The following is a 71,129-nucleotide window of genomic DNA, read 5'->3' as shown; positions in this document are numbered from 1 at the left end:
TATATACACGTCTCACTATCTTTTCTTGATTGTTTTTGAAACTATAGATAAAATTTGACTTTCTATTTATTTTTCAAAATAATTAAAATTTTTGTTCATAACATAAACCCACAATTTAAAACTGAAATGTCAAGAAATTGAGGACAAAAAAAAAAATTGTGCAAAATATAGGACTATCAATTGAAATGTCATAAGAAAGACACTAAAATGCATGATTATTATTATGCTAAGCTAAGCGCATGATAATTAAAAGCTAACAGCTAACAAGTCAAAGTTCTTGGTAATTAAGTGTTATTGTGCCTAAGGAAAATTCTTTCATTTATTTTTGCTTGTGTCTGGAAACTTTTTACCTGTTTTTTATTTTTTTTCCTTACACAGTGCCATTGACTTATTGGGCATTAGGTAAGCTTGTCATTTTCCCTTTATTTCTGCAGGACCAAGAAGCTTTTTCCTTGATTTGTGTTTAATTTCTGCATCAATTAAGGAAGGTGAAGCTAGCATTTAAAAAAATTCCTAATAGTAATGCATATGGTATATTTTTGGAGAACTTGAATTGGTGTGTTTCTTTTCAGTGGGTCTTTACGGAACCTACAAATTTTTTTTATCAAAATTTTTATTAAAAACATTTAAAAATTATTTTATTACCGTATTTTTCATTTTTAATTTTTAATTTTCAGGAATAACAGTTTTTATTCCAAAATATTTGCTCATTTCTCTCTCTCCCGTGTCTCATCTCCTCTCCCTCCCTCCAGAACGTCCCAAGCCCCTCTCTCTTACATCTCTCTCTGGCTTCTCAATCATGCACAGTATCGGATCTCTATCACCACCAGTGACGCCCTCCCACATGGCAACCTCAAAAACACTAGAGCTTGGTTGAGCTCTTCTGTTCTCTCCCAATACGATTGCTGGTCAGTTCTCAAGTACGCAAACAACACGAGCTTGACGAACGAGACGATGTCGTTTTTAGACTCGTTAACCCACTTGACGAGCAACGTGCTGAGCCTGTTGTTTTCGTACGATAATTTCGGAAACAACACCGCTTCGTGGTTTCCAGCGAGGACCGAGCGTGATGGGTTTTGGGAGGCGGTGAAGAAGTCCGGTGGTGGCGGTTTTGGGTTTAAAGGTGGGGTTCTGGCGGACTCACATTGGTGGCTTTTTTCTGGCGTGGGCTGCTCAAGCTCGCCGATAATATTTTTTGCTTTTAACGGGTTTCTGTTTTTAAGTGTTTAATTTGATTGTTGGAGTCCTTTTGATTTTAAGATTGAGTTTTTGCTTAACTGGTTGATAGATTTTTGTTTAAATGTTTAGGGTTCATTTGGATAAAATTTATTTTACTGAAACTAAAAACTAAAAATATTATAATAAAATAATTTTTAAATATGAGAATAATACCGTATGACTTATTTTTAATGAAAAAATTGTTGGAAAGTGAAGTTTGTAAGACCCGTGAACAGTGCACAAATAAACTGTTTACTGCTAAAAAATCAAAACATGCTGCTAAAAAAAAAAAAAAAACGCAAACGTGGAACTGCAAACGCGGATCTAGACAGATACTTAATTTAGCTGCTTGGAAGTTTAGTTTTTAGGCAATTCTAACAATTATTTTATTCTAACAATTTCCTTAAAAAAAAAAATAACCAAGAAAAAATAGTTACCTATTTTATTGGAAAGATCTAGACGGATACTTAATTTAGCTGCTTGGAAGTTTAGTTTTTAGGCAATTCTAACAATTATTTTAACAATTATTTTATTCTAACAATTTCCTTAAAAAAAAAAAATAACCAAGAAAAAATAGTTACCTATTTTATTGGAAAGTGCATCAATCTCATCGTTGTGTCCGTACAAGAACAGCAGAGACCCCACCTTCCTTGCCTGGTTCTCTCTCCAAAAATCCGGCGGTTGTTGAAATTGAAACCCATTAGACCCAGACGCAACGCCATACCCAACTTTAGGCCACACGCGTTTCCATACCGAGTCTCAGCATAAGCCACCGGTGGTGTGGTCTCGTCTGAGAGGCTTACATGGTTCCGTCATCTGGGGAGGCACATATATGCACTGTATAATTAAGGCACAAACTCCGACTTCAATTCCTCGGTCGTGGTCTCGTCTTTCTACATCGAAGAGTACTTTCCTCCGCCATTCGAATTAGGGTTGTCTGAAACCAAAGCACGCAGTACCGGCTGGACGTTAAGCCCATGCTTCTGATCCTGATGAAACCGTAACTAAAACTGGAGAAGAAGACGGACAAGAAGCCTTTTTCAACACCATTTTTCAATTTCTCGCAATAATAAGTAACTAGAAAAATCTGAGAAAGGAAGAGAATGCATTCGGAAAATGGATGAAATGGAACGAGAGAGAGAATTATAAAATGAAAGAAGGTAGCACATCTCAGAGTTGACTTGACTTGAGCGTAAATAAAGAAGAAAAAGAAATTTGAAATCAACCGTTGGACTTGAATTAACAATAAAAGAATTATTGAGGGCAAAAAGTCGTAAAAGAGAGGCACCAAGCGGCTTGTTTTTTCTTCAAAGTTGGCGTTCTTTTCTTAGAATTCACACCAAACGTGTTAAAAAAAAAAAAAAAAAAAAAGAAGCTATATTATCACCAAAAACATTTAAAAACCCACGATATCAAGGATCTGTTTGGAAATCGCTTATTATTGAAAACTAAAAATACTGTAGTAAAATAATTTTTAAATGTATGAATAGTGCCGTGGGACCCAGTTTTAATGGAAATTTTGTTAAATTCCATACTTGTGGGTCCCGTGAACAGTGTCCGAGACCCACTATTTAAATGCCAAATGCAAACGTGATTGGATTTCAGCTGTATCCAAACTCACGCCAAATGTACTAAATTTAAAATTTTTTAACACTCAAATTGCCATTTATAGCATTTTATTGTAGCCAAGAGTTATACAAAAATAATAATATTTTATTCAATATTTCGATTCTTTTTTATTTCTTAGAGCACTCACAGTAGTGTAGCTAAATAGCTATATAGCTATTTTAGTTACACCAAAATACAAAAATTTATACTATAGCAGTGGAGCTAAAAGTAAAAATTTTATCTTCATAGCTACAATGCACAGCTATTCATGGCTATGCACTGTAGCTGAAAGCGAAAAAACAATTTTTTTTTAATTCTCCCTCCATATAAAATATTCTTTGTTCGTTCTTCTTTTTCTCCGTCTGTCTCAACTCTGCCTCTCAACTCTTAACTCTCAAACTCTCACCTCTCTCACAACTCTCACCTCTTTGTCTCACCGCCGCCGGCCCACCCGAAGCTTAACGTCACCGGCAGTGGTTGATATTTGCATTGATTTTTGCGGTGAGTGCTGTGGTTGATGGGTTTGGTTTGATTTGTGCAGTGGGTGCAGCGTTTGTGTTGATTTTTGCAGTGGGTGTGATGGTTTCTGGCAGTGGGTTCAGTGGTTGATGGGTCTGTGTCTATTTGTTTCTTCTCTCTCTAGATCAACTGCTGTTGGGTATAAAATCGATGTGTCGTCGAAATTGGGTCATGATTTGCTACTGGGTATAAAATCAAGCTCAAATCTGTTGGGTTTTAAGGGTGGATCCAAGGCTCCATAATCTGGTGGTTGTGTTTGTTTTGGTTTTGATGTGGTTATGGTTGTGGTGGATGTTTTTATTATTATTTTAATGAGTTATTTGTATTATTTTAATCAAAGAGTTAAAAATATAGCTCCATTTGTGGGGTGTGAAGAGGTAAAATAGATAAAGTGAATTTTGTAGGTGCCAAATAACTATATTTTTTGCTCTATTGCTGTGAATGCTCTCATTTGTCTTTCTCATGTCCCTCTCTCTACAATCTCTTCTCTCTCTTTTCTTCTCCTCTCTATTCCATCTCTGTCTCACCCTCTACTCCATGTCTGTTTCATTTCTCTCTCTCCACCGCCTCCCCACCAAGGGCATCTTTTTTTCTTCTTTCTTTTTTTTTTTCCTTGCTCCAAATTAGCAATGGTGTTGAGATTGACAACAACTTAGGCGTGCAATGGTGGTAGAGATCGGTGTGTGGCGTTGGCGTGTGGTGGTTGTTGAGATCATTGTTGGTGTTCTAGGTTCATGGGTTGCGGGTTGTCGAGTTCAATGGGTTTTGTGGGTTGTGGGAGTGGGTGGCAGTGGTGGTGGGTTGCGGTTGTAGCTGGTTATACTTGGTCTTTTTGCTAGGTGGTTGTAGTCGAAGATGGTGTGGCTGGGTTGATCATCACCATGGGTTGTTGAGTTCAATGGTGGGTTTAGGTGTTTTGCCGTGGGTGTGATTGTTTGTGAAATGGGTTTTAGTGTGGGTATGGCTATTTTGTGGTTATGGGTTTGGGCGTTTGGTTGTGGGTGTGACTATTTGTAGTTATTTTGTGGCTGTGGAATGGCTTTTATGGGTGTATGTAGGTAGAAATTGTTTATGTTGTTTTAATATGTTGTATGTTAAAATAGAATCTTTGATGTTGAGTGTATTATAAATTAAGATATTAAAATAGATAAAGTAGCTTTTTAAATTGTTAAAAGCTAATTTTTTAGAACCTTTGATATGAATGCAATTAGGTTGTGTTTTGTAAAAATTAGAATTAACAATTGAGAAAGATAATTGATATGTACTCGACATTTTTACAATAAGTTTTAGGTGATAAGTTGTTATTGCAACAATAGATTTAAGCTAGAACCATTAACAATTTAACATTTAAGATTTATTGTAAAGCTGTTGTGCACATAACACTTCTCTTACCAATTAGGCTATGTTTGGTAACTAAATAATGCATTCTTAAAAAAATTTAGGTACAAAATACATTCTGAAAAAAATTGAAGTGTTTGATTGGACAATTGAGTCTAAAATGCTTCTTCTTCTTTTTTTAAATGTATTTCTAGAGCAGAAACAAAATAATAATTATTATTATTATACTAATAATAATAATTTTGAAATGTTTGACTAAAATTTAAATGTAAACTAAAGTTTGTTGTTCCAAACAATTTCTTGGAACGTTACGTCCAAGGCGGCTGTAGACTTAGTCCTAAGGCCCCATCTCTCCAAAAATGTTATCAAGGGTCCCATGGCCCTTGAAGAATGAATGTTGATTTTTTTTCAAAAAAGAAAAAAAAAATTGCAGTTGGATTTTTTTCTTACACTATCTCAAAGAAGATCTCCAAAACATTGAACAAATAAAAATATAACTTAATTGAAACCTTAAATTATTTATCAAGAAATAAAAATCGTTACGAGCGTATTAACAAATTATTGACAAATCTATTTTCCTAACAACTTGAAAGGTATGTTAATAAAGGCTATATACAAAAACTTAATAAATAATTTTGATATTTAATTGATAATACCTGTGGGGTCAGAAACACAATTAAGAAACACTATTTGGTCAAAACAATAGGATTCATGGGTAACTAACTTGCACAATTTATTTATCATGGGAATAGGGTGGAAATTCCATAGTGGGAAACTCAAACAACTAATTAAGAAAGTAGGATTTCAGATGAGAAGGTTCGTGACACACATATTTCTTTCACGAGGTACGGGTTTCAACAAGGAAAGAAAGGAAATCAAAAATACAATCTCTCTCTCTCTCTCTCTCTCTCTCTCTCTCTCAGTTTTTTTCTTGATATTTTTCAACCCCTACTCTATGGTAGCCTTCACCCCTTTTATTTAGCATTTTTCCTTCCCTTATCTCTCTAGCTAGCATGCTCCTAGCCAGATTTTTTGGAGATACTTGTCACATCCTCCCTTGGTCATCTCCCATTTTCATTATGAAACATGACTTTGGGGGGTTGTTTGTACTATTCAAGTTGTCCTATGTGTATTTAATGTCGAAAAGATTAGGTAAAGAATCTCTAATTAATGCGGAGATGACAACTTCTATGATTCTTATCCTTTTAGGAGGTTTTCCAAGATGGTCTTAGTAATAGTGTCACCTTAACTAGAAAATAAAAAAAGGGTGGATTGATCTCCCGTGTACTTCTTTTGTTTACCGAGGGGTCACCTATACTTATGATCTCGGAAAAGCGTCTCGATGTTTGCGGCATGCTCAGAACTTTGCGAGAATAGTCCTGAGAGGTTTCTCTTTACTACTCATTGAAATGGGCTTGGCCCATTTCCTCAAGCAGAGCATTTGGGCTTTGGACTTGAACATCCCCCCACCCCCCCCCCACCTACGGATGGCAATTTTTGCCCGACCCCTGGATACCCGGCCCGATTCGACCCTAATGGGACCTTTGGGATCGTTAGGGTTTGGGTTCCTTTTTTTTTGGAGAATCTGGTTTGGGTTCATTGCCATTCATATTTCTCAATGATATGTTCTTCACTCTTTTTTTGTGATTTCTGTGTTTGTGTTTGTGATTTTGAAAGGGGAAAGTATAAATCTAAAATTTTTGTGTTTGAGTTTGTGTTAGGATTTGTGTTTGTGTTTGTGTTTGTGTTAATGATTTTGAAAGGGAAAATAAAAAATCTGAAATTTTTGTGTTTGTGTTTGGGGTTTTGGTGGCTACTCTGGTCCGATTGAAGAACATGATCTTAGGGTTTTTGTTTTTGGGTTTCTGATCTAGGTTGATGAACATGATTTTGGGGTTTTTGTTTTTGGGTTTCTGATTTAGATTGATGAACATGATCTTGGTATCTTGGGGTTTATTTTTTGGGTTTCTGATCTAGGTCCATTTGTGGAGGTTTAGGGCTTCGGGCAAATTTTTTTTTTATTTTTTTATTGGGCCACGGATTGGGCCCTGAAGTGGCATGGGCTGGGCGGGTCTGGGCCCCGCATAAAAAACCCGTTTATTAAACTGACCGGATTTGGGTTTTGGGAGCAAACCCGCGGGTCGGGTTCGAATATGGAAAAACCCAGCCCGAACCCGACCCCGTTGCCATTCCTACCCCCACCCCCCCAAAATTGCCCATTAACATTTACCACCCTAAACTTCAAAATATATTTAGTTGGCTCTCGTTACCTCCACATCATTTACACTTCGTGGGAGGATAGGATCTTAAAGTTGTAGTTGCTTTTCACCATGCAATCCAATCTTATACATCGATTTATCGTGATCCAATTTTACGCTTAAGTTCTCGATGATAAACTTCTTATGACCCTTGCTTTTTTAATTATTTATTTATTGAATCTCTCTTTGGTCATGATTCATGAATCAAACCAGAAATGTCAGTTTTAATTAAATAAATGTTTGCACCATAATGACAACAAAATTGATAAAAGATTTTAACTTTTAACATTATTTTATTTTATTTTTTATAATTTTTTTTTGGAGAAAAATTTTATTGTAGTTAAACTCACGTACACAAGGGTAGAAGGAAGGGGATTTTTGTAAGACTTGAACATTGAAAGCCATACTTACCACTAATCCAATAGTAACACTAACCAAAGTTATTTCATTATTCTTTAGATTCCATTTGATTATCAAGTGTTTCACTTTTAGGGATGGCAATTCGTGTTCATATGTCAAGTTCATATCGTGTTGATTCATGAGTATTCAACTATATCAATTATATGAGTCAACACTAACCCGACACATTTATTAAATGGGTCAAGATTTATCAACCCTAACACAACCTGTTTATTAAACAGGCCTGTTGTGTTAACCCATTTCTCGGATTTTATCAAAGCAAAAAAAAAAAAAAAAAAAAAAATACAAATTTTAGTATTAACCAAATTGATCTAAACTATAAAAAATCAAACAAATAAAAATTTTTAATATAAAATTCAGAACAACGAGGAACGACATTACAAATAATCATTTAAAATAAAAACATATCTTAATATCACAAATAATCAATCACAATATGTCAAAGAAAATAAACTACAACAACCAATAAATTTATATACTTAGGGTTTGAATGGTGTATTGATAAATTGTTATTTAATTAAACGGGTCAAATGAGTTCATGGGTTAAACACAAACCCGATATGTTTATTAAACAAGTCAGTCGTGTTAACTCGAATATAATACGAACCCATTAAGTTTTAACCCATAACCTACTAATTTTGTGTCGTGAGTCATGTCGAATTTTGTCACTCCTATTGAGTTTCATTGAATGAGATTAAGGTTGCAACGATATGAAGTGTGTAATTATTGTTTAAAATGTAAATTTGTTGGTCAAAGGAAAAATTAAATTTATCAATTTTTTATAAATAAATTAAACTAAAAGTTGAACCAAAGGAAGTCAATTAATTAAGTCATAAATCTTAATTAACAAAACCTGAATAAGACCACACACATATTATAATATGTGAACCTTTTAGGGGAAATTGAATCTATGACATAATTAGTGTTGATATATGATCACTTGGTTATTATTTTATTACAGATTTTTTGTTCATGAACTTAAGATTCACAACACACTCTAGCTCAGTAGATATGGTTGCTGCGCTGGCTGCAAGAAAAGCTCCTAATTTTTGCCCAAGAGATTTGCATTTTTCGGGGGGAAGTGGAGGGAGATTCCTTGAAGGTTGTTTCGGCTATTAATGATTCCAAGCCAAATAGGACTTTGTTTGGGCACATCATTGAAGACAATGGGATTGCAAAAGTCTGTATGCAGTTCTGTCATTTTCAACATGGAAGAAAGGGGGGGGGGCCTACTCTCTTGCTAGGGGAATAATTTTAGCAGCAGATACTAATGTGTGGTTAAAGAGCTACTACTTGTTTTGAAGATGTATTCTAGTTTGATTTACCTGAATAAGATTGACTTACCTTTTTCTCAAAAAAAAAAAAAAAAAAAAAACAATAATAAAACAAAATCACAACACACTCTTACTATGTTTTTGTAATAATGGGTGAGTGAATACATAATAAAATTGATACTGGGAAGGATATCACTAATTGTGTCATTATAGCTGCTAGGCATGAAACATAACAAAAGAAGGTAGTAAAGGTTAATTACTTAAAATTGTCAATTTAAGTTTTATTTTCATTTAAGAAAAAAGGTATAATATTTATAAAAAGTTAAAAAAAAAATGATAGTATGACACTTCGGGGACTTGATAACATGGACTCACTAGACAGTGAGACTTAGTGTCCATTTGACAAAGATTGTTTTTGCTAACTTATTTTACTATTTAACTTATTTTTGCTACTATTCATAGGTTCCACTACATTTTTTGGTACTATTCATGGGTCTTATTGTATTATTCCAACTAACTTTTACTTTTATCTACAATACTTTCAACAAATAGTTTTCAGTTTCAACAAAATAAGCAGATCTCTAACGGACCCTTAAAGATAAGAAATTTTTAATTTGAAGTCATATAAATATTCAGCTAACTTTTACTTTTATCTACAGCACTTTCAGCAAATAGTTTTCAGTTTCAGCAAAATAAGCGAATCACTAACGAACCCTTAAAGATAAGAAAATTTTAATTTGGAGTCATATAATTTTTTTTTTTTTTTTTGATAATTGGAGTCATATAATTATTACTTCATACTGTATTATCGTGTGCAAAGCATGAACATGGACCCATTACAATGTGAGACTTAGAGCATTCACATCAAACATGTCAAAAATTATAGTATTTAACAACTCAAAATATTATTTTATCAATTTTAACACTTCACTTTAACATTCCAAATTTTTAATTTGGAGTCATAGAAATTTTTTTTTTTTAATTGGAGTCATAACTATTACTTCATATTGTATTATTAACACTCCAGTTTATAATACACTATATGTCAAAGGTTTTTTTTTTTTTTTTTTACCACTTCATTAAAATATTATTTATTTATTATTTATAATTCATTTTTATTCTATCTTTCTCTCTTTCTCTGCGTGTGTTTCTTCTTTCCAAGCAAAAACAACCAACCCACGCCCTCATGGCCACCACCAGACACCACCCATTCAATGTCACCACCCTCACCACCAACAACAAACCCACAGCCAACCACCGAATCAATCAACCCACACCCACCAGAGAAAGATTTCACCAGAGAGAGATCGATCGATCCACGGCCTCAACACCCAACAACCCACGGCCTCAACCCACTAGCACGCCATAATCAACAACTACCACCAAAACCACAAACTCACCAGAATCTACCAAAACCCAAAACAACAAACTCATCCACCACCCACAAACTTATTTGAAAAAATCACAACCACCGTGATCCAAATTGGAACAATCACTTACCCAAATGACAATCACCTCCTCTGCCCCAATGCCCAATCCTCTACCTAGAAAAATCAACAAAAATGACTAGAGACCACCGACCCCCATCCAAATCCAAAACCACTGACCAAGACAATGAACAACCACCACCACAACCACCAATCTACACTTCATAGGACGCCACCGTGGCTCTAACAATCTTCAACCTCGCCCATAACACATAACACAAACTAGAGAGAGAGCAAGAGCTTGAGACAAAGAGAGGGGAAAAGAAGAGAGGAGAGAGAGCAAGAGCTGGAGAAAAGATGATTCTGGAGACAAAGAAAGAAAAAGACCCAGAGAGAGAGAGAGAGAAAGAAAATAATAAAAAATATATAGCAACTTGCTACGGTAAGGTGTTACAACTAACACCTAAATAATAATAAAAATATAGCAACTTGCTATGGTAAGGTGTTACAACTAACACCTTACTATAGCAAGTTGCTAAAACTATTAAGATTTGGCACCTTGATGTAGAGCGTCTCAGTGTACAAAGCATGAACATAAAATTTCTTATACACAAGAAATTTTAAATTTGGAATCGTATAAAATATTACTTCTTAACTGTATTATCATGTACAAAGCATGAACATAGCAAAGTTGAGAATAGATTTTTCTTTTTTTTATTTAAATATAGCAGAGTTGAGAATCGATTTTCAATTTATTTGCTACTAAACTTAAATGTTGTACATCTTCTATAGTCCACGGGGATCTAATAAGGTGTTGAAAGATAAAACTCAAAGCCATTACTCAATTATATCGATTAAATTATCGGGTACAAATCATGAAAGCAGAGTTGAAATTTATTATTATTATTATAGTAGGGACAAAGTTTGGAGCCCAAACCCGAACTGTATGGAATCCTGGTCCAAAAAGCACAATACAATGAATTTTAGGTTTAGGTGAGTTGAACAACGGCTTGCATGGGGTTAAGAAGCAATCAAACATGAATAAAAGCTATTATGATCAAAGGACCTTCCGTCCGAGAAGATTAGAATTTTACTTATAAATACAGATCACCACATTAAGGTTCTTTTACATGCTACAATATTCGCTTCTTCTTTTCTTTATGCCCCCTCTTCATGGGGGTTTTTCCACATTATATAGGTTCTTCCTGATTATCTGGACCTTACACTTATTGATCACTTGGACCCCCACTTGAGCACCATCCCATCAGACACCCCTTTCAGTTTTCTGTGGGTTGCAGCAGCCAAGGCAGCACTGTTCAAGGATCTTCTCCACATTAATGCGGCCAGAAAAGTAGTTGCAGTGCATTTAATGTGGTGGTGACAGCTTTTCCTTAGATATTTTGAGTTTTCTTCCCTTTCACGTGTTCAGGGGGCATACTTCAACTACTTGAGTATACACTTGGTCTACGTCTGCCGTGTCCGAGGAAGAGTTCCTCCTCGGACCTTCTTCTCTTTCTCTCCCACTGATGAGGCTTATAACGTAGATCATCTAAATCGTGTTTCTCTCCTCGGACTTGTTAGTGTCCTCAAATAAGACCCAAGACCCAATACATTATTTTGGGCCATAGTCCCCACAATAACCCTTCAAAACTCTGGTTTTTCTCTCCATCCGAGGAGAAAAGTGGGGTTTTGATTTTTTAAGAGATAAGACCAATTAATTTTTGGTTCACACGTGCGGGAGTGGTTACTTCTGACGCGTTGTAGATTATGAGGCGCTATTAATTACTTCAGGCGGCTTTATGTTCCCCACATCCAACGACGAAGCGCAAATCCAACGGCTGGTATTCCTCCTAGAATTTTGAGCAGGAGCAATCTTTTCCCTCCTCTCCTACTTTATAAAGCCTTAAAGAAACTCTTTTTGCCTTTCTTTTTTACGAACATCCATGAACTTCAGAGAATTTCAGTACCCAGTCTTCATAAAACGCACCAAAACTTTGATTTTCCGTAGTCATTCCTGTGAGAAGTTTTTCTTTGAAAAGATCTCTGAAAGCTTCAGAGATTATTCTATGGATACCCATAAGTTCTCATTCCTTTACATTACCCTATTTTCATCTCGGCCTTCCTCCTCGGCCCTTCAGTTCATCTAGATGGGTAAATTCAAGCGTTTAGTAGATACACCAGCCGCTATGGAGGCTTTTAGAGTTAGATACTGCATTCCGCAAGAGGTGGTTTTGGAATATTGTCCTCCGGACCGAGTACTGACCAATAAAAATGTGGGTGAAGTCGTCATTTCCGTGATTGTTTTCATAGAGGGAGGAATAACGCTTCCCATGCGTAGGATTACCCGAGATTATTTGCTTAACCATAGGTTGACACCTTATCAGTGCGCCCCCAACCTATTTAGGGTCTTGGGCTGCATAGATGCCCTAAACGAGCAGATGGGCTTAGGTCTCACATGGCACAACGTGGTTCACATGTACGAGTGCCACCATCTTGCCAGCGTGGGGTACTACCTTAAATCTCGGTCTGAGGTCGTTAGGCTAATATCCTATCTTCCTAAATCCAATAAGGTCATGAAGGATGACTACCTGATTGCCTTGGGGGAATGGAGCAACAGTCTTCATTGTCCAACTCGGGCAGGAGATCCAGGTGCGGTACCTTTAGGATCAATCCCTTGGGAAGGGGATTTAACTCTTTAGTTTTATTCTTTTTGCTTAGAAATTCAATCTTTTTTTTTTTTTAGAAAATATCTTTTTAGCAATCTAACTATAATTCCCTTCTCGGCTGCTTTGCAGATAGAGCCCATGTTGCTCCTCGGCTCAGCCATACCAATGTTCAAGCCCTCAACTACCTCCTGAGGTCAGAGATCTTTGTTCATGAGGATGGACAATTGCGTGCCGCTCACTTGATCTTGGGTTACGAGTCCTTGTCTCGCGCTTTCCTGAACGTCGACCAATCAATAAGAGCTAGTAGTTCGAGGTTATCTCGGATTGACGTGTCGAAGCTGGGATTCTTGGCTCGAAGGGACCTTCCGCCGGTTACCTTGCCCATTCTTCAGAATCCTCCACCAGCTGCACTGCCACCTCCACAAGACCATCCCGGAGCTGCAGCATCTGTTAAAGAGGAGACTGAGTCATCTCGCCTTTCACTAGAGGAGGAGATGGACGAGTTCTATTTTGAGGAAGATAACCCGAAAGCTCCTCTAATTGAACTCTCGGACGCCGAGGGCGAGCCAGATAGAAACTCCGCAATTTGGCTTCCTCCCCTTGTTATTGCTTGCCCGGACGATTCCTCCGACGAAGAGGTGGACAACATGGCTTCAAACAAAGGCAATAAAAGTTTGCGGGAGCTTATGGCTGCTCAGGGTGAAGGTGCCCATTTTCAACGTTGGAAAGCTAGTCTCTAAGGGGAGTACAGCTTCGGCCCCGTAAGTTATAGAAAAAGGAGTCTCTCCCATTGACCGTCGTGACGTAGTTCAATAGGTCCATAGGACGTGTGGTAGTTCTTCGACTCATCTTCCCTTTGCATCATCCAATCTCTTCTTTAACCCATTAACTATGATCTTATTTACAGCCTCGGTTTGCCCGTTTCCTTGTGGGTAGGCCGGAGTGGAATATCGATTCGTAATTTTCAGGTCGCAGCAGTATCTCCTAAAGGTCTTACTATCAAATTGAAGGCCATTGTCCGAGATAAAGGCATGAGGAATTCCGAGTCATGTAATGATGTTCCTCCAGATGAATTTCTTTGCATCCACGTCCCTGATATTGGCCAGGGGCTCAGCTTCGACCCATTTGGTGAAGTAATCTGTGCCGACCATCAAGTATCTCCTGTTTCCTGCTGCTTTTGGGAAAGAGCCTACAATATCTAGACCCCATTAAACGAACGGCCAAAGACTGGAGAGGGGATTAAGGACCCCTCTCGATTGGTGGATATTTGGGGCAAACCTCTGACATTGGTCGCACTTCTTGACATATTCTTGGGCCTCTTTCTGCATGCCCGGCCACCAGTACCCTTGAGTGAAGGCTCTATGTGTCAGTGATCTTCCTCCTATATGACTCCCGCAAACTCCCTTATGCAATTCTTCAAGTAACAGCTCTAATGCTTTGGGGTGTACGTATAATAGGTATGGCCCAGAATAGAAGCGCTTGTACAGCTTGTGATCCTCTAACAGCCAGAACCGAGGGGCTTTTCTTCGTATTTTCTCGGCTTCTGATTTCTCTTCAAGCAGTACATCATCCTTAAGAAAACTCACTGTAGGATCCATCCAACTCGGACTCACTCTAACTTGATGGATTTGAACCATGTCCTTTTTTATTACGTCTACCTTGTACAAATCCTCGACAAGGATGATTCGAGGTAAACCCTGCCCTGTGGATGTGGCAAGAGTGGCTAATGAATCCGCATGTGTGTTCCTACTTCTAGAGATGTGCGTAAAGTTGAAGAATTCAAAGTTCGACTGCAAGCGCTTGACCTAACTAAGGTATTCTTGCATTCTTATATCTTTGGTTTCCAACTCACCCCTCACCTGGCCTATAACCAGTCTGGAATCCGAGAACACTTCTAATGCCTTTCCTCCCATTTTCTGCACCATGGCCATTCCTTGCAATAAAGCTTTATACTCGGCTTCGTTGTTTGTAGCCGAGAATCCTAAACTCAATGACTTTTATATGGTAATCTTCTCATGGGATATTAGAACCAGTCCTACACAGGATCCCCTTTGGTTTGTCGCGCCATCAACATACACTTTCCACCGTGAGGCTCCTTATGCAGAGATTGTGTCAACCGATTTTCCATCCATATTTTACTCCTCTGCTACTGCTTCTATTAGGGGTTCAGCAAATTCGGCTATTAAATCAATGAGAACTTGGCCGTTGACGGAGGTCCGAGGCATGTACTTAATATCGAAAGCCCCTAAAATCGTGCTCCACATGGCAATTCTTCCTGTGTAATCAGCGCTCTGGAGTACCAACCTGAGGGGAAGTTGAGTTAGAACAACGACCGTGTGTGCTTGGAAGTAGTGGGGGAGTTTCCATGTAGCATACACTACTACTAGAATCACCTTCTCCAATGGTAAGTAACACACCTCGACCTCATGTAACGATTTACTCAAATAGTAAACTGGTCGTTGTACACCGTTGTCAATCCGTACTAACACCAAGCTCATAGCGTGAGGGGCCACACGATGTAGGCGAACAGAACTTCGTCAGCCTTAGGGCTAGACATGATGGGTGGTTGTAACAGGTACTCTTTAAGTTGCTAGAAGGCTAAGGCACAGTCCTCGGACCACTTAAATCCTTTCCACTTGTTCATCAGGAGGTAGAAAGGACGGCATCGGTCCGCAGATCAGGAAATAAACCAATTCAATGCCGCGATCTTCCAGTGAGTTTCTGGATTTCTTTTGGGCTTCGAGGAGCTTGTAAATTGTGAATCACTTTGATCTGATCTGGGCTCACCTCAATTTCCCTGTGAGTTACCATATAGCCTAAAAATTTGCCGGACCCGACACCGAATGAGCACTTAAAGGCATTGAGACGCAGTTTGTGTTTTCTTAAGATGCCAAAGATGACTCCGAGATCTCTCACATGCTCGGATACCAATTTACTCTTTACTACCATGTCATCTATGTAGACTTCAATACTCTTGCCCAGTTGCGGTTCAAACATTCCGGTCATCATCCTTTGGTAGGTAGACCCTGCATTCTTTAAACCGAAACGCATCACTTTGTTGTGATAGTTTCCGATAGGAGTCATGAATGCTGTTTTTTCTTGATCTCCCGGGGCTAGTGCTATTTGATAATAACCCTGAAAGGCATCCAAAAAGCTCATTTGAGGGTGGCCTACAGTTGCATCTACCAACCGGTCTATCCGAGGCATTGGGAACGGGTCTTTTGGGCACGCCTTGTTCAAGTTTGTGAAATCTACACAGACTCGCCACTTCCCACTCTTCTTTTTTACCACCACTGTATTCGCCAACCATTCGGGGTAGAAAACTTCTTTGATAGCCCCTGCCTTTTTTAGCTTCATTACTTCGTCCCTAACAGCATCGACATGCTCTTTTGATGGGCGTTAGGGTGGTTGCTTTTTGGGAATAGAGGATGGGTTAACGTTTAGGTAGTGGCAAATGAAACTCAGATCAACCCCTGGGGCATCGTAGGCATCCCATGCAAACACGTCAACATTTTCTCTCAGAAACCCAATCAATTCTTCTTTCTGACAAACGCTGGTAACAGGCTTGCCAGTTAGGAATTTCCTCAAACAATGCTCGGTGAGGAGACCGCTTTTAAACGCGCTGATAGCGATGTCGTCGTAGTTACCGTCCATCTCGTTGTACATTTCCCAATATCTGTCCAAGTATGCTTTTAAAGTTTCCCCTTCGCGCATAGACAATGACAACAATGAACTCAGAGACCGAGGAACCCTACTGTTCATAATGAAACGAGAGCCAAAGGCTTGGGTGAGCTACTTGTAGGAATCTATGGAATCCGTTTTCAAGCTGTTGGACCACCTCATCGCCACCAGTCCTAGACTGGACGAGAAGACCTTGCACATCAAAGTCTCGTTTCGAGAATGGATGGCCATTCTTTGGTTAAATTGGTTCACATGCTCCACAAGGTCCGTTCGGCCATTATAAATGGCAAACATAGGTTGGTGGAAACGCCGAGGTAGTCTAGCCCCTTCTATCTTGTGCATGAAGAGTGACTTAGAGATCTGATCCAGAGCTTTATTCATGGCGCCATTACCCAGGCCCTTATTAGATGGGCTCTTATGTTTCCGTCCATGACGCTGCTCTTTTTCATAAGAGAAGGTTTAGCTTGGGGGAGTTCTTGACCTCCGCCTGTAACTGACATCCTCTTCCTCATTAGAGGATATGTCGGAGCTGGAAGGGGACCGCCTTTGCTGGACATAGCGCAATCTCTTTTTCAAGTCGTCTATCTCTCTCTGCATAGCCTGACAGTTGTTTTGTCTTTGGGATATGCGACTACCTACTTGGGAATGGCTTTGGCTCGTCTAGGTAGTATGCACACTCCCCTCTCAATTCCTTTCATTGCCTCGATTTTGGTCAGGATCAAGAAGGTTACTTTGCTGCTGAGACCTGATGGGTTCTGTCTGCTGGGGATCAGTTTGGCGTGGGTTTTCTTGGTGTGGACCTGACCCTACCATGTTTAACCGTCGCACTCACTAACACACAAGTTCTTTCCCACAGACGGCGCCAATTGTAGGGACAAAGTTTGGAGCCCAAGCCCGAACTGTATGGAATCCTGGTCCAAAAAGCCCAATACAATGAATTTTGTAGAGTATGTGTCAAAGAACTAGGTTTAGGTGAGTTTAGCAACGGCTTGCATGGGGTTAAAAAGCAATCAGACACGAATAAAAACTATTATGATTAAAGGACCTTCCGTCCGAGGAGACTAGAATTTTACTTATAAATACAAATCACCACATTAGGGTTCTTTTATATGCTACAGTATTCTCTTCTTTTCTTTCTGCCCTTTCTTCATGGGGGCTTTTCCATATTATATAGGCTCTTCTTGATTATCTAGACCTTACACTTGTTGATCACTTGGACCCCCACTTGAGCACCCATCCCATCAGACACCCCTTTCAATCCTCTGTGAGTTGCGGCAGCCAAGGCAACACTATTCAGGGGTCTTCTCCACATTAATACGGTCAAAAAATTAGTTGCAATGCATTTAATGTGATGACGACAGCTTTTCCATAGATATTTTGAGTTTTCTTCCCTTTCACGTGTTTAGGAGGCGTACTTCAACTGCTTGAGTATACACTTGGTTTGGTTCTATCGTGTTCGAGAAGGAGTTCCTCCTCGGACCTTCTTTTCTTTGTCTCCCACTGATGAGGGTTGTAACGTAAATCATCTAAGTCGTGTTTCTCTCTTCGAAGTTGTTAGTATCCTCGGACAAGGCCCAAGGTCCAATACATTATTTTGGGCCATAGTCCCCACAATTATTATTATTATTATTATTATTATTATTATTATTTGTTTGATAAGGCATTGTGGAGAATAGATTTTCAATTTATTTGCCACCAGACATAAACAAACAAATTTATATGACAACGAGAGTTCACTTATTAGTCCAACAAATTGGACTAACTACGAACAATTTTAGACTTTTTAATATAATAAACCACTCTTCCCTTAAGAATTGGTGAATCATGTTGACAACACATAACGAGTTTACAACATAATTCACCAATCCTTTGAATGAAGTTATGAAATCGAGGTAAGACTTAAGAGTTCCAAGTTTCATCTACAATTACAAATGCACTCGCAAATCGCAATATGCCAATATGCCTTCGACTTTTCATTAATTTGAACTTTGAACTTTTTGCATGGAGTTGATACAAATGTCCTCACAATGTGAGTGACGTGCCTCTCTGCAACATTCTTGTCAATGTACTAGTTACAAAAGCTCCAATCTATCTCAAAAAGATTTCGCAATCAGTTTACCTTATCTTCTTTTTTTTCCTCTGGTATCAACATAACTAACAGGCTACACTATCATGATCAGAAGAGTATCTCCTTGAGTATCAGAAGGACTAGCATGATGAAGCACATAATAACAAGCACCGTCGCACACCTCACCATTCCACCTTTCTTCTGTGTTCTCTCTGCCTGCAATTCCATGACACTCAGTATGACAGCATGCCAAATAGACATACTACTAATGTCAACAGCTAGTTACTCACACAACAAGAAGACCAATCGTTAAAAAGGTACATAAAATCGTATATAACAGTAACTAATGTACACATCACATACGTTAACTTCAGCAGAACCCATATTATAAAATGAAGGCTGGTTTATGTGCATGTGTGTGTGTGTGTGTGAGAGAGAGAGAGAACCTTCTGGAGCTGTTTAAGACCCTCATCAACTGATACAGCAACAGTCTGAATGTTGTAGTCTATGCGATCAACAATTGTGCCCTGCTAGAAGATATTAACTTCATTAGTCACCCTGTTTTGCTAAGTCTGTCCATAACATAATACAAAGATGTGACTTTGACCTGATCTATAACAAGAACTGACAGGTCCTTCATTATTTGAGCTAGCTCGTTCACTGATTGCACAACCTACAAACAAGGTTTTTTGTTTTTTTTTTTTTTTTTTTCAAAGTTTAGAGAAGCAAAGAGTTTGATCTTCAGACAACAGGTCAAGCACCTTCACTTACCTGGTTGATCTCCCTTTCTCTTTCCTGCTGACCCTTTTTTATCTTAACCATTTGCTGCTCATTAAAACCCTGGATTCACCAAACATCAAACCAACAAAATAGATACAAGTTCATTTATCTAACAACCAACCTCTCCTCCCTTTCAAACAACCCCCAAGCAATCAAAAGACAAAAAATAAATATGATAAGGGAAAATGCTTACATTAAATAAAAAGTAGTTACCAACCAAAAATAAAATTTGTAAAGATATAGTCACTACTCACTAGGATTCAGGCCTAGCATACTAGAAAACCTGGTTACAACTAGTCCCAACTTAGATCAAATATCAACAATAAATGTGATATAGATTTTTTTTTTTTTTTTGGATAAATATAAAGGTGATAAGATTTTTATAATAAAATCTGCTTCATTCTAAATATGGATTTCACAATCAAGGGGGGGAATTTTTGGAAATGATTTATCTACCATTCATCCAAACCCAACCTTTTTTCCCCCTGATTGGTAAGTTTATAAATGCACTCAATGAGCTTTGAACCCACAAGGCCGCAACCATACCCTCCACCATTTCTAACAGGGGAAGACATACCATTTGAGCTGGAGTTTATTGGCATGTTTGAACACAATCATGGAGGGAAGGATCATAAGATGAGTAATTTCACAGGTGGATATTTCCCATATCTGAATACAACTACATCCTACTGAAGGAAACAATAAAGAAGAAACAGCAATACACCATACCACATCACTAAATTCATCATCTTCTAAACTGGATTTATTTCCATTCAAGTTCATCTCCAAATCAACCCCATCAGGTCCCTACAACACAAAATATGAATGGCTAAATACAAAAAATTCATATAAAAATGGTAGTATAAAATCAACAACTAATTCCTCAGTTATTAAGTGCATCAAATATCAAATTGCAATGAGTTAAAAATAAAGTCTACAAAAGTCCACAACCACAAGAAAGGAAGAAAAAGAGAATTTGCATGAATTCAAAGCAAGCAAGGATAGCTAAGTATGCAGAACAGTTCTAAGTACAATTCTATAGATTGACTGCAGATAAACCCTACAAGTTATTATAACCAACATGTACACAGACCTCCTTTTGCTGCTGCAGACGTTTCAAATATGTGGACTGTTTTCTCCGTAGTTCCACAGAAAGATTCTGCAGGTCTGTTGCAAGAGAACGCTGTCAGAAGAATATTAAAAAGTGAGTCAATCCATTGGAAAAAACCATCAAATGTATCTCCAGATAACTGCATGTGATCAAATGCAAGAATGCTGCTATACCATTTTGCAAGTAAGGATTCTATTAAGCAAGCCAAAGGAGATGCAACTTGACTAAATGGGAAGTATACCAAACACATGAGCCCAAAGGAGCTACAAAACAAAGATGGTTCAAACTGCATGCATGTTGGAGAAATCAGTTAGGATTCTCAACACCCCCACCCAACCCAACCCAATCCAAAAAAAAAAAAAAAAAACCTGAAGAAAAATGGGGACCCACCCACAAAACTGAGGGAGGAGAATGGGGTGGGGTGGGTCTTTTGGAGTGAGAAGCACATGCATGGTAGGATCTCAGTTAAAAATGTGTACACGTTGGAGCATATGATTGAAAGTAAAACAAATTACTCAGAATAGTACTACAACAGCCATAGGCATTGCACTACAGCAGCAAAACATAATTCCCTCTTATAAATTTTTTTCTTTTTGATGTCATATGTGGGAAAGACTAAATCAATCTGGTCCACTAATATACAACAGCATTTAATATCCAGAAACTTTTACAATATTAAATGCAATAAGTTACAAAGAATCAATGAAACCCTAGAGGGAGTAGATCTTAAACTACCTGATTTCAAAGCTACATGAAAAACCATGTAAAATTATTCTCAAAGAGTACACTGACCCTCAAAAACATACCTGTACATTTTTTCTAACATTTGAGTCCTCAGCAGATCCACTTGCAGAAAGTTTCTGTAATCTCTTCTCAGACCTCCTCAATATATCTGTAATCTCTTGGGTAAGAGCCTCAATTAGATGTTGATCTTCTTTGCCATCTTCAAATGAGGGCATTAAAGCCTTGGCATGAGCCTTGACTAACTCAGCCATTTTGGCCCGAGCACGTTGTATATTTGCAGCCACTTGTTCAGAATCATCAACCCAAGATGGTGGTAGACCCACAGTAAATGCATCCCTACTGCAAAAATAATACAAGTCATACAATTAGGAAGATTAACGCATTTTCAAAACACAATTTTGATTATTGAAAGCCTGAAATGGTTTCTAAAAGGCAAAATGTAAAAACATGATTCCTCTAACATACAGTAAGTAGTTGAAAACACCTCAAGTAATGAAAAGGTGCATGGGGCAGCCTAAAATCTAACAATGAAATGTGCCTATATACAAATGTATAATAAATCACAGCCCAAAAATAAAAGACCAACATTAAACACTAAAAAAAGAGAAAAAGCATACAATAAGAAAACAAATAAAGAGGCCAGAGACCACTCTCCCTTGACTCCGTCTTTCCAACTTGAAGATCATAAGGTGCCAACCACTCAACTAAAAAAATTCACTTTGTCTTCTTACAATTACACTGTGATAGACATTAGACATCAATCAATTACATAAAGAGTCAGTACCCAAAAAAAAAAAAAAAGGAATAATTTCATAATTTGCCTAATAAGGGAATATTTTTCCCCCAAATCCAAAGTTTTCCATTGCCTTCATATCCTGACGAAGTAACAAAGATCCCGTCCTCTATAACCAATATGCCACTTGATATCAGTGCCAGCTCAAGGCCTAGGCCTAAGGCCTCATTACAAAAATGTCCTAACCCCTTTATAAAAAGCCCCCACTCCTATTATAAAAATGGCTCAAGATTTTATGAAAATTTAAGAAATAAAAAAGGGTTGTGCACTATATTTCTCACCTTCAAACTATTAGACCAAAAGTGCTTAGGAAAAAATAAGTTGTATATGTGCATGAAAATTAATTTTCCCTAACGGCTTGAGACTTAATTTTTGTAAACCAATATCCTACACAGTAGATTGTCAACATCAGCCATATAATCACCCAAATAGCCACACACCAAACAATCTTTATCTCTATTTCAAACACCAAAATCAAAATTGCAATTAGATTACAACTTTACTTAACCACACACCGCTTTATCCAAGGTAGAGTAAACCATCTTTTTAACAAAATAATAAATTCTCACTTCTTTTTGTTAAATATGATATTTGATTCTCTATATGAAATTAACCTCAGTTTGATTAGAATTAATTAATCAAATTATGTGTTTAATTCATCAAATTAACTTTGGTTGGTTAGTATTAAATAAATTTATTTAATTAATAATTAAATATAAAAGGACTCGCTTAAATGTATTGCCTTAGCCTCAAACTATATCAAGCCATATAAAAGACCAATCACAAAGAATGAAGTCAAAGTGTGTCTGTTCAATTATCATGAATAAGTTCCAAATGTCAAACTTGCCCTATTATAGTTAAACTTGCCACAAATTTTTTTTTTTTTGGGGATAAAAGGTTAGAAAACTTGCCACTATTGAAATAGTAAGTATAATTATGCTGAATTAATCATTTATGAGAATAAACATAAAGATTGCAAGCTTGAAATTGCTATCAAATCCCTAAGCCATAAACTGAAACACAAAGAGCCAATTGAAATTCATTATCATTAGTCAACAGAGAATGCCACACCATGCATTCGTTTCAAATTTCAAAAAATTTCTTCCAAAATCAAGACAAGAAATTAGTATCACACAGGATTTGTTTGGTTGCCGAGAAAAACACAGAGAAAAGAAAAGAAAAAAAAAATTGCGATAAACCTCACTCAAACTGACACTAACACAACTATTCTGCTAAATTGAGTGGAGCCGATCGCCTTTCGTACAATCAAAACCCTAAATACTCCAAATTTTCCTTCTATTTCTACTCTTTTCCACTACTTTCTCAACGACCAAACAAGAAATTAAGAGAAATTAAATTTTTTCTTTTTTTTTTTTTTGGAAAATTAACAACAAAAGAGGCGTACCTTGATGGACCTGGATCTTCGGTGCTAAGAGGAGCATAAGAAGACCGATTAGAACCAAGAAGCGAAGCCATTTCGATCACCGGACCGCCGGAACCGGACGCCGACGAAAACAACGGAGCTCGCACGCTCTTCACCGCGTCTCTGTGCCTTCTATACACTACGGTCCGGTTCCTCGTCGCCATTAAAATTACGATACAAACACGAATTTCAAATTTCAAATCAGAATTCGAACCCGGTTTTCCTGGATTTCAAAATGTTGAGGTTAAGGAATTGAATTCTCCAGGAAACGAAATTTCCTGGGAATTAAAACTTTTGACCCTCTGAAATAAAAAATAAAAATAAAAACCAAACAAACCAACCGCTACTTTCCTTTGCGCGTTCACAATAAATGGGCTTGTAACCCGGTGGCCCATATCCTAACATGAATTTGGGTTATTAGCCCAATGGGCCCAACAAATTTCGCGGGAGAAAAAACAGAAACCGACAAAAATAAACGAAAAGACGATAAAGACCTTAGTACGCACTCGCATATATTCCTGGGCTAAAGAATGGTATTACTGTAATATGATGAAAAAAATGAGGGTATAAAAGTATACAAGGTTCCTAATCGAAGAATAATCTGAGTAAGGTTGTTAGGGGTAGTGAATGGAAAATAAGAAAGAGTCCAAGGTCAATTGGTAAGTCAGATTCGTGTTTGCTAAGATTCTAGCCACATCCATAATCTGAAGCTACTCGTTGGTTTCATTTTGTTCTTGGGTTTTAACACTTGTTGGTCTTTCACACGTGCTTGTTAAGGAAACCCCCGTGTAATAGGGCTAAAAGAAAAGAGCTTTGTGTTTGCTATATATATATAATCAGCAAAACCCAGAAATATTTTGCATCTGGGTCAAGCTATATTCGAATAAAAATCAAAAAAAAAAATTTCTATTTTATTTTTTAATCTTGGGTGAAATTCTAATGGAGGATGATACTTGGAGCATTGGTTTTTATACTGCTTCACGGAGCTACCAATCAACTTTAAAGACTCTGTCTGGTTAGTTTTTGTTTTCAAAATCCAATCTTTATATTTTATTGGTTTTTGGGTATTTTTGGAGTGGGATTTGATGTGTTGGGTGTTGAAGCAGATCTTTGTATAGATTTGGAGGAGGAGATTGAAGGTGACGATGAGTCAAAAACAGAATATCCATGCCCATTTTGTACAGAGGATTTTGATTTGGTTGGGTTGTGCTGCCATATTGATGAGGAGCATCCTATAGAAGCAAAGTCTGGGGTATGTACTTCCCATCTTATCTGATTGTGTTACTGTAATTATTTCTAGAATCTTTTATATTTGCTTTGGTTCTTTCTTTTTTTCTTCTTCTAATGCTATGCTTTTGCTGTTTTAAAGAGTTGATGAATTATATTGTTGATGTTACTCTTGTTCGTATTATGTGTGTTTGCTAATGTGATTGAACCATAGATTAAGTGAGAAGCAATGGTATTAAACTAATTCAGCAAATCGTTACATCTCAATTCTATGGAGTCTGGCACTCTGGCTGCATGAATCTAGATTTTGTGGTTTTTGGTTTTCAATATTGTGCCAAAGTGCCTTGTCATTTTTTATTTGCTCATGTGTGTTTTGGCCTGCGCCCTATGCTTGCAGACACTGTAGAGTTAAACCAGCATAGACAAGGCGTGGGGAAACTTAGACATAGCCAACCCCCAAATGTTTTGGACTAAGGCTTGGTTGTTGTTGTTGAAGGTTTCTTCATGTTGACCTTTAGTGTAACCTAAAGCTCACATAAAGACATTTTTCCTCAAAATCCTCATTTGGGTCTGGTGTGTGCTACACCGCCCAACTTTGCTTCCATGAAGTGTGGACAGCCTATAGCTATCTCACCATAGTCTAGAAGTTTTTATCATCAAATCATAGTCTAGAAGTTCTGCCTGACATTGTGAGTCATGTTGACCTCAATCACTTGCTCAGCATGGATGAATGATTTTAGAGACTATAGCACATTTAGATACCTCATTACTGTTCATTTCCACTCTCGATGAACCTGAAGTTGCTAAATCGTACCTGATATGTAGTATTTTATGTCTAATTTGGACTCTCTGTAGTTCTAGCATGCAGTTTCCCCACTCTAGTTTCTCTAATTGAAATATGTCATCCCCTAAAACCGAGCCCTTAAACCTTTGTCTATATTGAAACAGTTCTGATCAGCACACTTCATTTGTAGGTATGTCCTGTTTGCGGTACAAGAGTGGGGATGAATATAGTTGGACACACAACATAGAAACATTTCTAAGATATCCTTTATTTTCTTATTTGACTTAGAAATTCTTATATTGAGATAACCTTTCAATATTTATTAGCCAGGTTTTTCCTTATTTATTAGACATCATGTTTTCTCCCCATTTTTCCTTGTATTATAATTTGTGTAATGCTTCTCTCGTATTCCATGGTATGATGATAAGTTGATATTATGCTCTAGACTCCCTAACTTGAGATTACAATTGGCAGAAATTGAAACTCTATAAAAGTGAGTCTTATTCAAATCCTTTTTCAAGAAAGGAGTTTCAAGATGGACATTTCCGACCTCTTCCTACTGGGTCATCTCCTGCGGTTTCTACCTCTAAGATGGCGCCTGATCCACTGCTATCATTTCTTTACAATGCACCTGCTGATGACAAGTCTGAAAGTATGCAACCTGATTCTTCATCTGAAGTGAGCTTAGAAGATGAAAACTCTGAGGAGACAATATTAGATAGGTATAATTGACTCCCACTATTCATAATCAGTTACTTGCATGTTTTTTTTGGATGTCTTTAATCAAATAAGAAACTAGAATCTGTTCAGCACACAAGTTGCTTGATTAGGGTTATTCTTTTGATGTTTGTTTTCTAATTTTGATGTTTATGAAAAGGTTTTGAATGAATTGATCATCAATGTCATATTTTCTTTTCAAGCCATAGTAGAAAGGCCAAAGGCTGATTTTAGCATCCTGTACTGCTTTTCTGGTTGATGATTTCCCAATGCTTTAGAATAATATTATTAACAGAAGCCCAAGACAGAAAGTCATGGTTTGCACCAAATTAAACATGGCTTGATATGAGTTGATACATAAGTGTTCATTGAAGTCCTAATTTGGGTGTTTCTTTGTAAAATTCTTTGTGCACCCATAAATGATCTAGCTTTTAACTTGATTTTCAAACATGTCAGCCATTGAACACATTTTCTTGCAAAAGAAAATTATAGGCATAGAGATGAACTCCTTCACTATTGGAATAAACTGATTCTCATGTCTCTGATTGAAATGTTAGTCACATAGTTTGTATTCCATCAGTATTTTACACTAATGCTGTTACACTTATGGGGATGAAAGTTTTGCTATGGTGTTTAACATTTTCTAATACCAATAGAAATTCCCTTACTGCTCTCAAAACTAATAGTGCTTTTATGGTTGCAGAACTTCTCAGCTAATTCCTTTATCAGACAAAGACCAAATAGAGAAGGCTGGGAGATGCGAGTTTGTACAGGGACTATTCTTGTCCGCCATCCTTGATGGCAGCTTATGAATGGGATACATATCTTGTTGGTCATCAGTTTCTCAAATTTTAATGTAGACTTCCATGATCAACATTGTGTTAGATATGCTGATGCATTTGATAGAAAGAGCCCAAGTTAGATATAGGAAATTGAATGTAATGCATGTTGCTAGTTAATGTTATCACATAGGTCCAAATAGAGCCAGACTCTTTAAGTTCCCGTCTCAGAATTGTATTTTCATAGTGGGATTATTTAATGTTTCACTTTTCTTATGGCTCTAATTCAGAATTAACTCTTTGGAAATTGCTGTTACCAAGGATTGACATGCGTGCACACACAAACACCTTTTGATTGACCACTTATTCTGCATTAACCATGTGGATTATAATTTTTGCTTCTTGTCTTTCCTCTATTTCTTTTATCTTTTCCCCCTTCTTTTAATGTGCATCAAATATATAACCAATGGTCATTCAAAATTGTGGCCACGTTTTCTTTAAGACTACCCATCACTATTTGACCCAAATTTCCTGGTTGCTAATAATATTGTGCTTCTTTGGGTACCTCTTTTAACGACCTTGATAAATCTGCATGGTTAAAAGCAAATAGCTCCATGCATTTGTCTTCATCAGCCACCTATATAAGAAGGATGCCAACAGGCAGTATGATAGACAATCTTGTCATGATATCACTTCTATTCAAATTTAAATCCTTGGTACACAGTCATCTTGACTTTTATCATTCCAATTCAGCTTAGTCTGTATTTTAATTGAGAACTTGTGCCTGAAGCCAAAGAATTCAAGTGTAAAAGTAAGCTCTCCCCTTGGTTTAGTTCCATGGAGCCTTCTTGATGAATCAAACAAATACTAATGCAACAGACTCAAGACTGTTCGGATATTCAGATGCAAATGTAGTGACCTCTTATACCATGCATACCGCGATAATATCAGATGCATATCTTAGCCATCTAGAAATCAATTTATCTCTTACAAAGAATCATCGATCTACGAGAAAATAACGAGATAAATTAGGCCTGCAGATCTTCAAATCTCACATATCTGTACTACCAAACAAGAAACATTTTTATTTTTTTTATTTTTTTATGGGAACCAAACAAGAAGCTTTAAATGGTAAATTATGCCCTCTTTGTTTACAACAAAATGGCGGAGGGGGATTTGAACTCAAGTTCTTCTATACAAGAAAACTAGATAATGTAACTGAATTACATGACTCTTCTATTTGATTTGGTGTTACAAAGTACACCATATTCTTAAAATTAGTCACTCATGACAAGATCTATTTCATATGTATGAACATTGATGAACCTTGTCTCCACAGTAGATAGTTGTATTGTTTTTCTTCACAATATCCAAAAAGTTGGTTCTGCTTGTCTTCTTTTCTTTTGGCTGCAAGTTTCTATTTGTATACTATTCACCATTACAAAGAATAAAAACTCCCTAGTCTGTTAGAAAATTTCCAAGAGAACAAAATCTTGCAAAAGTAAATAATATTGGATTATAGAACAACAAAGATCCTACTACTGTGGACGAAGTTTCCTCAATAACCATTTTTTTCGTAATTTAACATCCAACGCTAGAAAAGTTTTTGCTTTCTTTTCATCCTCTAGGAAATCACAGGCATCCAATACAAGGTCTTCATCCGTGTCAGGTAACGCTTGAACTGCTTCAATCACATTCTCTATTGGAATGGAATTGGAGTTCTCATCATCTTTCTTCTTATCAGAAAGAGAATTAACTGCACTTGCCATCTCACGAAGAGCATCAGCCATGCTCTCATCTTTAATGCGTGGTTTCTTAAGATGAACATAACTTAACTGGTTTTCCAATTGACGCTTGTTCTTCTGATCTGTATGCATAGACTCCTGCACATCGCCATCTTGGTCTTCACTGGAAACAGATGTAGCAGGAGACTCAGAAGAATTTGATGCTCTTTGCATCTTTACTTGCTCAACTTCGTTTTTCTGCTCTAAACCCAGAATACAGTCTCTTTCATCAGCACTTGGATCGCATATCACACACAAATCTTTATAGTATGGAACAGGTCGAGTCATGAATTGTCTTGCATCAGTGTGTGCCTACATGATATCATATCAAAGTAAGACATCACTAAAATTATATGAAGGGCCTTTTCATTGTAAATAATTATGAAATTCTTTCATGTTGTTTCCCTTTGCATATGAAGGCCCCAACTCATCCTTGGAATGGTTGAACAGATCCATTACTCAAGAATGACTGAACAACAAGGGAACAAAAAATGCAAGAAAAAATAATTGATTATCCATTTAAATGGTCTGTAGATGAACAAGCATGACAGAATAATCATAATTCTATAATATACTAAGAGAATTTGGTTCTATGTGATTCCAGAACATGCCATACTAGAGCAATGCATACCTTGATATAATCTTGCCAGATGTAGTCATCAGCAATCACCATTTGGCGTGTATCATCCCATGCAAAACCATCCAGGTCAAGAAGATTTTTTAAGACATTATATTGCCTTCTCAGAGTTTTGTATCGATTTTTTAGAATATCCATGCCATAGTTAAAGCCAAATTTAGCATTGAATGATGCAATCATCTCCATCCATGCTTGTTTGCTAAATACACCATCAACACGGTTTCCTTTCTGCACATGATCTAGCATAAGGTCAATAAAATAACGGTCCATTGGTGGCTGCCAATAAGTCCTGGACCGGCTACCCATAGTGGTTCCAGTTACATCTGGTAAAGCTTGGGGAGCACCATCGACTTTTTCAGATATAGAGATTTCATAATCTTCATCAATCAGGATTTCATGAAGAGCATCCACAGCTCCTTCACTAACATCTGTTGGCTGTGTGTTTGTTCCATTCTCAACTGTAGGTAATGCTAATTCTGGCACAATGTCACCTGATTAATCCATCATCAACAAGTGTAGCAGCAAATTATAGACCATTCAAGAAGTCAGCAGTCCTACATCCTGATATTTTATTTTCAAATACAGCATCGAGGATAGAACAGTTACCTTTTTGTTCAGTGGTTGCATTTCCATATATCATACATAAATCACTATAATATGGGATGCTTTTGATTCTGTATGAACGTGCATCTGGGTGTACCTGTAAATGTAGACTGTAATGACTCGGAATACATAAATAACACGAACTAAGATACAAATCAAACAATTAAATACTGCACCTTGATATATTCATCCCAGACATAATTATCAGCTGTCACCATCTGACGCTTTTCATCCCAGCTAAAACCCTTCTGGTCAAGGAGATTTTTTACAGCCTTGTACAGATTCCTCAGTGTTTTGTGCCGATTTTTCAGAACATCTTTCTCATACTGAAATTTGAACTTCGCATTGAAAAGTGAGGTCATATGCTTCCATGCTCGTTTGCTGAATAAATGATCATCAAATCTATTTCCTTTGCCAACCTGCTCTAACATGAGGTCAATAAAATATCGATCCATTTCAGGTGTCCAAATTGTCCTCAAGCGATCAATACCATTTCGGGCTCGGATACCCATATTTCTACAATTCATGAAAAGGTATCAGTAAAAATATCAAACATTTATAAAAGCACCCAGTATCAAGAGGCATGCATTACTCGCATTTACTCATTAACCTATGCATCTCTTCCATAATAATTCTTTTTTCTTTTTTTATTAAACCTAATGGAAGAGTGTGCAACTGAATCAAGATCAGAGTAGTCATACTTAAAAATTCATGCTGTTAAGAAGCATCTGAAACCAGAAGGAAGTTATGATCAGTACTAGAACTTCATACCACTTAAGTTACAGCATTCTTGCTTCATACCACACCTAGCATTGATGCTTTACTTTTCAATATGCAAAGTAAAACCACCACAATGCATGTAAGTTGTTATAAACTTATATGATAGGGCAAAATGACATGCCTGAGTAAAATCTAGTGGTTTGAAAATAAAGGCCCCGAAAGGAATTTACCATATTTTCTTCTTAGTGAAATAGATAAAACATAATTTGGATTGTGATGCATCAATTATTCTACTAGATTTTACAGAGCCTGTTCATGCACGATATGAGACATGATCTAGTCTATATTCTTTATGGGGCTTACATGGAAGTTGGAAGAAAGACACATTTAGTTGTGACTTCAAACAAATGTGGCAGAAAAGACATATTTCTACACAAACTAATCAATAGTTCAAGTCACACACTCCCATAATCCATTTTCTCTTCAAAGAATTCACTTCAACCATTATGGAATTACTTATCAAAATAAAAATAAAAAGTTATTCATTTCAACCATTAGGGTCAAATAAATAATACAAATTTGGGGGTTTGAAGGAAAATATCCAAATACATGTTTTATTCTTTTATAAGATTTTGGAGACTAGCCAAGAAAGGAGGCTGTATATTCTGGAGGTCATAATGTACCAGATGCAGCTGACTACCTTCCAATGAAAATTTTCAAATGAAGACTACAATTTTTTCTCTTTTTTTGAATTAAAACGTGAAATTAAACATAAAAATAAAAAATATTCAAACATAAAGGTTTCAGTAACCTTTTGGTCTTACATCTGTACATCCTACCAAGCTTCCAGCAGGCAAGTCACAACTAACTCCAAACATAACTTTTTATGAAGCACCAAAAGTGGATATTATGTTGAAGATTACAACTAAACCATCCAGTTGAAGAGGATATAACAACACATAAAGCAGATATCAAAGAAGGCAATAGGCATCTACATGGATGTCATCAATTACCATAAGTTTATCAAAGCAGATGGTCATCTTAATTATGTTATTTTCATCATAACGAATGAATTGGGGAGAAGATATCTTAGTCAAACATGCACAATGTGTTCAGTGCACGCATAGAAACACACATACATGTGAGGCATTAGTAGTGCAGAGATTGCTTTGGATCATATTTTCTCAGGAATAAGGTTATCCTTCATAATTTTTTCCTTACACAAGATTAAAGAAAAACCATCACCATTCCACCTGTAAAGGCTAAGGTGCTAAGGAACCATGATAAAGCCCTCGAAAGGAGCATAATGGACAACCCCTTTAAGGGTAGGCATGTTCTATGATCACAAAACCTCTTAGAGAATAAGAGGCATCTTATTCTTCTTCTTCTTTTCATTTTCAAAAAAAAAAAGATGCAAGTTAGCTTAGCCAATGTCATTTGCCCACAGGTCTCAAGTCATATCTCAAGCACTGAAAACACTCCAATTTTTTTTTTTTTATTGGCAAGTTACACACAACCAATGGGTGTTGAAGCCATAACCTCACCCTCCATCTGGACCATCCCATTATTGTGGGAGAAGGAAGTGCCAGTTGAGCTATAGCTCATTGGCCACTCCTAACATTTTGGAAACGAATAGAGATTAATTAATCAGATAACACCTCTCTTCTTCTTCTTCTTCTTATTCTTCTTCTTCTTCTTTTTTTTTTGTTGTGGGGGGGGGGGGGGGGGGGGGGGAGATAATTGATAAAACCTCTCTTGTTAATCACCTTGATTGCAATGTTAAAAACATTAAGACAACAACTAGACCAGACATTCCAAACTTCACAGTTCACCCAGATAAAATCCCACTTCATAAAACAACTTACAAACTCTCCTTGTAGTATCAAAATTCCAAATTGTATCCAATATAACATATTCAGGCTGAGGCACCCATGAATTTTCATTGATTTTAGCACTACAGATAAAACAGAGTGAGTTTTCATCTTCTTCATTGGACTATACATGGACATTCCAGAACCAAATTACAAATACCCAGAAGGCAAAAATAACAGATAGACAAATTTTAGGCATAAAAAAGATGATTATCACAGATTGTACAAAGTAAAAGAATTTCCAAAAAAAAAAAAAAAACATAAAAGAGAAATGCAATTGGTATTATTATTATGCATAAGGAGAAACCCAGGAAAAGAATTTAGTTAAAAACGCACCGTGATGTTGATTTAGGAAGATGAGGGAGAGACAAGTTTTTCTGAAAGTTTAGGGATAAGGTTGTCCAGGACAGGGTTGAAGTTGCTTCGTTGCTGGAATACTATGCTAACCCTGATTTTAACAAGAACGAACCTAACCTTAATTGGGCTATCCGAATTTATTATAAGGCTAGAATTGTCTGTCACTGTTTACGTGTGACGGACCAATCAAAGGTTGAGGATCCGGTAGAACATACCACATGGTTGTTACTTTGTTTTCATATTTGACCTTATGCTTTTATACATGATCAACGGTTCCATATTCAAATCAAAAAAACAAAAAAAAAAAGGGTTCCATATTGATCTAGCTTGTTAGACGACAATAAATTTTAACCCTTGAGTTAATTAGTACCCATATATGATAATACCGAAATTTTATAATGGGGTCATCTTATGAAATGAATCTTACAATGTTGGTTCCACAAGTGTGTCAATCAATGTGAAATGAATCTTTCATAAGATAATCTCATTATATATTTTCTCCATGGATATTCTTGAATTATTGGTCCTCGCAATTTTATTTTTTATTTTTTGGATTAAATAACTTAAGGTAATCATCTCTCTCTCCCTCTCCCTCTCTCTTTTATTTTTTTATATAAAAAAGTGATGTCACTAACTTCAATCAAACTATTCCACTCTCTGTTAATGAGTCATTTCAAAAAGTGAAAACCCTAAAGATTGATAGTGTGGTGGATGAAATTTGAGACATTTGGATTTACAACGCATCTTTCAAGTCTATTGAGTCCATCACCCGAGTGTCCCTGAAGGGGCATCTTTCTTCTCTTAAAACTCATTAATAAAGCAAAATTCAATAAAGAATAAAATTCTTTATTGACCAATTAAGTTAACACTCATTAATCTTTCAGGATTTATCAATGTTCAATGGGTGCATAATGAATAATTTTTTTTTTTTTTTTTTGTTGAATAAATAACATTAAATGCAATTGCTAATAAGTCACTTATTAGTGGTAACATATTACTTATAGGTAAGTCAATGAACTAATAGTCCAATGACACTTCATCATTTTTATATATAAAAAGGAAATGATATCACAACTTTATTAGACTATTCTACTTTCTATCCATTAGATATCTCATAAATCACATAGACCGGTAGTGAGATGGAACATTTCACCCTTGTTGATGACTCTTGTCCACACACTGAATCCCATTGTGCAGTAGTGTGATCTCTATAACATATTACTTAGCAGTAAGTTAATTGACTAATAGACTATTGCATTTCACCCTTGTTGGTGGCTCTTGTATGTAATTCCCACTTGTCCACGGGTGTGATCTTGTGATGATAGGATTCCAGTTTTTAGTGCGCACAGAATTTTGACATATATGGGAACCTCCGAATCTATGCTTATTTTCAACTCTTCAAAACATTTTTGCTTATCATGCCCTTCCTCGCCTCCAGGTACCTAAGCATCCACTTTACTCCGTATACAATGGATGCTAGGTGCAAAGCAAAAGGCCGGCCTTAAAATTGGGATGTGAGTATCAATTGTTTGGGAGACAACTAGTGTCAACTAGATTTGCTAATTGTTTGAGAGGCAACTAGATTAACTAGTGAAATCCTATGCTTTTCTTACTATAGAATTTGAATAGATCTCATCTTCTGCCTTTGGACCGGTTTTCAGTGAGCCAACCTGTTAGACCAAAAAGGAAAACCCACCCTCCCCATTTCACCCCCAGCCCTCCTCTCTCCCCCTTCCGACCCTTAATAAATGATAATTATTATTATTATTTTAAAAAATCTTTGCAAAGGTGCAGTACTGCTCATTTGCTCCCACCTTGGGGGACAATAGTAACTACTGCCTAGACACGAAGATATACAGCAACTATAGGTGCAGACTGCACAACTAATGAAACAACCAAAAAAATACCTTAGAAGGAAAGGGGCTCTTCTGAAAACTACTGGTATGGGTTTATATGTGATGACAAGAGTACAGATTTTCCGAGAGTTTACGATCAATATTGCCACACGTTTCTCCAAAATTCACTAGGCAAGGACAACAAGATGGGGTCAGTAAATGACCCAACATACCCAGATCATATAATTAAGAGCTGCCCCCAACACAACAAAAGAAGTGAGGCTATCTGATTCCAATGTTGGATTGCAGTTTTGCATGCCATACCCTTATACAACAGAACAGCCGTCTAGTGCCTACAAGCCCTTTGTGCACCTGCAGGCCTGAATAACATCCGGTTGCATCACCGAATTCCTTATGTGACCAAGTCTGACTGAAGCCACAAGTCTCTTTTTCTTTCTCATTCAACTTCTTATGGACCATTCTGCTTCTATTCAGAAACTAACATGGTAATAAGGCTGACAAGGCTGAAAACCAAGCTGTTATTTAGGAGGGTTTTTAAGCAAAGGCATTTAACTTTCACCATATCTCATTCCAACACTGACAACCTGGAACTTCTGTCCATATGGAAGAACATTATAATCCATACCCCCTATCATCTCCATTGTGAGTTGTGGGAAACAAAGAACTGGAAATCAGGAAGATTAACTTGCAAACGCCGGAGCCAATTGTCAGCAGCCTGCAATAGAGAGTTTGCTTGCTGACTTTCACAGGCTCCACCAGGAGTCAAAATTGAACCTCTCAACTTGTAGGAAGCAAGGCCAAAAACAGGCAGAGAAATCTTTGAGGATTCACCAACCCTGTGGACCTTCCTCCCACTTGAAGTATGAAACTGTGGTTTATTTTTGCCTGTACCAGTCAAAAAATAAATATTAAAATTAAAACATAAATTGTATGATGTTCACAGATAAACACACACAACAGAGAGAGAGAGATAGATACTTCTGGAGTGTGTCGATAAGGAATGGAAGGTTAGAAAAGAAGCATCCAGACTTTGTAGTGTTGGGCCTACAGGGATTCTATATATTGGATACCTGGAACCAGGTTACAATTCATTAAATTGGAAAAGCCCAATATAATTAGGGGGAAAAAACAATTCAATCACAATGCCAACATCCTGTACTTAAATATTGGGGGGGGTGGGAGAGAGAGGGAAATGAACATACCAAGCCACAGAAACCCAACTTGTAGGCAAAAGATCACAGCTCCTATACGACCTGAGATCAGGAAATTGAGTTGCAAGATTTGAAATCTGCAGGTAAGATCAGACATAGACAAGCATCCACGTCAGGACAAAAGAAAATGAATGGAGACAAAGCACAATACTCAAATCTCAAAGAAAATCAGCTTGCCTTATCATACAAAGGTTGGCGATGATGTGGTTGTTCTTGTTCAAAATATTCAAATACAATCTTCCCAGGAGAGCTGCAAACCTCAGTTTCATCACCGGATGGACTCAGGGGAGGTTTATCTCTCAATGTAAGTCTGCTCATTCTCTGATTGTTTAAGCTCATTAGATCGTGCTGACCCTGCAGTCCATCAACAATGCTTTTGGCTCGCCTTTCTGCCTCACAGTCACTGCTGCCAGCGCTGCTTGTCTCCCTTGAAGACTCAGCATCACTGTCCTCACCAGGCCTCCTGGTTAAACATCAGAGCAAAAATCTACAAGATATAAGGACCACCCATCTTGCAAATCTTGTTTACAACACCACCACCACCACTAAGCCTTAGTCCTAAAAAATGGGGTCAGCTATGGATCCTTAACAAACTAATTAGGGTCGGCCAAATGTATTAGGGGAAGTCCTAACTTATCTACTATGAGTGGGTTCATTCATATTAAAATGACTAAATTTTATGTTGGCTGTCAACCTACCATAATCCTCCTCCTTTTTCCAGACTTGGGACCAGCTGTGAACAAAATATATGACACTAAAAGTAAACATAGACACAAGTGGAGTAATCTTACAATTCTAATTTACGTACATTAATATTACTTAATTCTACACACACTGCAGGAATTGGCTCATCATGGATTGGACACAAGATTTGATCAAGTAACTTTTTAACTCAACAGAGAGAAGAAATAAATCACTCTGGACCCACCAAATTATCTACCCAAAATAAGGTAATTTGCATACAACATGTCTGCACAAGGCACAGCTGGAAAAGACTTTGATAACACACTCTTTCTCTAAAGTCATTTATAGAATGTGATCAGTCCTTTTCTCCTCTCTTTTCTCTCCAGTGAAAGTATCTCTTAGGCATTTATTTGTTAAAACATAATAATTGCAACTTGCAAACAGGCATGGTCCCTAAATGCTCTATCTTTTTGTATTTTGGGTTCAATTGGTCAACTAACTAAGGTTCTTTAGTAAAAAAAAATTAATATAAATTTCGTTTGTTTCAATTAAAAAAATATATATTTTTTCTAGAAAAAAATTTCCGGCATTTTCTAGTGTTTGGTATAACGAAAAATGAAAGTCAAGTGACCAATGGATTCAATCCAAACACAGAAAGTTTTCCACCATTCCCTTGTGCCCTCACCACCTCCATTCCTTTATGCTGCCAACACCACCACCACTACCACTGCCTCCATTGCCACGCTAACGTCACTACCATGACCACCACCTCAGCCAACACCACCACACCACTTATGATGTTGCCACCATCACCACCTCCACTGCGACCACACCATCACCACTACCACTACCACGCTTACATGAAATATTAATGATTTTTCATGCAAACCAAATAACATAAAATGTTTCTGTGTTTGCCTTTAGAGTCACAACCAAACATAGGAAAACAAATCATTTTCCCAAAAAATTGTTTTTCACCAAGAAAACTTTTTTGTCAAAACAAATGGAGCGTAAATATAAAAGAATCAAGCTTGATCATATGATAGCAAATAGAAATCACGCATAGTAAGATTATTTTATTAAGAACCACCATGTCAAGGAAACATGAAAAACTAATTGTTTGTTAGATGAAAAATATGCAATTCCTTTTAATTTGTAAGTTACACACATACAACTAGTGGGGGTGTAAACACATGAAAATTTAGCAAATCCTTTGAAAATATTCATGCTAATTAGCATTCCGTAGTAAACAAAAGCATGCTGACTCATTACATTGGATAGAGACCAATATATAGATCTGCAATGCCTATATCCAGAAACTATAAAGGTCATAAAACCAAGTCACTAGTTTAGTCCTCCAGTTATTAATCGAATATTGGCTCAATCTAACAACACCTTCAGAATAAGCAAGTGCTAAAACTACAAACAACTAGGATTTAGCTAGTACATGATTGTGATCACAAAAGTCAAAGAACTTATCTCCTAGTTTCATGACAGAATACTTAAATGTAAAGAATGTCGACTCTTTGGCTATGGCGTGATATCAGTCTATTGCACAGGGTCTCAAGTTAACTTTCAGGTATAGGTTTAAGCAAAACTAGCTCGTTCTTAAAGAGGAGGTTATCAATTACTTCCATAAACTTCCAGAAAAACTAATCATACCTTCTGTAATGTTTTAATTTTCTCCTTGGAGTTTAAACACTACTGTTAGGGTCCTAATCAGAAGACATGTTTAACCCTTTTAAAGAATGAATGAGGTATTCAATGGTTTCCATGTAGCTATTACTGAATAAATAATTTAAGTCACTGAAACCTTGCTCTCTCAGTTTATTTTGGTACCAAGAGGAAGAAGAATGTTACTTTGAATCGACAGACTTCAACAAGAAGTGCTTCCAAAAGGAAAATGGACTTCAACAAGCAGCAACATAACCAGGCCAAACAGCAATAGAACAATAATCAAAATACCAATTATGTAACCCAATGAAATAAATTAAAATCAAGGTACAATATAACACACAAGAACAAGATAAAAACTGCTTCTTTAGCAATTAGTTATTTATTGGATCATTTGCTTCTTCACTGTGAGTTTTCCTACCAGCTTTGGTCCTTGGTTTTCTATCTCTTTGGTCTCAGTTGGTCTATGCCCCGAAGGGTAGTAGACATGCTGGCAGGGGCAGTTTGTAGACTTTTTTTCAATCAGTAAATGTGAAACTTTATTCAGAATTGGAAAAAGTAGTACAAGCACTAAACAGGAAGAGTACAGAGGATATGACTGAGTATAGAAGGACTGCAGTAAATCCATCTCCCAGTCTTGATAAGAATTTGAAAGTTCCACATTCCAAAAAACAATCCCTATGGGTAGCTGCATTAAATCTGCCACAGCAGCATGTTTATCTTTGTCCAAACAGAAAATTTCCCGAAAAGCATCCTTGAAACTCATATCTCCACAACAGCAATCATACCAAAAGTGAATACCAGGCAGCCCCTAAGCATTATGTGGACTATTTGGCAGGAACGCAATCCACGATTTTTCAAGGGGGTTGAGCGATCTTTGCTGGATATAAAATATTTAAGTTTTTCTTTTTGCGCACTTTGTATGATTAGATGGCAATTTGGAATATCCATTCTTGGGCCACTTTGGTTGATTTTTTAGACACTCATTTCTTTTGATGTTGTTTCCGTAGGTGTCTGAATACATTTCTTATGTACAGAGGATGCCTTGATTTTTTTTGAATTTCTAATAAATGATTTTATTACTTATCTATATTTTTTTTAATAGTCTGTTTGGATTGAGGGGGAAGGAGGGGGAGTGGAGGGGAGTAGAGTAGAATTTGCCAAAAATTAGGCATTAAAGAACAGAGACACGAAGCTAACTGCCACTCCAGGCTGATCCCGCAACTAGGGTGCAGAATGATAAGGTGGTTGGGGCCAAGGACCAATGAAAGATGATAGGTAATAAAGGTAAAAATTTGAGATAGAGAAAAACTTACTCTAGGATCGATGCTCACTAGAAATAAATAGCAATTGAAAATTCGAAATAAACAACTAGCAATGGAAAAGAAGCAACTTTTTGTGTAAATGAATGATAAGCAATATACATCAGGAAGTTATCCAAAGGCTAATTAACATAGCAAAGACTAAGAATAATGGTTGCCAATGAGCTCTAGCTCAAATGGTACTTTCTCCTTTCATAATAATGGGATGGAGGTGAGGTCATGGATTCAAGTGCATGTGTAACTTTCCAATTGAAAAGGAGTAAGAATAAAGGCTCACCTCAGCCTATGTGGATCTGTGTACAATTGTATTCCCGACAAAGATGGAACATAATATTGTTTAACAGAGTCACCGCCATTCAATAACAATGGTACTCCCACTCCATACACACTCCATTCTCTAAAAGATTCCCATAGATCACCAAGACTAAAGTGTATGTCAGCTTCACGATTTCTCCGCCCCCTCATTCTTGCCTGTGGACTCAAAAGCCACCAGTTAAAACTTAAAAAGCACACAATGATGCTAGTAGCAATGAAAGCACAGGAAATTTTGTTGTTCAAACTTCAAAATAAAATTTTGCATTTCAGATTCTCCTGAATTTATGGCCTAAGGAAAAAAAACCCCAACTAAAATAGACAAATTATAGGCCTAGGTTTTGGAAGCATTATTCAGAAACACAAAGAACAGAAGACATTGACTGCAATCAGTTTCCTCTTCCTTCCATTTGTTTCCTTAGCATCCTACCATAGCATCTAATTAAACAAATGAAACCAAAAACACAAACTTGATCTCCAGAATTCTTCATTAAATTGCTTAATATAGACAACAAATGAAAGAAATGCATGTCATAGATAGTATGATGCTGGATAGAATAAAATGGCAGAGAAGAATATAAATGACCGAACTTGATTAGTCCAGTAAAGATCCATACCTAACCCCAAAGTTTAGGGACTAATACAATATATTGAAATTCAATCAGTTTAACTTTTCATTATTTCAAGACCCCCCCCCCCCCCCCCCCCCCCCCCAAAAAAACGCCCTCCAAAAAAAAACCCCTTCTCAAAGTAATTATTACAACACCAAATTAAAGTAAATAAACAACAGAATTCCACTCGACTCAGTCATATTTGACCCTTTTAAATCCCAATTGAGGTTGATGAGCAATTTGAACCTGAAGATTTGAAAGCCATGAGAACTTCAAAAAATTGAATCATATCAACTTCAAACAACCCATGCATGCAGCAACTTTTTGATCAGGTTGAAAAGTTCTTGCTGAACCAAAAGGCTTACCATCTCGGCAGATGCACGTATCACATAGCTGACCCCAGAGTTTATGGACTAATAATGCAATAAATAGAAATTGAATTCATTTAACTTTTCATCATTTCAATTTTCAACCCTCCTCCCCCCAATAAAAAACAACAAACTAAAGTAAATAAATGATAGAATCCCACTCAACTCATTAGGCATTTTGGGAGATTAAAAGAGTGTTTTTAAAACTCAAAATTTTGATCTGCAACTACGACTCCTCGTAGCTTTTTTTACAAATACTCATTTTAAACTCAAAACATAGTTTTCCAATCGCTTATACAAACTCACCCGACACATTTCACTCTTTTAGACCCCGAATGAGGTTAATTCTTCATCAATTAATAACCAAAACAAAATGAAATATTAGATTCAAAACATCAGCATCCATCACTTGACTCATTATTTTTTACCACAACAAACCAATCATGTAATGTGACAAAAATGTAGTAACTAGACAAGTTCAAATTCTGAATATTTCACTATCTTAGTCCACACCCAATCGAGCACTACAACTAACAATTTTCCCTAGTCCAACTAAAAGCTTTTTTTTTTTTTTACTAAACAGTGAAACACACAAACACAATACAAGCGTAGACATTTTTCTCAACTATTCTTGGGAACCAAACAGAAGTTTTTAGAGTAGTACCTCGGAGAAGGACTGAGCTGGAACAAAGGGAGTGACCGATTCTACAAGGCGATCCAAGTTGGTGGAATCAGCGTTTGAAGAAGAGGCAGAGCAGACCGAGTTTGGCCTAGACAATGTCGACTCGTCCGAGTCGACTCGGGTCTCGGGCTTCACCTCCTTCTGGCTGTGGAGCTGCCTTTTCTGCTGCTGCTGCAAAAGCAGCTGCTGGTGTCTACGAACCGCCGGCGGGTTGTAGAACCGGTCCGAGCCGTGGGTCCGAGTCAGAGCGAAGCCGCCAGAGTTGGACATTACTGTAAATTAATCGAACTTTGAGGTCAAAAAATAAAATAAAAGTGATCAGAATAGAGCGAACGAATAAAAGAGAGGTAGTAATAGTAATAGAAGTGGTACTAGTACGAGTAGTAGGTGGTTTGGTTTGGGAATTCAAAAGTGCTGAATTGAGTGGGACAGGTACGGTATTTTGAGGTTTTTGAGGGGTTTTTGGGGATAGTTATTTGGATTGGTCAGAGAGAAAATGCCATTAGAACCAGTTATGATTTTGTGTCTATTTTTTTTTTTTTTTAATGGATTTGGGAATTGAGAGGTAAAGCAAAAGAGTAAAAAGAGGGATTTGATCGAATTCAAAAGAAAGGGAAAGGATAAAAAATGAAAAGGTGTGGAACAAAGTGTTGTTACTAGGAAATTTGCTGTAGCCATTACCATTAGGCTTTGAAGTTTGAACATTTTTTTTTTTCATATTAACCTAAAATGTCCAAATTGGCCCTCATTAGCTTGGTCTTCAATTCTTGGGACAAGACTTTCTTCTTCTTTAACCTATGTTTGGTCGGGTGAAAGAAAGATGATGGAACATGGGAGAATGAAAAAGGAAAAGAAAATGTGATTTTTTGGTTGGGGTGAAAAGGGAGAGAAAATAGAATTGAATAAAGTTTCTCTTTAAACTAATTTGGAGAGAAATCCTTCAAACTCTTCATATATCTTTATATATATATATTGAGCGTGAATTTTGAAAATCCAATCGTTCAATTGCATGTTCTTATTATATATTTTATGCTTACATAATTTCAAGAAGATTAAAAATCAATTATTGTGACATCAAACAAATGTTAAAATTTCAAATTTTTGTGATCTAAAATTGTATATAAAAAATAAGTTTATTGATCGAATAGTAAATAACATCCGATTTGAACAAAATTTAATATGCATATTAAGAACATAAAGAATGTGAAATTCAACGGTTCTATTTTCAAAATGAAATGGATGAGAAGTTTAAAAAGTTTTTCTCCAAACTTTATTCAATAAAATTGGGTGGATGGAGTTTTTCACTTGGGCCTACAATTTTGTTCTCTCTAAATTTGGAAAAAACAATGAGAGAAAATGTAATGAGAATAAAATGAGTATATAGTTACCTCTATTTATCTTTCTTTTTACTTTTAATAATAAATGTATAATAGTAAGTACATTTTGTCCTATTACTTTTACCTTTTTACTTTTAATAATAAAGGTATAATGGTAATTATTTGTTGTCATTTTCTCTTTCTTTCCTCCCAACATTTGCTATTCTCAACCAAAGGAGTTTACATTTTTTGTTTTAAACCAAGCTTATTGCACCTTTTTCACTATATTCCCAATAGTTTTTCATTGTTTGATTGATTTTCTTGCAAATTTGGTATCCTTTTCATACCAAACCAGAAAAACCCCAATTCAGTACAATTATGATAACTATGCTCTACACCTCTAACTTCCTCCACACCCCCCCAAACAAAAAAAGGTACTTTCAAAACTTCTCTAGTACTGCTGCAAACGACTGACACAAGACCCAAACATATATTTAAACTTTAGCCGATTTTTTCTTTGTGCCCATTAAATTATTGACTTTGTTTCATGGAGCATGAAAGGGAAAAAGAATGGTAGTTGAAATTTTCATGAAAGATGGTATCTGACTGTCTTCAAATGAAAAAAAAAACATGGAGATGTGGAAAATAAGCAAATGTTGCTGTTAGAAAATTATAATTTGCTGTTGTTTTAACTTTTAATAATAGGGGAAACCAAACTCTATAACTATTATGGGAGTCAGTGGGTCGAATTTTCTAGTTTACTTTCTTTCCTTTTTTGAGATATAGTTTCAATAAAACGAAAAAAATGGTAAAAGGGGACTATCATAATGACTTCTTTATCTACGCATTACCTAGTAGTATTTTACTCGTTGTTCGAACTTGTAAGTAGGGGTGTGCATGGGTCGGGTTGAGGGGATTTTTTGACCCAACCCACCATGGTGGGTCAAAAATAATTCAACCCAACCCAACCCGTCACATAAGTCCAACCCAACCTAACCCAACCCACATGGGTCGGGTTGGGTCGGGTTGAATCCATGGGTTTGACAAATTTATTATTATTATTATTATTATTATTAAATTTAGTAGAAAAAAAATATATTAATATTTAAAAAAAACCTAAAGATTAGTATTAATATAACTCCTTAAAGGCAAACAACACTAATGACTAAACAACAATAGTAATTTATTAGGATTTATGTGAACTAATTGGCTTTTATATAAGATAGAAAGAACTGGCTATTTAAAAAAATTTATTAATTATATAATATTATATATATATATATTAAATTAGTATTAGTAGGAGGAACTGAGGAAATACTGCTCTACAGCTGTTTTTTTTTTAATTATTAAATATAATATATATATATATAAGTGCCCTGCAATTGATTTTAAAAAATTATTAAATATAAAATATATTTTAAGTATATATTAAATATGGGTGGGTCGGGTTGGGTTTGGCGGGTTCGTAATTTTATGACCCAAACCCAACCCGACCCGCCATAAAAAAATTTTTTGTAACCCAACCCAACCCACCAAACCTTAAAAACCGACCCAACCCGATGGGTCGGGTTGGGTTGGGTCGGGTTTGGCGGGTCTGTGGATTTTCTGCACACTCCTACCTGTAAGACTATTCAATATTTTTCATCCAAGTTTCCAATTTGACATGAATTATCAGTTTCTTAGCTAGCCTTGTGAAATGTGCCCAAAAGTGTGTCAATGGACATAAAATATTTAAACCCCTTTTTCGAAAAGACTTTATAGATATTAAGTTGTAATATGTGTGATTGCTAATTTAATTAGTAGATTCATTTTATAGTCGAATGAGCCCAAATTATATAAAATTGGAATTAAATCTTTGGGACCCACTCTATGATGATTTCTCTTTATCATTATATTACATTTTCAACTGATTTTAGTGTAAATAAAATTTGAACTCTAAACCCTTATTCACAATATGACTCCTTATATTATGAAATATCACTTTAAAATGGGCTAATTATTGACCTTTTGTATTATACAACTAATATACAATATGACACCTAAACTATTTTAAGAACATTCTTAAAAAAAAAAAAACTATTTTAAAAATTTTTTAAATAATAATAATAATAATAATAATAATAACTCATTGTTACATAAATCGGTGGCTATGGATGCATATGTTACATGTTTCGCATAAAAGCTTGACTTAAATTTAACATACCAATGCATAACAAGACATAAACCCCTTCTGTTTGAGTATTAACATTGATAGTGCTAAAAAGTTAAATTACTATTTTTAGTACCTCAAACTTAAAAATTGGGGCTGCAATTTTTAGCACTTGAGCTACAGTGCACAGCTATCTTTGGCTGTGCATTGTAACTCAAAGCTATACCAAATTATTATTATTTTATTTCTCTTTTCAATTAAATAGTATTTACTCTTATCTTCTTCCTATAGCACTGTAGCCTGAACACATATTCATTCATTTTTCCTCTTCAGCTCTTCTCCCTTTCTTACTTTCTTTCTTTCTTTTTTTTTCCTCGGGGGTGTCAATTCGAGTTAACGTGTCGGGTTTGTGTCGTGTCAAGGTAGGGGTATTCAACTAAATGGCTCAACCTTAATCCGACCCATTTAATAATCTTGTCATAATCTTTCAACCCTAACTTGACTTGTTAATAAGGCAGGTTGACCTAACCCACCCCATTTGACATGCTTGATAAACGAGTCGTGTTGAGTTGACATGAATGTAACACAACCCATTTCAACCTGCATAATATTAAATATAATATCTATCTATAAATAAATTTTTTTACATCTCAAAAGCAGTGCATACACTTCAATTCTTGAACCTACTTTCAAAATAATATAGTTCAATTAAAATATAACATTCATCTAGAAATAAGTTCTTTACACTCCAAAAGAAGTGCATACACTTCAACCTAAACTCATAATAAAATAGTTTAACAAAAATAAAATAATATAGCTCAACAAAAATATAATATCATTGGAACTGCCAAATGCTAATTATCAATATTGAAAGAATTTGAGCAAACAGTAGACTAAAGTTTATAGAACAAAAATATTATGTAAAAAAAATTACTGCAGAATTTTGAAACACAAAGAAAACGGTTTTCTTTAATTCTAAAACTCACTAAACACATGAGAGAGAGAGAGAGAGAGAGAGAGAGAGAGCAATAACCAGTTTGAGACTTTGAGTTTTAGAATTGGGCATAACCAGTTTGAAACTTTGAGTTTTAGAATTGGGCATGAGACTATAAGATAATAGAGTGAGTACGGATGAAAAAAAAAAATTAGACATTTATAAGATGGTTTAGAGATTTAGGGTTTGAAGTGCTTAGAGATCTAGGGTTTGTAAAGTTTCAATTTCCCATTATATCCTTTATAAGTTTTTGTAATTACTCACTTTTCTTTTTAAATTTAAAATATATGTTGGATATAAAAGGTATTTGACAAATCTAAAATAAAATGAATATTTATTTGTTATACGAGTTAAACAAGTTGTGTTAAGTGGGTCATTTCAAGTTGACACAAATAAATTGGCGTGTCAAATGTGTCTATTGTGGGTTACGCGGATTGACCTACTTATGACACATTTCTTATCATGTTATTTTTAGGTCAACCCGTTTATGACCCAAACCCATTAAGGCCCAACCTTAACCCATAAAAACCCATATCGGGTTCGTGTCCTGTTCACGGGTTGGGTCGAACATTGACAATCCTCTCCATAGAGAGATCAACAGTGTTGACAATTTCGGTGAGGATCTCGGTGCCGAAACGATGAGACTAAGCTCAGCAACAGTTGGGTTCGGTGCCGAAACGATTCATGGGTGGTTTCTATGAGGATCTTAAAGCCAAAACGGTTGGCACTCCTCTTCCCTCATCTCCACTCCACCACTAGGTTCGTGGGTAGGTTGCTGGGGTTGTAGTGTGTGGTTGATGTGTATGTCTCTTTGGATAGCATATTGGGTTTTGAGGTTTTTGATTTTGTGTATTATGTGCTCTTGGCTTGGGTATCTTGAGGGTGAGATTTCTGGTGTTTTTTTTTCTTTTTTTTCCCCTTGTTGGTTGCTAGTTTTTTGGTTGAACTACTATGATGGTGGTTATGGTTTAGTTATGCCGTGATGTTGTTTGTGCTCTAGTTGTGTCATGATGGTGGTTGTGGGTTGAAGAGAGGGAGAACAAAAAGAAAAAGAAAAAAAAAGTGAGAGACAGAGAATTAGGTTGTCGTGGGTTTTATTTGTGTGGTTGTGGGTTGATTTTCTTGGGTAGTTGTGGCCTGATTTTGGTGGTTGTGGTGGAGAGAGTTGGCTGTGGGTAGTGGTAGTGGTGGTGTTGGGCTGTGTGAAGTGGTGGTTGATCGGTGGTGGTGGTGGTGGTTGTGATTGCTGTTTATTAGAGTGAATATATTATTTTATTAAAGTAGATTTATTATTTTATTGTGTTGAAAACTAAAATAAAACCACTGATGTTAGGTGTTTTGTAAAGTGGGAAGGTAAAATAGATAAAGTAGGTTTTGGTGGAGCCAAATAGCTAAAATTATGGCTCCACCAATGTAGATGCTCTTATAGCTCATGGGGTAGGCTTGTAACTCAAGGGTTCGTTTGATTTGGTGGAAAACAACAAGGATAGAAAATTATGGAGTAGGAGGATTATGAGAGTTTTCTTTCGTTTGGTTCAATGGATGAGAAAGGATAGGCTTAGGTGTTTTCCACCTAGGTCCAACAAAACTTACCCTCTCAAATTTGAAGGAAAATGGAAATGAAAAATTGTCTTATAGATTTAAAAATACATTATTATCCATATTAGTTATTACCCAATTATTTAAAACTACAATAAGGCATATTAGTAAGTTAATTTATATTCTTCCACTTTTCCATTCCTTCAACAAAACACACATGGTGGAAGGTAACACAAAATATCTATCCTCCCAACATTTTTCACCCCTTCACTCTACCATCCTTTCAACAAAATAGAATGACTAGTAATGGCATGTGGGTTTGAGTGATAGCCGAGAGGTACTGGAAATGACATACTAAGTATACCTAGCCAAAAAGAAATGGCATTCTAAGTAATGAATGTAAGTGATTATATTGACAAACTTTCATTTGAAATATTGAACCATAAAATACTCCAATTAAATTGAAGTAATATTTTGTGGCATAAGTTGGTGTGTAGCAAGCAGTTGCACCAATGCTTGTACAACCTTTACCCTGCTATCAACTCTCTTAAGCGAGAAAAAAAATCTAGTATTTCAAATGAATGCATCATCACACTCACAACACTGAGGTGTGAGAGAAAAACAACTAAAAACTTTAATGCATAATATTATGCAAGTGTTAACTTAAGTATTGGAGGAACCTTGGTCAACACCACTATAGTGTTCCTTCGACTGAAAAGTGTTTGGCTATTTCAAGTCTTTCAAAACTCATTTGAATACTGTAAAAAAATAACAAATAAATAAAAATAAAAACTCTCTTGATGAGTGGTCCACTTAAATTTTTGGTTTCATCACACATCATATTTGAAATATGGTTTATCATTATCAATTGTCATTTTTTTTTCGCATAAATGCACTCTTGGTCCCTACATTTCTATTTTACCGCTTTTAATCCCTAAAATGAAAAATGCGTTCCATTTTGGTCCTTACCGTCACCCACTTAATGGAAATATCCTAAATGGCAAACGGAGTGCTCTGTTGGCAGAGTAAATGCCGACGTGTCCATTAGAATAATATTGAAAAATGCCATATCAAAATCCAACTTAAAAAAAATTAATTTATCAATTTAAAAAAAAAAAAAAAAACATAATTAAAAATTAAAAAATGGTGGAATTTAGATCTCTGTGTGTGCGCTTTTGTTTGTACTTGTTTCTTTTTCTTTTTCTTCCCCAGATCTCTTTCTATTAGTTTATCCACCTCCCATTCTTTCTTTTTCTTCTTTCTTTCTTTTCCTTCTTTCTTCTTCTTCCTTCTTCTTTCTCTTCCCAAATCATTATTTCTCCGCCTCTTTGTATTTTTCTTCTTCTTTCTTTTTTGCTATTCTCTCTTTCTCTCTTGGTAGAACCCCATGGTTTTTTTCTTTCGTTCTTCCAAATTGTCGGTGTGACATGAGTCCTCGGCTAGTGATAAATCTATGTGGGATCGGCAGTGTTTGCAAGTGGTGGGTCAGTTTTTGGCTGTGTGTAGTGTGTTGTGTCGGTTTCTAGGTTGATCTGAAACCCATTTGGGATTGAATGTGAATCCTCTCCCTCCTCACTTTCTCATCTCACTCTCTCTCTATTTGGGTTGAGTTTGTTGTATTTGTTTTGGATTTTTGATAAATTTGAAAAGGGATATTATGGGCTTGTGAAAGGAAATTTTTTGGGTTTGTGATAGAGAATTTGTTGGGTTTGTGTATAAGGGGATTTTTTGGGTTTGTGAAAAATGTTTAGATCTTAGGATTGACATAAAAAATTTGGTTGGTTGTCAGATCTGGAATTTTTTTTTTTTTTTTTTTTTGTGAAATTGAAAAATTTGTTTGATTGCCAAGAAAATAGACAATAAAATATTATTTTCGTTTAACTATCAATGAGTTTTGATGTGTTTGGTTATAAATAAAGTACAAGAAAGACAAGGAAAAAAGAAAAGAAAATAAGGATTAATTTACCAAGAATATGAAAAACATGAACATGATCAGTTATGTTATGGGAAGAACACAAAGAAGATGAACATGTTCTTCCAAAAAATAATGAAAGGAGTAAAAAAATTTTAATTTAATTTATTTTTTTACTATTAAAAAATTTTGAAATTCAGAAGTTTATTTTAATTGTTTTATTTGACGTGGCTTTTTTTAAATTGAATTGCTGACGTGGCATTTTTAAAAGTAAAATAATTTTTTTAATATTATTTTAATGAACACGTCATCATTTACTGTGCCAACAGTGCACTTCGTTTACCACATATGATATTTCCGTTAAGTGAGTGATGATAAGGACCAAAATGGAACATGTTTTTCATTTTAAGGACTAAAAATAGTAAAATATAAATGTAGAGACTAAAATAGAAATGACCTCAAAATGTAATGACCAAAAGTGCATTTGTGCTCAGACCCAAAATGCCTAATGGACTTTAAGGTTAGGCTCCCAGTTTACTTGTTTGAGGTGGGTAAAGAGTTTTTTACAATGGTAAAACCTCTTGAGGCCAACTTAACAGTCCAAAAATGAAGGAATCTAAGGTCTGGTCCGAATTTTCCTTCCCATTGTTTGCTTCCCAAGGAGGCTCAAGCTTAGAACTAAGCTTCTCCATTTTAGTTGTTTCTCACTCTTTTTCTCTCCGATAGCTCTCTCCTCCCAATTTTTTCAACCCCCTTTCTCACACATTTGGCCAATATTTATAGACTTCCTTTAGTGGGGTTGTCATGATGATGAAGTTGTTTTTTATGTTGGTGGGCCCATCTGGGATATATTCTTGACCAAATGGGACCTATTTCTCATAACAGATGTGAATCTCTTGAAACTTGCACTCGTTGCCAAATAGTGCTTGATAGACGATTTCCCTCAAGGCACTACCGTTACTGTCCCATGTAGGCTCTAACCTGGTACTGGACCCTGACCAGGCATTGGTCCCTTGAATTGATATGGGTCATGACCTTATATTGGGCCCTATACTCTTAAGCATGCGGGGGCCGGTGGTTTGGGCTTATACTTGATGCTTGTACACCTTTGGATTGACTATTACGCATTGAAAATCTACGGTGAAATTGAGCTTGCTAAATGCCTATAGAGATTTTTATGTTCAAAATAAAAGAGAGAGTAGAAGAAACAGTGAAAGAAAATAGAGTGCGTCTGTTTAAATTTAAAAAAAAAAGGATAAGTGATGAGGAGGAAAATAGAGTATTTAAAAAAGGATAAGAGACGAGGAGAAAATAGAGTATTTAAAAGATGATAAGAGACAAGGAGGAAAATAGAATGCATCTAATTTGTAAACTAATGAAAATGTGAGTTTTGTGGGAGGTTTTAAATTGTGAGGTTTTATTTTATAAATTTGTCCCCCTTAATTGAAAATGTGTAAGTGAGCATGAGTAGAGAGTGCATATTTTGGGATATCCAAAACTTAAAGTCCACAATTTAGATGGCTTGAAAGCCAATTTAGAACACCCTTAAATGGTAGTATAGAATAGATATAGATATAGATATTGATAAATCAAAGCATTATACGTAAAATTTAAAAAGTGACATTAATCCAATAAAGATTATTTTATTTTTATAAGAACTTCAATAATTAAACATTACCCACTTAACAAATGGTGGAAATCAATATATTAATGGCTAAAATGCAAAACTGACCCTCTAATTTTCACATTTTGTCATTTCAGTTCTCTAAGTTTTAATTTTGTCATTTTCGTCCTCTAAGTTTCAAATTTTGTCAATTCAGTTTTCTGTTAAGACTCTGTTAACTGCTACCGTCTACTAGCCAAAACGACACAGTTTTGGACCTTTTTTTTTTAATTTCTTAATTTTTTTTTAAAAAGCTGAAAACGTTAATTACCAAAAAAAAAAAAAAAAAAAAAGAAACTTAGGGGAGCAATATTGTCCCCTGCCAATTGAAAAGAATCTTAAATTGCCCAAACATTATACTTTGAGAAGTGAGAATGCAAAACAAACACACAAAATTAAAAAAAAAAAAATTTAATCAAAACCCATTTCAAATTTGCCTAGAAGAACCATAAAAATGTTATCTTTAATAATACCTTGATTGTGATCTCTGGCTTCATGGGCTTACTAGCACCCAACAAAATCAAAGAAAAGATAGTGTATAGAATGAGAAACCCAAGCACAAAAGCAAGAACAAGCAACGATGAAGAAGACCCTTTACACGGTCTTCATCTTCAAGAAGTCCTTCTTCAATCACATCACACTAGTCCTTCCATGTCTTTTGACATCTTCTCCCTCTCCTTATCTCTCACTCTCACTCTTTGTCGTTTTCTCCCTTAGTCCCTTAATTTTTTTCTCAGAGAAATCGGTTTCATGATTTGAGGCTAGGTATCGTATCAGTGGATGGGGGTGGGTTTTTTTTTTTTTTTTTTTTAATTAATATTTTTAGTTTTTTAATTAAGAAATTAAAAAAAAAAAAAGAGTCCAAAATGGTGTGTTTTGGTTAGTAGATGGCAGCAGTTAACGGAGTCCTAACGGAGGACTGAATTGATAAAATTTGAAACTTAAAGGACTAAAACGACAAAACTAAAAATTAGAGAATTGAAATGACAAAATGTGAAAGTTAGAGGGTCAGTTTTGCATTTTATCCTATATTAATTGTTAGTATATATGAGTATCAGCATTGGAAGTGCTTTTGTGCCTAGTAGAAATATAACAAATAATACTACAGTGGCTTTTGAAATGATCCATCGTATGAGAAACAGGAGAAAAGGAAAAAAGGGCCATATGGCGGTGAAGCTTGACATCAGCAAAGCCTATGATAGGATGGAGTGGGAGTTCCTCCAAAAGATTATGCTAAAAATTGGCCTACTAGAGCAATGGGTCAACCTAACCATGGAAATGGTGCGGATCGCTTCTTATTCAACTCTAATCAATGGAGAAGCTAAGGGATTGATCACACCATCCCGAGGTATTAAGCAAGGAGACCTTCTATCTCCATACTTGTTCCTTCTATGTGCTGAGGGGCTCTCCTCTCTCATTCAAAAAGCCATGGAGAACTGACAACTAAGGGGAGTACTGTCTTGTAATGGAGGGGTCAAGCTATCACATCTTCTATTTGCAGACGATAGTTTACTCTTATGTGAAGCAACAACGGTTGAATGTCGAAAATTGATTGACATATTGGAGTTGTATGAGAGAGCATCGGGTCAAGCCATCAATAAACAAAAAACCACACCCTTCTTCAGCCCAAACACAAGCCAATAGGTGAAGTTAGACATCAAAAACCGGCTGGAAGCACAGATCATGACCAATTGGGAGAGGTATCTCAGATTACCAATGGTGGGGAGCAAATCCAAGGTGGGCACTTTTAGAGAGTTACATGAGCGGGTAACAAAAAGAGTAACGGGATGGAAAGAAAAAAAAATCTCAAAGGCTAGAAGAGAGGTATTAATTAAGATGGTGGCACAAGCAATCCCAACTTACTCCATGAGCATGTTCAAAATTCCGGTTAGAATTTGTGATGACATAAACTCGACACTAGCAAAATACTGGTGGGGCCAAACACGAGATGAAAGGAAAATCCATTAGATCAAATGGAGTAAATTGTGCAACCTGAAGGATAGGGGGGAATGGGTTTTAGAGATATTTATGCCTTTAACCTTGCCATGTTAGCAAAACAAGCATGGCGGCTGATCCAAGGAACACCCTCTTTGTTTTTCAGAGTATATAAAGCACGCTATTTTCCTAATTGCTCTTTCATGGAGGCCGAGTTAGGTAATAACCCCTTATTTGTGTGGAGAAGCTTGTTTGAAACTAGAAACTTGATTCAGGCAGCCACGATGTGGGAGCTGGGGGATGGGAGGAGTATCAAAATTGATGATCATAGGTGGCTCCCACACCCCCTACAATTCATACCTGATGTGGACAAAAATTTGAAGGTGTGTGACCTATTCAACCTGGACACAAGGCAGTGGCATGGGCAATTGCTATCCTATACGTTCCTACTTACCATAGTGGCTGCTATTACACACATAAATCTGGGTACAACAACTAGCTGAGACAAACTAATATGGAAGGAAAATAGGAAAGGCATCTTCTCGGTTAAATCGGCCTATCGGGTAGCGCTTCGCATGAGGCAGGCTGAATAGGTGGAGCACTCCTCGACTAGATAGGATAAAAAGTTGTGGAATCGTATATGGCAACTATAGGTACCCCCCAAGGTTAGAATGTTTGTATGGCGGGCGTGCTTCGATATACTCCCAACTTGCATGAAACTTTGCCAAAGGAAAATCCCTATCGATCCAGCATGTGCAATTTGTCATCACCATGATGAGACGGTGGCCCACGCTCTTTGGGGATGCCCCATGGCAAGGAATGTTTGGGCAATGGTGCCAAGAAAGTTGCAGAAATGCAGCTCAACAGTTGAAGAGTTCTATAGTTTGGCGAGAGAACTGATGGAGGTATTGACAACAGAAGAAATGGAAGTGTGGGCTATAGTCTCTTGGGCTATCTGGAATGCAAGAAACAGGTACCTATTTGACAAAAAACAAGCTCAACCCAACGGCATTCTACAAGGGGCTATGACATTACTACATGAACACCAAAGGCTTAGCTAACGACTCATACACTAGTGGTCTTTTCTTGTTTTATCTTTCTCCAATGAGTTGTTAGATTGGGTAATGGCCTCCACATGCAAACCCATGCTCGGCCAATATTTAAACTTGTTGTATTACATGGGCCTCGGAATAGTCTTGTATTTCAATACTCTTTTATTAATAATATTTCTATCGTTACTATCAAAAAAATAAAAAAGGTATTGATAGTGCTACACAAAAAATTAATTTATTTATTTTACCACCTCATTTTATAAAACAGCTAACATCAATGATTTTATTTTAACATTTAACACGATAAAATAATATAAATAATATAATAAAATAATATATCTACTAAAATAAACAATAACCATCACTATCAACATAATAAAATAGTATATCTTTTAATAAAATATTAATTTTTAATAAATTTAGCATATTAGCAAAACGTGCCACCAAACCAATAATAATATATTAATTCGTAAATTAAAAAAAAAGTAGGTTTACTTAACCGGGAGAGATACCCATCAGTACCATATTTTTGAAGGGTTTTCCGTAAATAGGCGAATATCACAGTGTCAACGTTATAAAAAGGGGTCCCATTTGTGGCGAATCGTCTGGCTGAGAAATCAAGGTGGGCTTGCTTGTGGACTTGGGAGTTTGGAGGATAGAGAAAAGGGAACGGAAATGGTGAAATTCTTTATAGCCACACCACGCTAAGCCCAACCCTCACCTTCCCTTCCCTCACTCCCTCTCCCCACAAATCCCACCAAACTTTGCTATTAGGCGAAATCGCAATCGAAATCTAAATCTAAAGACTAAATCACATGGCCCATTCAATTCCATAATAAAAAAAAAAAAAGTTATAAGAAGAGGAGGAGGAGGAGCGAGCCCTAGTCCTAACTCGGGGGGGGGACCGGTTCGACTCGGCCGAAACGACTCACTATCTTGCTGTCTCCGTTTTGCCATGCGACTTTGGGTTGCTGCTGCGACCGCCCTCTTCACAGAGGACTCCATATCTGTCTCCTCCTCCGCTCAAGCTCAAGCTCCAGCTCAAAGTCAAAGACAAAGTCAAAGTCAAATCTCATCCCTCGATTCTCGCCCAAGAAGATTCCGCCATGTCTGCGGATTCTCGCCTCCCTAGTCCCAGAGGCCTCCTCTGCAATGCTGGCGCCGGCGCCGCTGCCGGTACGTTGTTTTGTTTGCTTCCCGAGAAAATCGACAGAGTAGAAAATTTATACAGAGTTTGACTTTGTAAACCGTGTTCAAAGCTTTGATTCATTTCATTTTGTGGTACAGGGGTTATTGCAGCTACATTTGTGTGTCCTTTAGATGTTATAAAGACTAGGCTTCAGGTTCATGGGCGGCCACAGCTCGGGAATGGAACTGTTAAAGGTTTTTCTTCTTTTACTTTTGCCCTTTTCAGGATTCACTTTGTTGTCTATATCCATTTTTTTAGTGAGTTTAATAGTCACAAAGTGGCTTTTTTTTTTTTTTTTTTTTTGGGTATATGAATATCAGAATACGATTTGAGTATCAATGGGGGGTTTTTGTTAGTGAGTTTAATAGTTACAAGGTGCTTTTTTTGTTTGGGTATATGAATATGAGAATATGATTTGAGTATCAAATGGGGTTTTTGTTTATCGAGTTTAATAGTTAGAAGGTGCTTTTTTTTTTTGTTTGGGTATATGAATATCAGAATATGGTTGAGTATCAATGGTGTTTTATTGTTTTGGTTGGATCAGGTAGTCTTATAGTAGGTAGTTTGGAACATATATTTAAAAAGGAGGGGTTGCGAGGCATGTATCGCGGGCTCTCCCCGACTGTGATTGCATTACTTCCCAACTGGGCGGTGAGTCTTCTTCCTTATAGTTCTAGCTTCTTGCCTCTGCTTGTTATCAGTTTCTTGTCTAGAGAATTCCCTCTAAAAATGAAAATTTCTAATTAGTTTTGTCAAGAATCTTTCTTTGTGTAATTGGGACTAAGGCTTTGTCGGGGTGCTAAATTGAGCAATTTGAGGAAATGATATATCTATAAATTGTGAAGTTGTGTGAGCCAATTCATTTTTTTACACGATGCATTGAAAAAGGGAACCATAGTAGTCTATAGTCTACACACATGTTCTTCACTTATTACAAGATGGGAAAATTGGTGTACCATCTATACAGGAGGTTCATTTACTGACCAGTTCAAAATTCTCATAACTTGGTTAAAGTTGTGTTTTTTCCCATTTTACCTGCCTCATTATAGTAGTCATTTCATTACAACTAATCAATGGATTTAAATTGAGCAAAGGTTAGCAAATGATTTAATTGCTGTATAAGAAAGCAGTTATCCATACATTTGTAGCTTGTTTTAGGTTTTGATTTGATGATATCTTTTATGGGTCCTAGATTATTCTATATGATGTTCATATTTGCTGCCTGCCTTCTCTAGAGAGTGGGGAATTTTTTTAGTTCATTTATGTTATATGTATTTTGCGTGACCTGTGTTGTACCTTTTGCAGGTTTATTTTACAATATATGAGCAGCTAAAAAGCATTCTTTGTTCTGATGGTTAGTTCATTATATTCCCTGATCAAATTAAGGATATTCATGCTCAAATTTTTTCCTAGGAACATTTGTACTTCCTTTTCATTTTTATAACTTGAACTTATTACTATGCTGGATCTTCATATTAAATGTGTGGTGATGTTTTTGGCTGTGCTTCATTTGTAGATGAGAATCATCATCTTTCAATTGGTGCTAATGTGTTAGCTGCTTCTGGTGCTGGAGCTGCAACAACCATTGCTACAAATCCTCTTTGGGTTGTAAAGACAAGACTTCAAGTGTGTATCTCATTACCACATGCCTCTTTTTGAAATTTAGCTTGATTAGTGTTATCACATTTGATGAAAAAATACCTAGTTAGCAAGCTATGCAGCAGTATAAGACTATAAGTTATATTGAAGGTTCATATAATTGCCTATAATTTTGCAAATCTTGTTGTTTACTGTGTGGAAGAGAAGCTTTCCTCTGTACCTCTCTAATTGTTTGTGCTGTGAGCAGTTGCAATTTTAGCATCATCTTTCAACATGCTATTCCACAGTTTTTTGTAGTGACTAGAATAGAAGGGATAATGACATGATTTTGTGATGTATTTTATCCTTTGTTTGTTTGATAAATAATCGCATTAACATATTCTTTAGCATGTTGTATGAGTTGGTTAGGAGTATTTCAAAAATCCACATGAATACAATTTGTGCAAGATAACCAACCCCTATGATCCATGATAGAAAATGAATAGGAAAAGTTAATGAAGGTGAGAAACCTAGGTTTAGATGGTTTTTGGCTGTATGGAAGGACTTAGACTGTATCACAGAGTAGTAGTTAATCGATGTTGAAGACACTGTAGTTATGAGCAGAGGAACATCATAGTTATACAACAACAACAACAACAGCAACAACAACAACAACTAAGCCTTAGACCCAAATTTTTGGGATATACTATTGATCCTCAACTGATTAGTCAGAATTCAGTACCATAAAGCGTGGCTGGTATTATCAAATTTTCCTTTTAACTCAACAGGTATTCTATAATCATCACACAATAATCCTGATGCATTTCTCTACTTCATCCACCCTCCTCTTATGCTATAATTCACATCATTTTCAATCTTTCCATCTTTATGAATTATTAATCCAAGATATTGAAACATCTAGCTGTTTAGTATCTCTTGACCATTAGGTCTTACTGCCCCTTCATCTCTGTCTCAACTTTTGCTAAACTTAAGTTACATTTCATGTACTTTATTTTAGTCCTATTTAATCGACACTTTAGATTCTAAAGCATGTAGCCAAATTTCTAAATTGGCATTAACTCTGCCTCTAGTTTTATCTGCTAAAACAATATCATCTACAAAACCACGGGGCCTCCTCTTGAATCAATTTAGTGAGCTCATTCATCATTAGTGCAAAGAGATATGGACTTGATGCTAATCCTTATGCAAACCTATGGTGATAGGAAACCCACTTGTGATGCCTGTCATGAATGGTTTTGTGTTGAAGTTATAATTTTGTACCAAGTGGAACAGATTGTTGTTTGTGTACTTTCACATCCCAATCCTCCATTTCTTTGTCATCATAATCAACATACTTCTGTCATTTCATACTTGTGGTCCTACATGAGTAAAACGATGTTCAAATTTTTATTTCTCTGGTTCTTTGGTAGAAGTTTTTCTGTTCAGAAAGTGTTGAAGCTTCAAGCATTCACTTTCTCTTATTTTCTTCAGACTCAAGGAATGAGACCAGGTGTAGTTCCATATAGGAGTACATTGTCTGCTTTGAGGAGAATAGCTCATGAGGAGGGCATTCGTGGGTTGTACAGGTTTGTAGCTCCAATTATTATTAACATACCATATTAGTTGTTGCATTTTTATTGTGAAAAGGATTTTAATGGTGCTTGTGGTGCTATTGTTAACAGTGGTCTTGTGCCTGCTTTGGCTGGTATCAGTCATGTTGCAATACAATTCCCAACATATGAGAAAATAAAAATGTACTTAGCCAATCGAGGTAATTGTCTGCCTGTTTTTATTTCTACTTGATTTTTTGGTTTGATATGTTTTAGTTCCCCTTGAATTTATAAGCATATTTCTTTCTTAATCTCATGTACATTTCAGGGAAAAAAGTATTTTTTTTTTCTTTTTAATTTGATGTACCAACCAAAAAAAAAAAAAAAATTTATAATTTGATATAACTGTATCAGATAATACTACAATGGATAAACTACCTGCACGTGATGTTGCTGTTGCCTCATCGGTCTCGAAAATATTTGCATCCACATTGACATATCCACATGAGGTATGATGTGTGATTTCAATTTTATGTGTCAAAATTTCAATTGCTTGAATAATATACTAGTTACCAAACAAGTTACATAAAAGTTTGGCTTTTACAAGTGATAGGGGTCAGGTCATATGTTTTTATCTAGAAGTTATTTGCCAGATCATGCACCATTTCCCTAGGTATTTCTGGAACAGGATAACGGTGCTGTTTCCAATGTCGACGAAATGATGTCTCACCCCACAATATCTTATCATAATCCTTATCATCGTGATTTTCTTATTTTGCAGTAAATCTATCCTAACTTTTGGAATTAAGTAAAAATTTTATACTGTAATTCCAATTTATCATATTGTCCTCTGAGGCTGAGAAGGCTATTTCCTTATACCAATTCTATCCTCAAACAATTTAGCCTCCTGGGACACAAACAAGGATTGGTTTTATTTATCATGCTTTTAGACTGGCTAGAAACTTATTTAATAATAAAGTCCTATATCATGTCATGCTCAAATAGCCCAATCAAAGTGATTTGGATAGGATACAATAGTCCTTTACCATTTTGTTTTCAATTTAAGGTTTACAACAGTTCCTTTGCTTGATGTAGTGGCACATGTACTGACCAAATAATCATTGCAGCATAGCGACATCATTTATTCTGTCACAAATTTTGCAGGTGGTACGCTCTAGGCTTCAAGAACAAGGCCACCACTCTGAGAAGCGGTATTCTGGTGTAACTGATTGTGTCAAGAAAGTATTCCAGCAAGAAGGCCTCGCTGGGTTTTACCGTGGATGTGCTACCAACCTTCTGAGGACTACCCCAGCTGCTGTAATCACATTCACCAGCTTTGAGATGATTCACCGGTTTCTTGTTAATGTTTTCCCTCCTGATCCACACCCTCACACATTGTAAGGATGGATCATATTGAATTGAGGATGTAGAGAAGAAACTTGCATTCCTACGGGCACTACCCAACAGCCAACATTTAGTCACATTGTTGATGCCAAATTGTTTGTGTATTTTAATTGATTTTGGTTGTTTTGAGCAACATTTAAGGATGTTGCAGTCCTTTTTCCCTTATCGAACTTCTACGACATCATGTCTTCTGAGGGGAAAGAACAGGGTTGTGTTATACTGACAGTGATAATGATGATAAATTGTTACAATTTAGTTCAGGACAATACATTTTTTCTCTGGGGACTGCTAAATTATCAGAATTTATTTTCCATAAATCTATGCTTTGTACCCATGTCAAGATGATTCTGAGTTGCATGTCATTATTTGGTGGAATTGTAATTTCTTGTTAATAAACATGAATAAATTCAATTAGATGCTGGTGTATGCAAGCAGGCCAGGCTTGTTCTTGTTACTGGAATAATCAGGTCCAATTGTAATTTGTAATTGTTCACATGTGTTTGAAGTTCAAATGTGTGATTCTGCTTATTTTTGCTGGACTAGATACTTCCCATAAGTATGCCTGAAGGTGCCTAACTCTCACAACCCTCTAGAATCTCAGTGGTAACTTGCAGCTCGTGGCTCCACAAAAGAACAAATATAAAGGACCTGAGGATTTAACTGTAGAAGAGTTGCCTACAAGAGTTTTAGTTACATAGCTAGGTGACCACTGACCATGACCAAGATAAGCAGAATGTTCCAGCATTTTACTGTCATCATTATTTCTTATTTAACAAGTGATGCAGAGGAAATATTAAGAACAAATTTTGTTCCTTGAATTTGATTTGGTTTTTATTTTTTGAGATAGGTAGCTAGTGGGGGGAAGAATGTGAGGTTTGAAGTACAAACATATATATGGTATCACTATGAATGTCAAAAAAAGATATTAAACTCTTAGGCCCTGTTTGATTTGTGTTGGGTATTGTGGGGGTCAGATAGCCAAAAAGGTACTATTAAAACTGTATATATTGGGCCTATGGCCCAGTCCTAGGATATTTACTTGTCCGAGGATGGTCAAATAATGTTATTATGAGAATGGTAGAAGAGGAAGAGATAAGGATTGTACGTGATAGTCCAAAAGATGTCTGAGGAGAAAAGTCACATCGGAAATGTGGATTTGAGATCAATAAGAATGTCTTATCGTCCTGAACATCCTTCCAAGTTGCATCACGGTTAAAAGTCAGACATTGGATAGGAGAGGAGTAGAGGAAGGCAACAAATATCTTCAAAAGCTGTTACCTCCGCATTAAATGCATCCCAGCTAACTCTTTGATCGCATTAATGTGGAGATGATACCTGAACAGTGGTGAAGTAGCCTTACAGTTGCTAGTTGAAGATTTTAGAAGGTGTGGCATGGGACAAGAAGGAGTTTCTGGAATCTAACCTACACGGGTATGGTGGGGATGATACAAAAAATTATAGTATATAGCATGGAAAGGTGGCCTGAAAGAAAAGGATGGAAAAAAAGAAATCTTTGTAATAATCCTTTAAACTCTTGTAACGTTGACTATCAACTTGACATTATAACAGAGCTCCTTGGATTGTACCGAGGACAAATTTTCTTATCTTACTTGTGTTTGATCCTCCTAAATAGACAATGGTTACTATCTTTCTTACTCACTAGAACTACTTCTTTCACCCATGCTTTACAAATTCATTATTTGGGCTCATTGGGCTAAAACCCAATCCTATATTGGGTCCAATCCAAATCTAGTCCTTACAATTGGCGTCGTCTGTGGAGAGAACTTGGTCTATTTTGAAAGTATTTCGGGTGCAACGTTTAGGATGGAAGAAGCAGGTCTATACTAGGTAGCGACAGGTCCACACCAGGTGGATGCGAATCTACACCAAGCAGAATCAAGGGGGTCTCAACATAGCAATCCGTTTATGAACCTCGAATGGAGAGGAGATCGTGAGGGAAGTGTGCACGCAACGCATACTAGTAAAAGCCAATCTCGAGGGAGGAGCCGTGTTTCCCATGCAAAGAACAATAGAGACATGCAACGTGAGATCGATGAGTTAAAAAGGGAATTGCGCCACGCACGGCGAAGACGTTTATCGCCCAACTCTAAGTTGTCCTCTGAGGAGACAGATGGTGCTAGTTATAGACAGAGGTCCAGAACTCCACCCAGCGAGTCTTTCTCCTACGACGAGGAGTACCACCATAGACGTAGATATAAGAACTCGCCTCGTAAAGGCCTGGGGAACGATGCCATGAGCAAGATGTTGAGTCAAATCTCTAAATCACCCTTCACATGAAACATAGAAGGAGCGAGGCTTCCTCAACGATTCCATCAACCCACATTCACCATTTATAATGGTCGAACAGATCTGGTAGAACATGTCAGTCACTTCAATTAAAGGATGGCAGTTCATTCCAAGGATGAGACTTTGATATGTAAGGTTTTTCCATCTAGTTTGGGCCCCGTGGCGATGAAGTAGTTCGATGGTTTAAGGGCGAATTCCATTGACTCCTTTAAGAAGCTCACCTGGGCCTTTGGCGCTCGCTTTATCACTTGTAGCAGGGCTCTTCAGCCTTTGGGTTCCTTATTGTCTATGTCCATGCGGGAGGGGGAGACTCTGAAGACATACTCGGATAGATACTGTGAGATGTTTAATGAAATAGACGGAGACTTTGATGATGTGGCCATTAGTACTTTTAAGGCCGGCCTCCCAGCCGAGCATGATTTGAGAAAATCTTTGATTGGTAAGCCTGTTACCAGTGTGCGCCAACTTATGGATTAGATTAACAAGTACAAAAGGGTTGAAGAAGACCAGCTATAGGGGAAAGGAAAGGCTAAGGTAATTCCTCAAGAGAGGAGGGATTTCAGGTCGAACCGGTACAATAATAACCGATCTCGGAAAGACTTGTTGGGCAACCAAGATCTGCCAACACCTAGGTGGTTAATGCTATGTTTCGAGAACCAGAACAACAGGTTCTGGAGAAGGTTAAAAACAAGTCATTCTTCAAATGGCCAAACAAGATGGCAGGAGATCCTATGAGGCGTAATCAAAACCTTTATTGCCAATATCATCAAGACCATGGACATACTATCGAGGATTGTAGAAACTTGTGGGACTAGTTAGATTAACTAGTCTGGGAGGGGAAATTAAAGCAACTCTTGCATCATTCCAGTGGCCGAGGGAGCCAAACGGGTTTAGAGTTTCGGGGAGATGCTTCTTTGAGACTCCCTCTAGGCACGATAAATGTCATATTTGTTGCCCCAGGGAGGACCGGATCTTGCCCCTCCAGAGTAATGTCAGTATCTTGTTACCTAGTTGAGGAATCCAGTTCAATGTCGAAGAGAGTCAAGATGGGCATCCCACTGGTGTTAGGTTTTTCAGATGAGGAAAAACTTGGAACCATACAGCCTCACGATGATGCTTTGGTGGTTACACTTAGAATTGGTGGGTACGATGTGAAAAAGGTGATGATCGACCAGGGCAGTGGAGCTAAGATAATGTATCTTGACCTATATAAGGGGCTAAATTTGAAACCTGAGAATTTAACAGCCCACAGTTCTCCTTTGGTGAGTTTTGAAGGTAAAATGGTCATTCCGAAGGGTCAGATCAGACTACCCGTACAGACTGGCTCGGATGTGGTGGAGGTAGACTTCAATGTGGTAGATACTTTCTCTCCATATACGGCCATTATGGGCAAACCCTGGCTTCATACCCTGGGAGCTGTCTCCTCCACTCTTCACCAGAAGGTGAAATATCCCTCTGGAAGCCAGGTTTTGGAAATATTAGGAAGTCAGTCTACGGCTAGGCAATACCTGGTAGCGGCCATCCAACATTGGCCCAAGGTTAAAATCTCGGCCACTGCTGAGAATGGTTTATAGCAATCAGAAACTCCAACGTTGCTCTTCAATTAGAAGTTTTATTTGTCATCATTTGAATGTTAACCCTTTCATCACTCCCAAAAGAGCCACCTCGACGCCCATCCAAAGAGCATGCCGAGGCTGTCAGAAATGAAGTAATAAAGCTCAAACAGGCAGGGGCTATCAAGGAAGTTTTCTATCTTCAGTGGCTAGCTAACACGATGGTGGTGAAAAAGAAAAATGGGATATGGTGTGTGTGTGTGGACTTCACAGATCTCAATAAGTCTTGTCCAAAAGATCCTTTCCCTATGACTCGGATAGATCAATTGGTGGATGCGATGGTAGGCCATCTCGGATGAGTTTCCTGGATGCCTTTCAAGGATATCACCAGATACCACTAGCACTGGACGATCAGGAAAAGACAGCTTTTGTCACTCCCACTGGAAACTATCATTACAAAGTGATGCCCTTTGGTTTGAAAAATGTAGGGTCTACTTATCAGCAGATGATGACTAAAATGTTCAAACCACAGTTGGACAGGAGCATTGAAGTCTATGTTGATGATATGGTGGTAAAGAGTAAGGTGGTTTTTGAGCATGTAGGAGACCTCATAAACATTTTTGAAATTCTGAGGAAGCATAAGTTGCGTCTGAATGCTTCCAAGTGTTCGTTTGGCGTAGGATCAGGTAAGTTTTTGGGCTACATGGTAACTCACAGGGGAATTAAGGTGAACCCTGATCAGATTAAGGCCATTAACAGCTTGCAACCACCTCAGAATCCTAAGGAGGTCCAGAAACTGACCGAGATGACTGCTGCTTTGAATCGATTTATATCCAGGTCAGCAGATAGGTGTAGACCTTTCTTCCTTTTGCTACATAAATGGAAAGGATTTAAATGGATCGAGGAATGTGTTGTGTCATTTCAACAGCTTAAAGAGTACCTATCTCGGCCACCCATCATGTCCAGTCCTGAGGTGGATGAGGTTCTGTTTGCCTACTTGGCGGTAGCCTCTCATGCAGTAAGTTTTGTTTCGATACAAATAGACAGTGGCATACAACGGCCAGTCTATTACGTGAGCAAGTCACTTCATGAAGCCGAGATGTGTTATTTACCACTGGAGAAGGCCATCTTGGCGACAGTGCATGCTACACAGAAACTTCCCCATTACTTCCAAGCACACACCGTGGTTGTCCTAACTTAGTTTTTGCTCAAGTCAATACTTTGGAGAGCGGATTATACTAGGAGGATTGCCAAATGGGACATGATTCTAAGGGCTTTTGATATCAAGTATATGCCTTAAACCTCTGTAAAAGGCTAAGTCCTTGCCGATCTGGTTGCCGAGTTTGCTAAACTTCCTCAAGAAGTAGAGGTAAAGTAGCAGGACATAGATGAAAAATCGGTTGGCCTGATCTCCACACAAGACCTCTCACCCTAGAAAGTATATGTGGATGGAGCAGCAAACCAGTGAGGATCAGGAGTGGGGCTGGTTCTGGTATCTCCTGAGAAGATCACCATTGAAAAATCATTGAGGTTGGGGTTCTCGGCTACAAACAATGAAGTAGAATATGAAGCTTTGTTGATGGGAATGGCGATGGTCCAGAAAATGGGTGGAAAAGCAGTAGAAATGTTTTCAGATTCAAGACTGGTCGTAGGCTAGGTAAAGGGGGAATTGGAAGCTCGGGATGCCAAAATGCAGGAATATTTGGGTCAAGTTAGGTACATACAAACAGAATTTGAATCTTTCAATTTATTGCATGTCCCTAGAAGTGGAAATACCCATGCAGATTCCCTGGCTACCCTTGCCACTTCCTCGACACAGGGTTTGCCCCGAGTAATACTTGTCGAAGACCTATGCACCCCTACCCCAATAAAGAGAGACTTGCTCCAAGTCCATCAAATCAGGGTAGGGCCAAGCTAGATGGATCCTATACTGCTATTCCTTGAAAATGACATATTGCCTGGGGAGAAGTCAGAAGCTAAGAAAGTGTGAAGGAAAGCTCCTCAGTTTTGGTTGTCCAAGGACAAAAAGTTGTACAAACGCTCTTTTTCTGGGCCATATCTGCTTTGCGTACATCCCGAGGCGTCAGAACTACTCCTGGAAGAACTACATGAAGGAATTTGTGGAAGTCACACAGGAGGAAGATCTTTATCTCACTGAGCCATTACTCAGGGATACTGGTGGTCGGGCATGCAAAAGGAAGCACATGAGTATGTTAAAAAATGTGATCAGTGTTAGAGATTCGCGCCAAACATTCATCAGCCCAATCATTTTTCTAGCCCTTAGCCTTTTGCTCAATGGGGCTTGGATATTGTAGGTCCTTTCCCTAAGGCAGTAGGAAACAAAAAATATCTGCTGGTCGGCATAGACTATTTCACCAAATGGGTCGAAGTTGAACCTTTGGCTAATATTAAAGATATGGATGTCAAGAGGTTTATCTGGAAGAATATCATTACTCGATTCGAGGTCCCCCATACTCTCATCTCGGATAATGGCCTTCAGTTTGATGGCAAAGCTTTTAGGAAGTACTGTTGTGATCTTGGAATAAAGAATAGATATTCCAATCCGGCCTATCCACAAGGGAATGGGCAAGCCGAAGTTGTCAATAAGGTTATAGTGAATGGACTTAAAAAGAGGTTGGACGATGCAAAGAGAAGATGGGTGGAAGAATCGCCACATGTCTTTTGGACGTATCGAACAACACCTCGCCAGTCAACGGGAGAAACCCTCTTTTCAATGACGTATGGAGCCGAGGCTGTAATTCCTCCGGAGACTGGTTTCCCAACACTGAGAACAAGTGTATTCACTTCGGACAACAATGATGAGCTGCTAGGAAAGAGTTTAGATTTGATTGAAGAACGAAGAGAGAATGCAATGGTCCAATTGACCTACTACCAACACAAGCTCAAGCAAGGTTATGATACCAATGTAAAACTAAGGCCGTTAGCACTAGGTGATTTGGTATTAAGAAAAGTTTTGGGTACTACTAGGAATCCAGCCTGGGGAAAGTTAAGGCCTAATTAGGAAGGACCGTATCGCATCACTTCGGTAGCAGGAATAGGTGCATACTATTTGGAGGATCTAGATGAAAAACTGTACTCCATCCTTGGAATCTAAACAACCTAAAAAGGTATTATTATTAATAAAAGCAGCCCTGTTTAGTTCCTTTTTAATTCATTCCAATCATATATCATACGTTTCCCTATCTATTGAAGTATTAAATAGAAACTAAGTCATGTCAGGTTTCTCGGACCACAGACTTAGTAAAAATTAATACCCCTTGACATCTATTGAAGTATTAAACAGAAACTAAGTTATATCAGGTTCCTCGGACCACAAACTTAGTGGAAATTAATACCCCTTGACATCTATTGAAGTATTAAACAGAAACTAAGTTATATCAGGTTCCTTGGACCACAAACTTAGTGAAAATTAATACCCTTTGACATCTATTGAAATATTAAACAGAAACTAAATTATATCAGGTTCCTCGGACCACAGACTTAATGGAAATTAATACCCTTTGACATCTATTGAAGTATTAAACAGAAACTAAGTCATGTTAGGTTCCTCGGACCACAGACTTAGTGGAAATTAATACCCCTTGACATCTGTTGAAGTATTAAACAGAAACTAAGTTATGTCAGGTTTCTCGGACCATAAACTCAGTGGAAATTAATACACTATGGCACCTATTGAAGTGTAAGTCAGACATTAGCCTAAGCATTTAAAAGAAGCAAACTCCTGATTACCCTCTTGGATCACATGGTTTGTTATCGCCCAACAAAGATGTAAACCGAAGTAAGTCCATGAGCATCACTTAAAGCATTTTAGGGTGCCCTGGACTTGGTTGTTGTTTGGTCAAACGTTTGAATATTTTCTCAAAGTTAGAAAACTTGTTAGAGTTAATAGATCCAAAGTATGTCTTGATAGTACTTTGGATTTAATAGTCTTAACCTACTCTGATTCTTAATTAAAAATATGTAAAAACTGTGTTTTCTCTTATGTAAGCAACTTCGCACTTTTATGGCATATGGTTATGTTCAAACAAAGAATAGTCAAAATGAAAATTGCATAAATGAAGAAAATAACCCATATAAATTTGGGAAAGTAAAGTGCACATTTCATTAAAACATGTCTTAGAGAAAGGAAATTTCATTATAGAAATTGTAACTACATTATGAAAATGATGATTCATGGTTTCAATTTTATCTGAAGCCTATCCTTGGAGGTCTTGCCAGCTTGATTAGCTACTTCAATAGGAATCACCTTTTCTTTCTCCTTAGGGGCTTCCTTGGCAGGCATGGTAATTGAAGCTAAGACCAGTTCAAAACCCTGGGAAGCTGCCCCATCTTGTGGAACCTCTGTAGTCTTATCCGAGGGCCTATCCACTTCAGAGGAGATTTCCTTGGGAGCTTCAGATTCTTTGGCTCGCTCCTGCTGACTGGGAGGAAGAGGATCCTGAGGTTGTGTTTCTTCAATAGGGTCAGCAACGGTAGAGGCTGCTTCACCTTGAATAGGAGGAAGGTCCAAGGCTCGTATGGCTGGTGGGTAGTATATATTTTCTGGTTTTCTTAGTTTAGAAGAAACCTCAACCCCAGCTCGGTTGAGGGCTTCATCCCAAGTCTGAGCGCAATAGGTTCAACACACGACTGGGACCTCTACCCTAAGGGTTTCCTCGGTCTTGGCTACTCCGACGTCGTAACCATGCTGCTCAGCCTCATCCCGAGCCTTCTCGGCCTCCATTTTAGCTTTCTTGGCCTCATCTTTTGACCTCTCAGCTTGATTCTTAAGCTTTTGGACTACTTTTAATTTCTTCCGAAAGGCCGCTATTTGCTCTTTAGAAGAAGCCAACTATTCCTTGGCATCACGCAGGAGCAGCCTTTGATCCTCGGCTTGTTTCTTCTCGCCCTTCAGAGCCGATTCAGTGCTTCTTCTCGCCCTTTCCTCCTCGTTCAGCTTGTTCCTCACATCCTTGTTGGACTGATCGACGATGTTAAACAACTCCACAGCTGCCACACACCTAGTCCTCTCATTGTCCAGCTACCTATAGCATGAATTGGTTATCTCCTCGACCCTAAAAGTAGCTTGGACGGCCTAAAAAAAAAGGGTTAATAACTTTACAAATGACAATAAAGATGTTAAAAAAAAGGGGGGGGGGGGATAGCATCATACCATGCCCAAATATCTTTTGAGGTTAAGGAAAATCTCATGCTCCTTGATAGACCGCAGCTCGGCCATATTAGTGGGGAATAGTAAAGCCTCCTCCAGAGCCGAGGCCACATGGCATCCATTGCCTCCATGGAAATCCCTAATGGATGCATTATCCCTCAAGGGTTCACCATTGAGCATTGGAGCTGGAATCCAGGCTTGAGGCTCAGGTGGCTGATTATCTCCCCTCTCTAAGCCTCTATGCCATGCTTGTCTAGTCTTTTGTTGCTTTGCAGCTCGTTGAGTTTCATCTTCAAGTGTAGGGCGAGGTCTCCCAGCCTCCAATACTTCCTTGCCTTTTTGCTCTCTCTTTCTCTTCGGGTTAACAGGCTTAGGTCTGGATGGCAAAGATGGCTGAGGAGGAGGAAGAGGAGATTTGGGAGGAGGAGGAGGAAGTTTGGGCTAAGTTGGTTTCGCAGGTGCATCCTTTCCGAGTTGGGACTCTATTAAGTCCAGCAAGCTTCTTTTTGATTTTCTTTGGATACCCATCTCGTCCAAAGTGATGACGCTTACCTATTGTTGATGGTCAAGGTCAGCTGATGTACTCTCGAGGGATAGAGGTCGGTTGAACACCTCAAATTCGTCCTGAGAGTCTGACAAATTTACAATCCCCTCTGGTTCTTCTTCTTCTTCTTCTTTTTCTTCCTCTTCTTCCTTAAGAACGGGTTGGGATGAGGATGATCTTACTGAAGGGATGCCCACAAAGAGTGGCTGAGTAAAGGGTGTACCCTTAAGGATTGGAATGCCCTCAGGAACGACGAATCCTTCGAAGGCCACACTAATACGGGGGAGACAAGGATCGTTGGATTTTATTACACTTTTGGGAGCTTGGAATCCAAGGGAAATTGGGTTGTACCCAAGGATTACGTGTGTTGCTCGTAATTGACCGTCAGCTTCGTTTATAAACATCTCGAACCGTAAAATTTTGTCTAGACTTTCTCTGTTAACTAAGTTGAGTCGAGGTATGATAGAATGTCTGTCTGAAAAATCATTAAAACAGAAGGAGAATTTGTCAAAAGCAGAAATAATGTGAAACAAAAGGGAAATATAAGCCAAGGTGCATAAATTTACGACTAGAACCCCACCTGATGTTCCCTCTTTAGTCGGACAGGGTAGGCCATCATGCCATGCCCCAGAAAAGATTAAAAAAATCTTCCTTTAGCCCTTTGTTTGACGTAGGGAGGCATTGGATTAGCCTTACTTCGGGATACCTTGACTTAAGGTAGTATCCCTGCCCTTTCAGATGATGTAGGTTGTATACCCAGTTGACATCGTGGTGTGTCAATCCCAGGTTCATTCTCTCATTTAGGGCTTCTATACTCCCTAATACTCTAAACATATTTGGGGAGCATTGTGTGAGGGATAGTCTAAAGAATCTAAGTTAGTTCCTTGTGATATTACCCATGGTTCCTCTCTCTATGAAAGTGATCATTGGGATGACCACCTCTCTTTCTTTCCTATCGTCTACCCATTCCCCTTGGGCAGCGTATCTCATGCCCACTGTTGGTGGGATCCTGTACTTAGCCCTAAATCTCTCTCTATCCTCCTCGGATTCAACTAAACACTTGAACCTACCTATTTTCTAAGAAGTTTTGAAGAGAAATTAACAAATTTGAAACGAAAAATAGAGCTGAGAAGAAAAAAGTGTGGTGAAAAGAAAATATATGGAAAGAAACAAAACTAAGAGGGTTCGAGGAAACTTACAGGTTTGAAAAGGAGGTCCTCGGACAAATTTTTGGTATTTGTAGACGCACAAGGAAGTGAGAGAGAGTGACAGGTTCAGTGTATGAACTTTAGAACTGTGTAATAGTTGGAAGTAGGGAAAGGAATTGATTTGAAAAGCTATTTATAGTGGCACAGAAGTTACAAGCGGGAAAATTCCCGCTCGTAACCCCAGGAAATCCTCCACCGTTAGATTTGCATTGCGCCATTGAACGTGGGGGACAAAAGTGCCATCAAAATTTAATGAGGGCGCGTTCTGGACGCCGAAGCGTTAGGAGCGTGCCTTATGCAGGTAAAAAGGCATTTGGGAGTTCGGATAGATGGGGTGTAACCATAGACAGGGTGGGCTGAGGATATCAAAATCCTTCTTTCCTCTCAAGGAGTCGAAAAGCAAGATTTTGAGGGGCTATTATGGGAGCCAGATAGCCAGAAGGTACTATTAAAACGGTATATATTGAGCCTATGGCCCAGTCTGAGGATATTTACTTGTCCGAGAATGGTCAAATAATGTTATTATGGGAATGGTAGAA

The 71,129-nt window shown here is 37.2% G+C and overlaps 6 protein-coding genes across 8 annotated transcripts in view; 2 read left to right on the top strand and 4 right to left on the bottom strand.

Moving 5' to 3' along the window:
- LOC115970990 overlaps positions 1-2,367 on the bottom strand; it is a 10,431-nt gene extending 8,064 nt beyond the window's left edge. For both annotated transcript variants that reach the window (XM_031090649.1, XM_031090648.1), the window contains exon 1: positions 1,800-2,367. The gene's annotated coding sequence lies outside the window, so the exon portion shown is untranslated. The remainder of the gene's footprint in view (positions 1-1,799) is intronic.
- A 15,994-nt stretch (positions 2,368-18,361) lies between these two features.
- Positions 18,362-23,643, bottom strand: LOC115972484 (syntaxin-43-like). 2 transcript variants are annotated; one of them, XM_031092793.1, is made up of 8 exons: positions 23,311-23,643; positions 21,175-21,451; positions 20,351-20,440; positions 19,987-20,064; positions 19,249-19,317; positions 19,085-19,150; positions 18,924-19,004; positions 18,362-18,693 (listed from the first exon to the last, which is right to left on the bottom strand). In XM_031092793.1, the coding sequence occupies exons 1-8, from the start codon at positions 23,490-23,492 to the stop codon at positions 18,586-18,588; spliced, it is 951 nt and encodes a 316-aa protein (XP_030948653.1). In that variant the 5' UTR covers positions 23,493-23,643; the 3' UTR covers positions 18,362-18,585. The 2 variants fall into 2 exon arrangements, with proteins under 2 accessions (XP_030948653.1, XP_030948654.1); XM_031092794.1 differs by having other exon boundaries at positions 21,175-21,448.
- Positions 23,644-23,978: 335 nt separating this feature from the next.
- Positions 23,979-27,142, top strand: LOC115972524 (protein DEHYDRATION-INDUCED 19 homolog 5-like). The gene is made up of 4 exons (XM_031092841.1): positions 23,979-24,343; positions 24,435-24,580; positions 25,814-26,061; positions 26,760-27,142. Exons 1-4 carry the CDS (start codon positions 24,268-24,270, stop codon positions 26,866-26,868), a joined length of 579 nt encoding a protein of 192 aa, XP_030948701.1. The 5' UTR covers positions 23,979-24,267; the 3' UTR covers positions 26,869-27,142.
- Positions 27,143-27,958: 816 nt separating this feature from the next.
- LOC115972023 (L10-interacting MYB domain-containing protein) lies at positions 27,959-32,922 on the bottom strand. Its single transcript, XM_031092160.1, has 5 exons — positions 32,787-32,922; positions 30,036-30,375; positions 29,863-29,956; positions 29,251-29,747; positions 27,959-28,931 (listed from the first exon to the last, which is right to left on the bottom strand). The coding sequence occupies exons 2-5, from the start codon at positions 30,369-30,371 to the stop codon at positions 28,374-28,376; spliced, it is 1,485 nt and encodes a 494-aa protein (XP_030948020.1). The 5' UTR covers positions 30,372-30,375; positions 32,787-32,922; the 3' UTR covers positions 27,959-28,373.
- Positions 32,923-34,733: 1,811 nt separating this feature from the next.
- LOC115972438 lies at positions 34,734-42,105 on the bottom strand. The gene is made up of 6 exons (XM_031092726.1): positions 41,510-42,105; positions 39,832-40,025; positions 36,052-36,337; positions 35,866-35,951; positions 35,642-35,733; positions 34,734-35,548 (listed from the first exon to the last, which is right to left on the bottom strand). Exons 1-6 carry the CDS (start codon positions 41,795-41,797, stop codon positions 35,295-35,297), a joined length of 1,200 nt encoding a protein of 399 aa, XP_030948586.1. The 5' UTR covers positions 41,798-42,105; the 3' UTR covers positions 34,734-35,294.
- Positions 42,106-54,682: 12,577 nt separating this feature from the next.
- On the top strand, positions 54,683-60,242 carry LOC115971423 (nicotinamide adenine dinucleotide transporter 1, chloroplastic). The gene is made up of 9 exons (XM_031091341.1): positions 54,683-55,263; positions 55,375-55,470; positions 55,821-55,927; positions 56,582-56,630; positions 56,793-56,902; positions 58,346-58,440; positions 58,537-58,625; positions 58,819-58,913; positions 59,569-60,242. Exons 1-9 carry the CDS (start codon positions 55,194-55,196, stop codon positions 59,803-59,805), a joined length of 948 nt encoding a protein of 315 aa, XP_030947201.1. The 5' UTR covers positions 54,683-55,193; the 3' UTR covers positions 59,806-60,242.
- The last annotated feature ends 10,887 nt before the right edge of the window (positions 60,243-71,129 follow it).

The sequence above is a fragment of the Quercus lobata genome, chromosome 12 (genome assembly GCF_001633185.2).
Source record: "Quercus lobata isolate SW786 chromosome 12, ValleyOak3.0 Primary Assembly, whole genome shotgun sequence".
NCBI classification, from domain to species: domain Eukaryota; kingdom Viridiplantae; phylum Streptophyta; class Magnoliopsida; order Fagales; family Fagaceae; genus Quercus; species Quercus lobata.
The sequence above is the reverse complement of the archived record's forward strand: the minus strand, read 5'-3'. Positions and strand labels throughout refer to the sequence as shown.

Coding starts and splice junctions, on each gene's coding strand:
- LOC115971423 (XM_031091341.1), top strand. CDS start 55,194: ATGTCTGCGGATTCTCGCCTCCCTAGTCCCAGAGGCCTCCTCTGCAAT. Junction 56,903..58,345: donor TTGTAAAGACAAGACTTCAA/GTGTGTATCTCA, acceptor TATTTTCTTCAG/ACTCAAGGAATGAGACCAGG. Junction 58,914..59,568: donor CATTGACATATCCACATGAG/GTATGATGTGTG, acceptor CAAATTTTGCAG/GTGGTACGCTCTAGGCTTCA.
- LOC115972438 (XM_031092726.1), bottom strand. CDS start 41,797: ATGTCCAACTCTGGCGGCTTCGCTCTGACTCGGACCCACGGCTCGGAC. Junction 40,026..41,509: donor CAGCTCAGTCCTTCTCCGAG/GTACTACTCTAA, acceptor TTGAGTCCACAG/GCAAGAATGAGGGGGCGGAG. Junction 36,338..39,831: donor ACAGATCCACATAGGCTGAG/GTGAGCCTTTAT, acceptor ATGTTTAACCAG/GAGGCCTGGTGAGGACAGTG.
- LOC115972524 (XM_031092841.1), top strand. CDS start 24,268: ATGGAGGATGATACTTGGAGCATTGGTTTTTATACTGCTTCACGGAGC. Junction 24,344..24,434: donor AACTTTAAAGACTCTGTCTG/GTTAGTTTTTGT, acceptor GTGTTGAAGCAG/ATCTTTGTATAGATTTGGAG. Junction 24,581..25,813: donor CTATAGAAGCAAAGTCTGGG/GTATGTACTTCC, acceptor TACAATTGGCAG/AAATTGAAACTCTATAAAAG.
- LOC115972023 (XM_031092160.1), bottom strand. CDS start 30,371: ATGGGTATCCGAGCCCGAAATGGTATTGATCGCTTGAGGACAATTTGG. Junction 29,748..29,862: donor TGCAACCACTGAACAAAAAG/GTAACTGTTCTA, acceptor TGGATTAATCAG/GTGACATTGTGCCAGAATTA. Junction 28,932..29,250: donor TCTGGCAAGATTATATCAAG/GTATGCATTGCT, acceptor GATATCATGTAG/GCACACACTGATGCAAGACA.
- LOC115972484 (XM_031092793.1), bottom strand. CDS start 23,492: ATGGCGACGAGGAACCGGACCGTAGTGTATAGAAGGCACAGAGACGCG. Junction 21,452..23,310: donor GAAGATCCAGGTCCATCAAG/GTACGCCTCTTT, acceptor TTATTTTTGCAG/TAGGGATGCATTTACTGTGG. Junction 19,318..19,986: donor ATGATGAATTTAGTGATGTG/GTATGGTGTATT, acceptor TGGTGAATCCAG/GGTTTTAATGAGCAGCAAAT.